The following is a 72089-nucleotide window of genomic DNA, read 5'->3' on the forward strand; positions in this document are numbered from 1 at the left end:
ACGAGATAGCTGCTGGCCAGCCTTCTTCTCTATGAACACAGAATCTTGGCACTGCAAGCACCAGGCTCTCTCTGAGCTAAAACCAGTATGACTTGATTTGAAAGGTCAGTAATGGAAGACTTCAGATTTAATACTGTCCTGTGAACTTGGATGCTAGGCCTTATGGGACATGTTTTCTTTGAAATTCTGATGGACATTTTGGGGTCATTCAATGTTACCTTTGCATTTTACATGACTGTTAACTATCCCTCTAACCCTCAGAGTTGCTGAGGCTCAGTTCTTAAGAATTGCTTCTTGCTTATTTATTTATTTTTGAGAGAGAGAGAGAGAGAGTGGGGGCGGGGGAAGGGACAGAAAGAATCCCAAGCAGACTCCTCGCTGTCAGCACAGAGCCCGATGTGGGGCTCGAACTCCCTAACCATGGGATCATGCTTTGGGGACTTCTTACAACCTTGAAAGAGATTTGGCGATCTGGGAAAGATGTAAAGGTGGCTGATACAATGGGAACGTGGATACAACTGTCTTCTGCTCCCCCAACTCCCTACTGAATTCCGGGGAACAAACACAAGATTATTTGGGAGAGTAAAGTTCTTGTGAATGTTTTTCTTTTCTGTAAGCACAAAACCCATCAATTTTCTCTGAAGGAAGCTTGTCCTTGGTGTACATTGTTATTTCAACATGGGGTTGCTGCAAATCCCACTGTAGAGATTGACATCCTTGTAGAAGTTCACGTAGCAGGTCAGGAGCTTATTTTCCAAAAGTTCTAGGTGGTCCTGGTGACCCATCACTTCTTAAAGATATTGTCCTCAGAGATTAAAACTTTAAAAATAATTTTCTGGGGGCACCTGGGTGGCTCAGTCAGTTGAGTGTCTGACTCTTGATTTCAGCTCAGGTCATGATCCCAGGCATCGTGGGATCTAACCCTGTGTTGGCCTCCGTGCTGAATGTGGAGCCTGCTTGGGATTCTTCTCCCTCCCTCCTGCTCCCCCTGCCTTCTGCCCCGATAGCTCTCCTTCTTTCTCTCTCTCTCTCTCTCTCAAGTAAAACAAAATCATTTTCTGGCCTTAATGAAACAAACCAAAGACATATGTTTAGAGAGGCTGGGGAGAACTCAGAGCTGGTTTGTAGGTCAAGGAATAATGCTATCTTCCTCTTCTTACCCCCTATACTATCCTTAGTATCTTTTCTCAGATGATCTTTTCTCTCTCTCCAGGGCATTTAAAGTCAAACAAAACCAAAACCCTTTTCAGAAGCCCATTATTGTGCCAGGTTTCCAAAAGTAAATCGAACCTAACATGAAGAGAGTATTAGCCAAGTTTCTTTTATCCACATTAAAGAGGATGTGAAACACTGATCTTGACCTGTCTTGATAGATCATGGCCACCTGATAAGTCTCCCAGGGCGGGTTTACTACCAGTCAAATACATGATCAACTCTGTTCTTCAGTGGAGCCTGGTTGAGCACACACATAGCTGTAACAGAAAATGAAGTAGCGGGATTTATATGCCTAATTAAAAGCGACAAACTCTCAAATGCAGACCCATAAATTGACTTTTAGAGTTCTGATTGCTGGAAGAGTTGCAAATAAAACCAATTTGAGAGGAGAGTTCATCTTCCTAAAGCAGGTGAGCCCAGTGCTTTAAAAATTAAAAGCTTTCAGTCGATATTAATTTTACTTACAATAAGAATATAAATGTAATCTGAATTATATGCTATATATAACTCTGATTTATGAAAATCTGTCAAAGAAATCACAGACTCTAAAAATCAGTGGCAGATATAACTCGAGATAGAAAATCGTAGGATTATCTAGCTAATAAGCCTTAGAGCATATAAACCATAAAAATTTAAATTTGTTGTGTTTGGCGAAAGTTATATATAAATTAAAAAAGGAATCTGGAAAAATTCAAGCAAGAGTAAGAAGCTAAATTCACTGGTGTCATCCACCCAAGGCCATAATACATTTTTCTCTATCATTTTGTTGTTCTGAGTCTATTTTTCCGAATTGATGGCTGGTTATCATGTCCTTGTGTTGCTGCATTTTATTATCATTCTGAACCTCTCAAAGGACATAAAATTGCTTTTTAATCACATCCGTAACATAAAGCACAATGACATATGTTTTTTTTTTTCCTTCACAAATGCTCTATGACTGTGAATACCTTAATAACCTGTGAGTTCCTTGGGGACAAGATCATGCCATTCCTTCTTGTGAACCCAGCTCCTGGCTCCGTGCCGGAGTGGAAGAGGGGCTCAGTAAGGACGAGTTTACAGAAATTAGGGGACCCAACACATTCAGCCGTTGCTGAGCCCTGAGCCCAAGGGACGCAATTGATCGGGCCATTCCATTAGCTAGGAAATAGCAGAACTCATGCTAGGGATAGTTGGGGAATCTGCGGTTGGCATCTTCACCACCACAAAGGCCTCATTTTGGGGGGACTTCAAGAGGTCTGGAAGCAGAGAACCTGAATTGGCCCAACTTTAGAACCCAGGAAAGATTCCTAGAGAGCCTCTTCACTGCAGGAAAGAAAGGTGATCCTCATCACACACAGCTGCGAGTCTTCAGCTGGTCTCCTTCAAGGTTGAGTGATCCTCCGCCCGCCAGACACAAGAAGAATGACTAGGGGGAGCTAATGGGCTCCCTATTATCAGCTGTAAACTGAGTGCTGCATTCGTTTCTATAAATATTTGGCACGTGAGTAGTAAGCAGGGAATAATAATCGGGTCCGAATTACTCATTTGTTACTCTGTAAATGGCAAATGTAGTGTCAGCTGATGCAGTTAGCCAGAATCAAGTCTGATATGACCAGCAGGGGAGACACCCTCAGTGACAGCCACCAAAGGTTCAAGGCCGCCTGTTTGGGGTGTGATGAATCCAGCTAAGACTGCCCTCTTGCCCTTCAGCACTGTCCCCCACCGCACCCCATCACCCCCGCCCTCGTAGCTACTCCTCAAACCAGCTCCCGGCCTGGGTAGGACTTTAGAGCTATTTCTCATCATCCTAAGCAATTAAACCAGCAGCCACTTGCTGGGGGTGTGCCAGAGCCTTTATGAGGGTGCCCTGGACACCCCACTTTCTTTTTCTCCAATGCTCCAGTCTGCCCTCTTCATACACTAGTTCCAGACCCTTGACACACCTGAATTTGAATTTGTAAGACAACATCTCTCTGAGACTTAGCAGCCTCACCCTAAAGTATCCCGGATTCACCCGAATGTACGACTTTTATCGTTGAAACCAAGAATGTCCCAAGCAAACCAGGAAGAATTGGTCACTCGACTAAAACAGGAATAATAACACCTCCTTTCTTGTGTGGATGAAATGTAATAGTGTTTGTAGAGTTATCTGACAGGGAGTACATAGTCAATCAATGCTAACTCTCACCCTCTTTAATCAATTAAAAGTATTCATGAAATAAAAGTTTGTAGAACGTCTGTCAGGTATCCTTCTAGGTGTTGGGGGCTGTGATGGAGGGAAGTCAAAAACATAATTCCTGATTTCAAGGTGCTCATAATACAGTTGTGGATGTAATGTTAATGCACATGAAACTGACATTTCAGGGGCGCCTGCATGGTTCTGTTGGTTAAATGTCTGACTCTTGATTTTGGGTCAGGTCATGATCTCACAGTTGTGGGATCAAGCCCCACTTTGGGCTCCATGCTGAGCATGGAGCCTGCTTAAGAGTCTCTCTCCCTCTCTCTGTATGCCCCTCCCCCCGCCACTGCTGGCACACATATTCTCTCTCAAAATAAAGAAACAGTGAAAAAAAGAAAATGATATTTTATTTACATATACGTTTATATTTTTTCTTTCTCCAAAATGATTGGAAGATGCTCAGAATAAATGATACAGATTCACAAAAATAAAAGTGGAAGGAAAACAGCCACATATTTAAGGAGGCGGTGGTGGTATAATTACACTAGAAAGCCAAGGCCAAAGAAAGCTACTCCAGTTGAACACAAAAGTCAAGAACAAAACAAGAATCACACAGGGCAGACCAAAGTGAAAGAGTAAATTATATGGTGTCAGTTTCAGAAGTTCAAGGCAGTGCTCTAGAAGTTCAAGGTGGGGTCCTGGGATGATTTCCCTCAAAACAGATGCATGACCTTGGGTGGGTCACCCACAGCATGCCTCAGTTTCTTCTAGAAAGCAGGGAGGATAGTGATTAATGCATGCGTATGTTCAAACTCTCCTCTTCCCCTGCCCATGAGGGAGGTTATGTTGCCCAAATTTCTCCCTCTGTTACGTGCAGGATCAGCAAGAGTCTGACCTGGGGGAAGAGTTGAGGAGAAAATTTTTCTCGAGAAGTTGGGAGGACAGAGAGGCCAGGGTGGCCTGTGGTGGGTAAGGGAAACAGATAGGAGAGGAATGAAGGATTTTTAGGAAGGGCTGTCTGGAGTCATACATCCCTTTGTGGTGCCTGAGAAGTGCAAGGCGAGACCTTGAGTAAGTTCAGGAATTTCTTTTTAGCCGTCAGACTGTGTTTCTTTGACTCCAAGCTCCCTCTGAGACATGGGCCAGTGACTTAACGTAGGACAATATACTAGGCAAAGACCGTGTCTGGATCTGGATCTGGATCTTCTCCGAGCAACTCAGATCCACTGCTTCTGTTCCTCATCAAAATGGAAAAACGCAAAAGACTTGGACACCGGCATTCTGGCTCACTGGCTTCAGGGTGTGAGTCCTTAGGCAAGTTGTTACCCTGTCAAATACTCAAGTGCCTCATCTGCAAGTTGAACCATTTGAAGAGAAATGAGGAAATGCATTTGTATTTTGAACATTTAACATTATGCCGGGCACATACCAGGCCCTCAGGAATTGTTGGTTCCCATCCTTCACCTTCTGCAATCCCAACTTTTTCATGATGAGTAACCACCAGTAGGCAGAAAATTCACTCCTCCTGGACCAAGCCCATGCAGAGATCGAAGCTCCATGTCTGTCCTTTACTTAACTCTCCATCCAGCGATACTCCACACCCCATGGGCGCATCTGCCTAGGAATTTACTTACCCAGAGATCTACCTTTCTGATGTCTTCCCCTTGGGTTTGTAATTGTTCCTTTAGGACAGTGACTGCAGCTTTCTGACCCAGGGTATAATGTAAAGCACAGAAGGCAGACAGAGGCATAACAGAACAAACCCCTCGAAGGCTCCCCCATTATTTTATGACTCTCACCTTTGCTCTACTTTATCTCCATGGCTTGGATCTAACATCTACAACTGCTCCAATTCTGAAGCTTAATATCCAAATTTCTTTCTGATAGCAACATCCCACCCTTTTCATTCGCTTCCTTAACACATGCTTTCAACCCCAGTGTGACCTCTGGTTCCAGAATGGCTCATTTGGCTGTCAACTTTTTGTTCTCTTTGGCTTGACTTCTTTGTCTACCATGGTCACTTTTTTTTTTAATTTAAAAAAAATCTTTATTTTTGAGAGAGAGACAGAGCATGAGCAGGGGAGGGGCAGAGACAGAGGGAGACACAGAATCTGAAGTAGGCTCTGAGCTGACAACACAGAGCCCGACGTGGGGAATTGAACTCAAGGACCACAAGATCATGACCTAAGCCAAAATCAGGTGCTTAACTGACTGAGCCACCCAGGCGCCCCTACCATGGTCACTTCTGTTGCTCTCTTACCATTTCCCTTTGCCTTCTTACCCCATGAGTGCCAAAGGAAACTAAAGAAAATCTTATCACCATGTAAATTCATGCTTCCCAGCATGAATAAAGAAAATCTTTATTTTTTTATTAAAAAAAAGCATAAAGAAAATCTCATCACCTCAGGAGAAGATGGAGCTTTTTGTTCTTCTTAAATTTCCCCTACCTATGAGATGGACCTCCCCATAGACCTCTACCATAGACATCACCTTCCCCCTACCATCCATCATCTCAATGACCTCATTCCACCAATCATCCCAGATTTCTTTATTACATTTCACATGGTCCTACTCCATTGGCCCTGTTCCTTCAATGGGTAAATGCGCTCAAATTTTTATCCTCAAAAAATTCCTGTCTCCACATTACCTATCTCTATCCCCAATTACTGTACTATGGAAGGAGCAGAAACACTAACAAGTGAATATCCACAGAATTTTCCCTTAATCTATCATCTAATGAGAATTCCATCGTCGCCATCTTAGCCTCTCTTCTCCCCTTTCATAGGGGAAGGATTTTTCTTATCTTCTGTGTTGTACAGAATCTGGGCAATGAGGCAAGAGGAAAACAGAAAGTAGTGAGAATAGCTCAGTGGATCTACATGATAAAGAGCTGTACCAAAGATGAGAAGGAAGAGAGCTTGCCTGAGTGGGATTTCCATGAGAACCTCAGTGGTAGTTTTTGGGTGGGTGGGGAATGGAATGGAGGGGGGGTGGAATTTACACCGTCAGTTCAGACAGTCAGAACATGCATTTATTTTTAGAATATGGATTTAACAAGATCTCTAGGTGGTTTGTACATTAAGATTTGAGAAGCACATAAAAATGAACTAAAAATGGATTATAGATATATAATGAAAACCTAGGACTATAATAATTCTAGAAGAAAATATAGGAGAAACCTCTTAAGACCCTGGTATGGGTAAATGATTCTTACATATGACAAACAAACAAACAAATGTCAAACTGGACATCAACCATATTAATAATTTTTACACTTTGAAAACATGATTAATAAAATGAAAAGAGAAGCCACAGTTTGGGAGAAAATATTTGCAAATAAGATATCTGATAAGGGACATGTATCCAGAATCTATAAAACTCAAAACTCAGTAAACAATCCAATTTTAAATAGGCAAAAGATTTGAATGTGAATTTCACTAAAGGAGATACATGAATGGCTAATAAGTGTATGGAAACATGCTCAACATCATTAGTCATCAGGAAAATGCAAATTAAGCTACAATGAGATACCACTAACTACCCTCTAGAGTGGCTACAATCAAAACAATGACAAAAAAGCCCAAAACAAAACAAAACAATGACAATACCAAGTTGGGTGCTGGTGAGAATAAAAATGGTGCAGCCATCTTGGAATATAGCTTGGCAATTTCTTCCTTCCTTCCTTCCTTCCTTCCTTCCTTCCTTCCTTCCTTCCTTCCTTCCTTCCCTTCCTCCCTCCCTCCCTCCCTCCCTCCCTCCTTCCTTCCTTCCTTCCTTCCTTCCTTCCTTCTTTCCTTCCTCTCTTTCCCTCCCTCCCTCCCTTTCTTCTTTCTTTTTTAAAGTAGGCTTCACGCCCTGTGCAGAGCCCAACACAGGGCTTGAACTCAAGACCCTGAGATCAACACTTGAACTGAAATCAAGAGTCAGACGCCTAACCAACTGAGCCACCTAGGCGCCCCAGTTTGGCAGTTTCTTAAAGAGTTAAATACAAACTTACCATAGAACCCAGAAGTTATGCTCCTGGGGTTCTGTCCAAGAGAAACAAAACATATATTTACCCAAAGATACGTACATGATTGTTCATAGCAGCATTATTCATAATAGCTAAAAACATGAAGCAATTCAAATGTTTAATAGGTGCCTAGCAGCTTCCTACATGCTCTGTCCCTCCTCCTCTCTATGTCTAGCTCTTCTCCCCAGCTGCTAATCTTGCTGACCAACAGTGGCCCCAGGCCCATCAGCAGATATTTGACTGGACCATAGAGCACTAGCTACACCAAAGCCAAAGCTTCCCATAGACCAATCCACTAGTCTCCCCCTTCATAGGTGAATGGATGTATCTGGCTTTGCAGACTGATTGAGGGACTTCTCCCTTGATCATCCAATACCACTTCTTCCCTTTACTTTCCCAGCTCCTCCCACAACTGTGAAAGGTCTTATTTCTATAATAAGTCCCTCATCTCATAACAACTGTAGTAACTGCTCCCCTGGCAGAACTCTAACTGATACAGTTATTGCTAACAAAAGTGGTTCCAGGAGAACAGAGCCTTAATGGTGAGAATATGGAATTGGTTTACTGATCTGACTAGGTTTAAAGGTTTTAAAGACTCTGTTGCTAATGGTAAATTAGACACTGGTAGTCTATGGCATTTGAGTAAAGTGGCAAACTTACTTAATGACCACCTGTAGTCAGTCACCTGCAATCATGTTGTTAGAGAAGGCAAGGCATAGGGTACCAAGTGGCTGCTACCACGTAAGATTTTAGTACAAATAAAAATTACAAAGGACTTGGCGTGTCTGGGTGGCTCAGTTAAGCAACTGACTCTTGATTTTAGCTCAGGTCATGAGTTCACGGTTCATTAGATGGAGACCCACGTCGGGCTCTGCAGCGATAGCACAGAGCCTGCTTGGGATTCTGTCTCCCTCTCTCTCTGCCCCTCCCCCAACTTGTTCTCTCTCAAAAATAAATAAACATTTAAAACACATTTTTAACAAAATTACAAACGACTTGACTGCTTCTAAGTACTCTGGAGAGCTTCTATAAAGATGATGGTGAGCTCGATGCTCTATATGTCCAGATCAAGGTCCAAGTGATAAACCAGAAAGCTTCTCTGACCTCCCTGAAAAACAAACAAACAAACAAACAAACAAACAAACCCTCCCTCTATAGCTGGAGAGCCAAGATTTCTGAAGCCCAAACCCAAAATCTAATCTTGCAGACAGCTAAATTACAATGCAACCAGAGTTTACACCTGTGAAAGTACTAAAAACCACTGAATTGCATATTTTAAATGGATGAATTGTACAGTATGTGGGTAACCCCCCCCCCCACCCCCACCAAATCACAACTCCACAGAGTTTTATGCTAAAGTTAGGGCATGACTGGAAAGAAAAGGGATCCTGAAAATTGGAATGGAGATTTATGGGCAGTTTCTGATGAGGACTTCCAACTCTAAATTCTGCAAATTCTCCTTTGTCAGCAGAAGCACTCCTTTCTCCCCCATCTAAGGAGGTTTGTCTCACCTCATCTCTCCCAATGTGGGTGACCTGCAAGGGACTGCTGATTTCCCTTAGGACCCACCTACCATAGACCTTTTCTCTCTCCCATCTACAGTCATTGAGGACTTCATCCAAGCTCATGGCTTTAAATGCCATCTCCAGGCTGATGACCCAAATGTACAGTTCAGTTCAGGCCTCTGTCCTGACCTCCAGACTCATAGAGTCAACTGCTGCCTTTAAATTTCTACTTGGATGCCTAACAGGCATCTCAAAATTAACTCATCACAAATGAGCCCTTCTAGGTTCCCTCCCCCAACCTGCTTCTCCATGGCTAAAATTCCTGCTGTCATCCTTACCTCTTCTCTTGCTCTTACACCCACATCTAAAACATCAGCCAACCCCTGGGGCGCCTGGGTGGCTTAGTCGGTTAAGCGTCTGACTTTCGCTTAGGTCATGATCTCGCGGTTCGTGGGTTCGAGCCCCGCGTCGGGCTCTGTGCTGACTGCCAGCTCAGAGCCTGGAGCCTGTTTCAGTCTGTGNTTTTTTTTAAAAATAAAAAATAAAAAAATAAATAAGATAAATAAAAATAAATAAAACTTATTTTTAAGATGTTGTAACATGAGGGGCGCCTGGGTGGCTTAGTCGGTTAAGCGTCCGACTTTCGCTTAAGTCATGATCTCGCGGTTTGTGGGTTCAAGCCCCGCGTTGGGCTCTGTGCTGACTGCCGGTTTAGAGCCTGGAGCCTATTTCGGAGTCTGTGATTCCCTCTCTCTCTGACCCTCCCCTGCTCACGCTGTCTCTCTCTCTCTCTCCTAGAAATAAATAAAACATTAAAAAAAATTAAAAAAAAAAAATAAAAAAAATAAAACATCAGCCAACCCCTCAAAAATATATCCCAAATGTATGACTTCTCACAGTGTCCACTGCCATCATCCTGGCCTAAGATTTTATTACCTGCCACCCGTGTTGAAGTCACCTCCTAACGGGTCTTGGGCTTCTTGCTTTGCTCCTCTTCAGTCTGTCTCCAGTACGGAGCCACAGTGATCCCGTCAAAATGTGAGTCATTTGCTCACACCTGGCAACAGCTTCCTGTTTCCTTTAGGGTAAAAGCCAGAGTCAGTGCAAGGGGCTGCACAACCCCAGCTGATCTGCACCCCCCTCCACCTCTCTGACCTCATCTTTTTCTCTGCACCCCCTCATCACTGCACTCAGCCACAGTGTTGCAGGTTTACTACTGACCTCATGGCCTCTGCTCAGAGTGCTTGTCCCCCAGAGGGCCACCTGCCTCACTTCTCAGTCACTTTGCCAGTGAGGCATTCCCCGGCCACCCTATCTAAAACACCTAAAACTCCAAACTTTCTCCACTCCTCATGTTCCTTTCACGTCCCCTGCTTCATGTTTCTTCCCTATTACTTATCATTCTCTTACCTGCTCTGTACGGGCAGGGATTTTTGTCCTCCCCCTTCTGCTGTATCCCCAATGTTCAAAAATTGTGCCTGGCTCATTGTAGGCGCTTGATAAAAATTGTAGAAGGGAAGAATACAAGGAAACGCTTAACATGGTGTATAGTAGGTACTCACTTAAGTTAGCTGTTACTATGTAGCAGATCATTTCAACCAAAGTTTGGAGGTATTCTAGACCCTTCCTTCCTTTTTTTCCTCCTACTCCTATATTTGAATAGTCACAAAACTCTATAGGATCCTTCTTAGCTTAACCCCTCATCATTCTTCTCCTGGATAATTGCTACAGGCTCCACTCTGACTCCTGTCTTTTTCTTCTTTCTTTTTTCTGTTTCTAAACATTACTGCTAGAATTCTGAAATCACAAATCTGACCATGTCAACTTCCTGTTTAAAATTCTTCAGTGGCTCCCCAGACCTGACGGGATACAGTTGACACTGTTTCAGTTAGTACACAAATCCTTTCCTGATCCAGCCTTCTGACTCCACTTTCCAGCCACTTATCCTGAGATTCTTCCTCACACCCTTTGGCCCAACGAAGCAGAGCCACTCGGCCCCCCAAAGGGTAATACTCTTGTACATCTCCTTGTTTCGGTATATGCCGTCCCTGCTGCTGTGGTGACCTTCCTTTTTCTTTTTAAAATCCAGCAAATCTCACTCATCTTTCACATCTCATCTCAAGCCCAAGGGACTCCAGAAGTTCTGCCTGGACCTCTGAGTCTAACGTCGATAGCACTTCTCTGCACTATAGGACTATGATTCTGCAGGGAACTGGTGCTGTGCCGGTGTGCCTCCCCCGCCGGTGAGTGGGGGGGGGGGCACACCTGGAGGGTAGGACTGGGTCACACTGCACTTCAGTCTCTGTGCAAGCACAGAAATAAGGGGGGCGGAATTGTCTGATGAATTAGTGATGGTTGTGAGCTAGCAGATTGAGACGCAACTACCTTCCTGAAGCCGTCTTGTCTGGAAGAGGTGAGGCAGTGTGGAAGACGGGAAGCAAGACATTCACACAAGGGGCATTTAGTGCTCTTCTTCTCTCAGGGCTGGAGAGAGTAACCTCTTCAGAGAGAATAGGGAATGGGCTAGGGTCTTTAAAACAGCAACCATAAGATAAGTGCTCCTTCTCCCTCCCCCTTGATTTGAAAAAAAATTTTTTCTGATATTTTCATTGTGCATTTCCTATTATCCCTTAGAATTTAACACTGTCTAATGGAAAATTCCAGTCTGCCTTAGCCGTTCTGAAGTAATCCATGAGAAACAGTTTGGGTTCATGATTGAGCTGTAGCATTAAATGGGTAGCCATGTCCCTCCTGGTGATGGCAGCAATAATCTTTTCCAAAGATTCCAGAGAATTTTAAGTGTTCCATCACTTTGGACGGCTTAAGATTTCCCTCTCTTCTGTCACCAAAGAGAAGATAATATTTACGGTATGCGGTCAGCCTCACCTACAGATTCTCTTTCTTGAGCTGAAACCTTGAAGCTTCTGCCTTTTCTTTTACGAGACGGGCTTCCCCCCTCCCCGCAACAGAAGCTTAGTCAATACTTGAAATGAGGACATCTTATGATTGGTTATCCAGACATAAGGAGGCGTTCTGATTGCCCCGTGGCGAGGAGGACGGTGTGGGTGAGGAACGGAGTGGGAGAGTGGAGCTGCAAAGGTGACCAAGGGAAGGGCCTGGAACGCCCCCTCTTCTCGGAGCTCGGCACAAAGGCATGACTGATGGTGAGCACAAAAACACATTACTCAACAGTGAGAACCTCATTCTTTTGAAATTAGGTTGTAGGAAAGGGACAAATATTTAAGCAACAGTTGAGTGTTTGCAATTACAACTCCCACTGATGAATTTAAGATGGTGAGAGGGTGACAAGAGGACTTTGGCTCAGAAGAGAGTGTGAAGACTCTGGTAATAGAAAGCGCTCTGTTCAAGGCGAGGTCTTGGAGGGCAGGGAAAACAAAAATAAAACCAAGCAAGAGAAGTGGAAAAATAACGGAGAAAGGCAATAACAACCACTTTACAGTGGCTGAGAAAATACCCATATTAATAAATCATGAAAGACAGATACAGGATGCTGAAAATGAAGGAGAGGACACTCTCAGAACAGCCAGCGATGAGAGGAAAAGTGAAGATGTTACAGGTGGGGTGCAAGTGGCAAAAATAAAGTAGGCTAGAAAGAGTAACAGGTCCAAATGTGCCATTGGTTTCATGCGAGGATAGAGCACATCTATACAGTTTCCTTCCTTTAAAAGTAGCAAGCACTCCTATAAATATTCATCTTCACTTAGCTAGAGGAGAGGGATCTTAAACTCATAAAATTTTAGTGCTGGGGCTTAGAGGCCATCTCTTCTAACCCCTGTCAAATTACAGCTGAGGATCCTGGGAAAGAATGTGATTTGTGCAAGATGGCACTCCCAGACACTGCACCTGACTTCTCCTCCAGCATTTTTTTGTGACGTCAGGAGTTCCCAGGTTTTTAAAGTAAAAAGACTCCATTCTTAATGTCGGGTACGTAGAACATTCTCATATGATCGGAGCTGTCCTTCTAGTATCTACTGATTACAAAATGTATATCCAGTAATGACAAAAGGCCACCATGAATTCAATAAAACTTCTAAAGGACGTGGCACAATAACATCCACATCCATTTGAAAATGCATAGTGTATCTATAGTTTCCATCTCTAGGCAGCTTGGTGCTCAAATGGGCCATAACCTGAGGCCTCCCAGAGACGGCAGCTTCTAGGTTGGGATCAGGGCCTTGCCCCAGGATGAGCTGGCTCTTTCCAAACCAAGAACAAAATGAAATCATTAATTCAGTTCTCTTAAGAATAAGGAAAGTATCAAGTGAAATCAATGACTGTATTTTGAAAAAAATTTCAAAGGACCTTGGGTAATTTCAGACCACAGAAGAGAGTCTTATTCTGGGAGCCTGGCCCAGGGCTTTGGTCTTGGCAGGATCATCACCAGGAGCTTTATCGGGGAGTGAATTGGGAGGAAAGCAGAGCAGAGGGGCAAGGACGGCTTTTCTGTCTTTATAGGTGGGAAGGAAATTCATTCTGAAGTTGGAGAAACTCAAAGTACTACAGCTCAGTCCTTGGAACTGAAGGAAGGTTGATGGGGGTGGTGGGGGTAAGACTGAAGGCCCCCGTGGTCCGCAGATCAGGAGACTGCTGAGTCTGGGGAATCTGTGGGTTACACAGGTGCGGATGCCCCCAGCAGAGACCTGGGTCCGTTACCATTTATTGAACGCCTTCTGTGTGCTAAAGCACTCTGCTCGGTGCTTCACATGTACTGTTTATTGAATAATAGCACTTGCAGGTAGAGGCTATTATTCCCGGTTTATGGTCCAGGAAAGAAAGGGTTAGAGAGGCTTTGTAACTCCTCTAAGATCTCGGGGCTGGAATTGGAAACCACTCAGCTTGATTCCAAAGTGCCTGCTCCTAGCCACGATCTTAGCAAACAAGAAGGTAGCCAGCTGTCATAAGCCTCAACTGAGATAATCCATGTAAAGTGCTTAACTCTGCGTCTGGACCTCGTAAAAGAGTTTATTACACGGTGATGATGATTATTAATATATTCAACATCATTACCTTGGATGTGCAAATCGCACAAAAGGTTGAAAATAGTGGGGTGTTGTTAGAATATCTGAGTGTGAACTCTTCCAAGATGGCATCTAAAACAATTAGAATGGTGCCACTGGTACAGAGAGAGAGGACTCCTCCCACCTCCATACAGTGACAGAGCCTGGAGCCGTGGCCAGGTCACCGAGGATGAATGTGGACAGTGGAGTGCCAGGGGTGACCAGGCCATCTCTGCTAGGGTGACAACAATTGTCACCAACTCAGGGGGCAAGCCCCGAGATAGGCAAAATGTGGCCTGGGACCCTGTGTGGAGAAGGGGGAGGGAGAGCTCCTGGGATTTGGTTGTGGGGGAGTCAAGATTATTTGGTCACCACTCACTCTAACTTATTATTAATCATTTCCTTGTGTTCAGGTGCCGGTGAGGGGGACATTTGGCCCCAAATGGCACTGACATCATAACAGAAAAATGTAGATATGACCGTGATCCAGAAGAGCTGACTTCACTGGTAGAAAGCATTTGAACAAGTGTTAAAGCCCATTAATCTGCTCACTAGGTCGGGAGTGGCCCTTTGGAACAGTTATTCACAGTCTCTGTTTTGAAAACCATGGAGCACTGTCAAAGAGGATTCTGCCTGGGTATGGAAGAAAGAAGGCATGGCTTGGTAGTTCAAATTTTCAGAAATTGTCAGTTTCATGTTAGAGATTAAAATTGCATATGTGTAGCAAAAATAACTCTCTTTAAAATTTCAAGGGGAGCTTTAAAAACCTCACACCCAATTGAGTTTGCTCATTATCTGGGGCTGGGGGGGGGGGAGTTGGTAGTTCTTTTTCCGAGAATAGTTTAATCCCTGAAACTGGCTGTTATAGTCCCGGTTAGAGGGTAAGATTTTCTACTTAATTTGACCAAATGATTGAACAGGTTTTATGGAATTGGGCAAATTTTCCTCTGGAGGTTGTCATTTTTAATTTTTGTGAACTGAAAACAAGGAAGTGTGCATGACAATATCCACCAGCAAGAATGCATTGTTTGCAGACATTGGTTAATTTGAGGAGGCTCAGATGGTGCGCTCTTCCAGAAATTGCTCAAAATTGAGGCTGGTCCATTTTTGGAAAGCTTGGTGAGATGGGAAATGTAGCATTCTGAAGGCCTTTTTGATGCACTGTGTCCAAGGTTTATTGTGAGAGGGAGAAAGTATGCTAACACATTGGTATTTTCAGGGGACATCAACACCAATTGTCTAGAGAACGACAGGGCTCAGCACATCAAATAAGGACATTGGTCTTCTGATGACAAGACTCTCAAGTAGAAATGCATCCTAATGGAGACAAATGGGTGTTAATAAAATAAATAGTCTCAGACAGGTGCTTCACAATAAATAAGGCCATTACGGAGCCTGATCAGGACGTCAGACCAGTGAGGACAGAAAATGTTTCTAATCCTTCCATGTTATACTGAGGAATGGAGGCTGGCCCAGGAGGGATTTGCCGTGGAAAAGAATGTGTGCATTTTTCTCATCAACCAAATTCTCGAAACTTCGTCATTCTGGGGTCCACTCTGTAGACCAACAGCTTCTCCCATGACTCAGCCATGATGTCACTGCAGACCTCAAGGGCTCTGTGTTGCCTGGAGGACCTGGTTGGTGTCCCAGACAAGTCATCAGCTCTGACGAGACACTTCTATTCTCTTGAAGACTCTTAACAGACATTGGGACAATTAATTGACACTGTTATAATTAATTGTACATGTTAACTTGACTGAGCCACGTGGTGGCCCAGATACTTGGTCAGATATTATTCTGGGTGTGTCTGGGAGGGTGTTTTCAGGTAAGAGTAACATTTGAATTGGTAGAACGAGTAAAGCAGATTGTCCTCCTTAAAGATTGTCCTTCATCCAATCAGTTGAAGGACCACATAGAACTAAAAGATTGACCCTCTGTTGAGCAAGAAAGAATTCTTACTGCCCAACTGGCTTCAAACTGGGATATCAACTGTTTTTTTTGTTTTGTTTTGTTTTGTTTTGTTTTTTGACTTTGGACCTGAACTGAAACATCAATCCTTCCTGGGTCTTGAGCCTGTGGCCTTCAGATCGGAACTTATACTCTTGGCTCTCCTCGATTTCCGACTTGTCAACTCACTTTGTGGGTCTTGGAACTTGCCACCCTTCATAACTACACGATCCAATTCCTTATAATGTATCTCTTTCTCTACATGTACGTACATGCACATCCTATTGATTCTGTTTCTCTGAGGAACTCCGACTAATACATCATCCATTATCCAATTCTCCTCTCTGGTTTTGGAAGCTTCCCAGTGCATCAGTCAGAGTCTTTTGGAGAAACAGAAACAATAGCACATAGATACAGGAAGAGATTTATTACGAGGAATTGGTTCACATGATCACTGGGGTTGAGCAGTCCCATGATCTGCTGTCTGCAAGCTGGAGACCCAGGAGAGCTGATGGCATCATTCAGTCTGACTCTGAAGGCTAAGCCAGGGTTGCTGAAGGTACAGATTCCAATCCAGGTGTGAAGGCCTGAGTGAGACTTAGGAGGAATGAGTACTTCCCTCCTCCCCCTTTTTGTCTGATTCAGGCCCTCAGTGATGCCCACCCACATAGGGAGGGTGAATTGCTTTACTGAGTTCCACCGATTTTAATATAATTTCATCTGGAAGCATCTCAGAGACACATCACAAATAATGTTTAGCCACATACCTGGGCATCTTGTGATCCAGTCAAGCTGACACATAAAATGAACCACCGTGCCCAGTGAGTATCATCTTGCTGGGAGCAATGCCCCATTTTCTGCTACAGAACACCAAGAGCTGGGTGCTGTCTCTGCCCATATGTTGGCTGCAAGTGCAGGCACAGGCCAGTGGTGGCCCAGTCAGATGCTCCTGCTGCCACTTTGCACCTGGAGACAGTGAATTAGAAGAAGGGACAGCTAAAGCTCACTTCCAGTAACATCAGAGAGTGACTGATAAAGGATGCTTGTCCTGGCTGTCTGGATGTGCTTCATTTCTTCTCATTTTTAAATTTTTAAATTACTTTTTTAATGTTTATTTTTGAAAGGCAGAGAGAGACAGAGCACAAGCAGGGGAGGGACAGACAGAGAGGCACAGAATCTGAAGCAGGCTCCAGGCTCTGAGCCGTCAGCACAGAACCTGACGTGGGGTTTGAAACCACAGACCATGAGATCATGACCTGAGCTAAAGTTGGATGCCCAACCGACTGAGCCACCCAGGCACCCCTGTTTCTTCTCATTTTTAAAGCCTGGTCCTCCAATCACCAGTGGCTTCCAAAAGCCCCCTGTGTCTTTCCAGTAAATGTCCTTCTCGACTCAAGATTGAAAGTCGGTCTCTGTGACCTGTAACCAAGAACTCTGATGGTACAGAGTGGAGGCACATCTGTCTTTTAGCCTGGACACTTACTCTTATTCCTGTTCTGTGCCATGTGTAAAATTACAGAGGCCTCTGACTGTAATTGAAGGAGTGAGCCATGGGCGGGGGTGCTGAAGCCAAGGGTAATAAATAATAGCATCAGCTACGGTGACTGAGGCCTCCTCACGTGCAAGTACTCGGCCACGGGCATCCCTTGCATTGTCTCACCTGGTTCTCACTACGACTGCCCGGGGTTGGTAGTATTATTACCTTCACTTTGCAAATATGGGATCTGAAACGAAAAGATGAAGGGATTTGCACACGTTTGTGCTGTCTTAAGCGGTAGAACTAGAATTCAAACTCGGGACAGTCAGGAGTAACAGAGTCTGGCTGCAAAGGTGTAACTAGCCTGGTGGGTGTAGTGAGACTCTGTGAGTCCCATCTGGAGGGACTGGAGGAGGAATGCAGAGGATGGAGGTGGGGAGGCAGCCAAGAAGGATAAGGGCCAGGCATATTGATAAGGGCCATCTTAGGATCTGCTCTGGTGTTTTCTTGGCCACGGTATTGAGGCAACACAATGGAGGGTAGATTAAGCAGAAAGGGGTTCACTACAGGGTATTACTTAGCCTGTGGGATTCCCGGAAGGGGCTCAAATCATGCTTGGAGGCTACAAATTCATGAATCACGCTGCCGGGGGAAATAACCAGACAGAACTCTGGACTGTTCTAGGAAACCTACTGCTGCCCTTGCTGGTCACCCAGCACCTCAGATGGTAGCCCCAGGACCTGTCAGCCCTCGCTGCTCCGGAAAAGCCAAATCTCTCTGCCACCGTCCTCAAGGGAAGATCCAATCTCCTGGAACATGGCTACTTACCCACATCGTCCCCATTGCCTTCTGGGTCTCCTGTAGGTGTCCTGGCTTGGTGGACCTGGGGCATGTATGGAATGCTAGCTGCAAAGAATCTGCAAAATGTAGTTTTTAAGATTTCCATCTCTTTGGTTCAGGAAGGCACCTTACAAGAAGGTTGCAGTGGGGCATCTGGGAGGCTCAGTCGGTTAAAGGACTTCAGCTCAGGTCATGATCTTGCAGTTTGTGGGTTCGAGCCCCATGTCAGGCTCTGTGCTGACAGCTTGGAGCCTGGAGCCTGCTTCAGATTCTGTGTCTCCCTCTCTCTGCCCCTCCCAGACTCACACTCTATCTCAAAAATAAATAAACTTAAAAGAGTGGCTGCTGAATGGTATTGTTATTGATAATGGCATTTTCTCAACTCTACTACCTTTCATATGCAAAATGCGTGTGAGGTCCTTAGACTCCCAATTAATATCCTATAACTTCGCATCTGGAAGGGATCTCAGAAATCACCTAGGGCAGAAGTTTTCAAACTCTGGTTTGCAGATCCTTGGGGTTCCTGGAGGGAGGTTACCTGCGCAGTGATTGAGGAGGGAGTTAGGGGAGGGGCAGAGCAAACAGGCAAGATTTTATAACTGCCCAGCTCTGTGTTTCAGGTTCTGCACTAAAAAAAAAAAAAAAAAAATTGCAAGTCATTGGCTAATCTAACTTCCTTTTCCTGATGAGAAAACAGGGATTCAGAGATGCAAATACCTTGTCCATGGTCACAGATGTCAGCCAATGCTAAAACTGAGACCCAAACAAGTACTTCTTCCTCTCCTGCGACATGATACCTGAAGGTGTGTTCATTTAAAATTGCTTGGGATGCAAGACTTTCTGGGTCCAGCCTAGATATCACTGCCCCAGAGAAGTGAGCCTGGGGCCACCATCCCAAACCCATGCTCTCTGTGTCATTCTCCGTGTCATAGCACGAATGGGGACTGCAGAGTGAGATCACCTGAGTTCAGTCCCACCTGGGCCTCTGTCTCCTTATCTGTTAAGTGGGCCTCTTAAATCCATTCTCCCATACTGTGTGAGGGGGAAAGGAGAGAATGACTAAAATGTGGACCTAAATTTGAGCACAGATCTCCCAAGTCCAAATTATGGTAGAAATTGTCACCTTGGTATTTTGAGGCCTCTGGAAAAAAATAGCCCAGAATGTGGGGTCTGAAGCTCTTCTGGAGCTCCTTGAAACTGAGCGTCTTTGTTTTTATAGTGCCTTCATTCTGTATTCTGATTGAAAATAATGATAAATGTAAATTGCAGAAAAAGTAGGAAACGCAGATCATTGCAAAGAAGAAAATAAAAAAGATGTTGTGATCTCATGATCAAAGTATTAATATTACTAATATCTTGGCAGGCTTCATGCTAGACTTTTTAAAATTCAAATTTATATATTATAATGTATGCTGCTGCAACATGCAGATTTTCACTATAAATATTTTATGAACATTTTCATATTTTAAATGTTCTTATATAAGATGATTTTTGCCATATGTTCTCTTTTAATTTTGATTTGAGACCTTTTCTTTCCTAATGTAAGTGTTTAGGGCTATAAATTCCCTCTTAGCACTGCTTTTGCTGCATCCCACAAATCTGGTATGTTGTATTTTCATTTTCATTCAGTTCTATATATTTCTTACTTCCCCTTTTGAAATCTTTTAATTTTGCTAACTAGTCTTTTTAATTACAGCATTAATTTATTCGTGTGGTAAGATGATTCAGACAGCATAAGAATGTTCAATAAAAAATCTTTCGGGGCGCCTGGGTGGCTCAGTCGGTTGAGAGTCTGACTCTTGATTTCGGCTCAGGTCATGATCTCATGGTTCCTGAGATGGAGCCCTGAACTGGGCTCTGTGCTGACAGCTAGGAGCCAGCTTGGGATTCTCTCTCTCCCTTATTCTTTGCCCCTCACCCCAAATAAATAAATAAACTTACAAAAAACTCTTTCATCCCAGATTCCAGTTCTCTTCACCAACATAAGTATAATGAAAGGTAATTTTGTGTGTGCGACAGCAACTTTCCACTTACACATGTCTGTTTGTGTGTCTTGCGACACAATGCATTTCATATTTATCTCTTATTGGACAAACAGGAACACACAACACACAACATTGTGCACCTCAGCCATCTGGTAGAATGCTTACAAAGATGGTCCCAGTTATTCTCCTCCTTCTCATCTTTCCTCTGGCAACATGACTTTGAAGCTATTCCTATGAAGAGAGGGGGAATATTTCCCTACCCCTTGAGTTAGGGTTTGCTTTGGCCATTAAATGCAATGGAAGTCTTGGTGTATCCCTTCTCGCTCCGAGCCTTGAGAAACCTTGCTCGCCTCTAGTCTCATGTGAAATTCTACCAGTGCCATGTGAGCGAGCTCGGGTGCCTGTTGAAAGTCCATGTGGAGGTTAATTGTCCCAGCCATGTCAGTTCTTTTTTTTTTTTTAAATTTTTTTAATGTTTTATTTATTTCTAGGGGAGAGAGAGAGAGAGAGAGAGACAGCGTGAGCAAGAGAAGGTCAGAGAGAGGAGTCACAGACTCTGAAACAGGCTCCAGGCTCTGAGCTGGCAGTCAGCACAGAGCCCGACGCGGGGCTCGAACCCACGAACTGCGAGATCATGACCTAAGCGAAAGTCAGACGCTTAACTGACTAAGCCACCCAGGCACCCCCCAGCTATGTCAGTTCTAACCCAGCCAACGCTGGCTGACCACCGAACACGTGAGCGAGCCCTCCCAAGTTCAGCAGAGCCGCCTACTCACCCACGTCTGATATGGGGCATCCAGAAGTCATCCTAACAATACCAAATGCTCACTGCTTTAAGCCATTGAGTTTTGGAGTGGTTTGTTATACGGCAACAGTTAACATTACAGAGATGCTTTCCCATCAGTACATTAAATAAATTAACATGCACAAAGCGCAGTGCCTGGCTCAGAGTAAGCTTTAAAAAATGTCAGCTATAATTATCACTATAAACAATAATGCCTGCAATTATTCTATTGAATGAAATGGAGCACCTTTATTTATTCAGCTAGTCTTTGTTTGTCAACACTTACATTACTTCCACTTTCCTGCTAGATATGCCGAAATCAACTAATATATCAATTTTGTCTATTCATGGAAAGAATTCTTAAAATTTTAATTGCTGGATCAAAGCACAGTGGACCCTTGAGCAACATGGGGATTAGGGGCACTGACCCCCATGTAGTCAAAAGTCCGTGTGTGGCTTCGACTCTCTGAGAACTTAACTACTAATAGCCTACCGTTGACTGGAAGCCTTATGGATAGGTCAATTAACACACCCTTTGGATGTTATATGTATTATACACTGTATTCTTACAATAAAGCAACCTAGAGAACAGAAAATATTATTAAGAGAATCATAAGAGAAAATACATTTATAGCGTTCTATCGTTTTTACTGAAAAAAAGAAAAACATTGTATAAGTGGACTCTTACAGTTCAAACCTATGTTATTCGAGGGTCAACTGTCTATGCATATTTTCAATGAAGAGAGATGGTAAGGATTTGCCTTCCAAAAAAGTTACTCAATTTGTTTCCACTGACAGTGCATGAAATCACTGTCTCTCCTCACCACTGCCAGTCCGGGTATTATTATAATGATTGCATAACAGTGTCTCCGTAACATGTGCTTTAATGTATTTAACCAGTCTCCATTGTTGAATGTTAGGTTGTTTCCTTCTCTCCCCTGTTATAAACAAGCCTGTGGGGAATATTCCAGTAGATAAATCTTTTCACACATTCATGATTACTCCCTGAGGATAAATTCCTCGAAGTAGATTTCTGAGTCACAGGATTTACACATTTTGAAGAGTTTTGAATATATAATACCAAATTATTCCTCAGAAAAAAATTATACCAGATTACTCAAAAGCAGTATTTACCAAAAAAAGTCATTACAGAAAATTGCCAAAATATACAAAAGATTAGAGACTATTACAGTGGCTCCCTGCATATAGCTATCACTCAGACTCAAGAATGATCGATTTATGGCCATTCTGTTTCACCTGCAACTCCCCAGTTTGGCTGATTATTTTGGATCAGATCCCAAGAGGCATTTTCCGTGCACCTGTATTTGAGCTCTTGAGGATTCAGAAGATACATGAAAGGTTCCCTTATCAGAGGGGATCCCGGTAGGAATCTTGTGTGGTCCCAACCCACAGCCCCGGCTTGGAGAGGGGTCTTGCTGAGGTGCACAGGGATCTGTGGACAGCTCGGATGTGTCATGCTTACTCCCTGTCCCCGTGAACCCTGGTCCCGCAGGAAAAGACTAACCCAGCCCACTCCTGAGCTTCCTGGGGTTTCCGGGTCTCTAGTTTCCGGTTATGTTATTCTTCATTTGAATAAAACAGAGGTAGATAATGTAATCCATCCGTGGCTTGCAAAGAGCCAACATTGTGGTTTGTGTTCACAGCGATTGCAGCTGAATACGAGGCCCTCGTTTGGCCCTCTGCTGAAAATTTCCAGGCTGATTGAATTTTGTGGTCCTGGTTGGTCACATTGCATCAACAAGTCAACACAGTCTCGGAACAGAAATACAAGCGATTGCCTTTAATAAGAAAGTACAACAATGGCTCAGTTTCTTCCTGGTGCTCGGTGCACATCACCGAGATACACTGGAGGCAAACTGCCCTGTCACCGAGGCATTGCTGTGAGGGGAAGGAGAGGGGGAGCTTGAGCAATCAGCCAGTCTGCAGATAGAAAGCAGGCCGACACCCGTCTTCTGGGCCAGAATAGTAATGGAAGGAAGAGGAATATTTAAAGCTGATTTCCAAATGTCAGATTCCAGGCACCCTCAAGTGTTCACAGCAGTTATTTCCAAGATGCTGTCTCAGTTCCAGAGGTCATCTAGCCTTGCTTTAAATAATCGGCATGATGACCCAGTGTGGTCAGAGTGCAAAGGAAAGGCCTTGGGCTTTGAGGCAAACAGGGCTGGGTTTGAATCAAACTCCACCATCGAACTGCTGAGTGACTTGGACGAGTTAGTCATTCATTTTTTCCTTCATTCACTCAGCAAAAATCTTTTGAGCACCTGCTGGGTCCCAGATGTTGTGCCTGGCACGTGACCAGATGTGTCATGGGGAGCAAGACATTGTTTTTGTCTTTCAAGAGTTGATACTCTAATGGGGGAGAGTGCCATACTGTGCAGAGTGACCAGGAGCACGTAGGAAAGAGATCAGGAGTTGATAGTCTAGTGGGGGACAGTGTCATGCTGTGCAGAGTGACCAGGAGCATGTAGGAAAGAGGTCAGAGAATCAGAGACCCAGGGGGAGTCAGCCAACGATGTGAGGCTGGGGTAAATAGGGGACCCACGTTTGTGGGGAAGAGGCTTCCAGTCAGAGGGAACAGCTCCAAACAGAGGTTTGGAGCAGGAAATAACAAGCACATGCCCGGAATTAAAACCGTCAGGTGTAGCTGGAGTGCTCTGACCCTGGACAGGAGCGACAGGGTGACCCTGAAGAGGTACAGGAGCCAGACCTTGAAGGGACATCCGAGGCAGATTCCAGACAAGCCACGAACCCGCAGAACTTCAAGTTCGGCACCAGGATCAGATGTTTGAGAAAGCCCCCTGGCTGCGGGGCAGAATGGGTTCCAGGTGGTGATCCGTCGTGTGTTGTGGAGCCGTGCAATGGCCGGGCTGGTGAGTCGTGGGTGGTGGCGAGAGCTATTTCACAGCCGAGTGACTGGACCTGGTGATTGTGGTATAAGGTGGGGAAAGGGAGGAGGGACCCCAGGGTGATAACACCATTCCCAGAGAGAGGGACTGGCACAGGGGGAGGCACAGGGAAGATGAGGAGTTTGTGCTGAGTTTCAGGCTGAAGAGCTTCCGTGGGCAATTGTGTAAACGCCCCGGGGATTGGAGGGATGACAAACCTGACACACTGAGGCTGTTGAAAGCACGTGAGCAGAGGTGATCTCCAGAAAGAGCACTTACTCGGTGAAGAGGAAAAACGTCCTCATCAGGGGCGCCTGGGGGGCTCAGTCGGTTGAATATCCGACTTTGGCTAAGGTCATGAACTCACGGTTCATGGGTTTGAGCCCCTTGTCAGGCCCTTTGCTGACACTAGCTCAGAGCCTGGAGCTGCTTCGGATTCTGTGTCTCCCTCCCTCTCTGCCCTTTCCCTGTTCTTGCTCTCTCTCCCTCTCAAAAATAAATAAACATAAAAAAAAAGTATCCCCATGAGTGAGCTGGCTAAGGTCCGCGACGCAAGGAATAAGCAAACTCTTGCATGTAATTGGGTGCTTGGGACAATGGCCAGGCCCTCCCTTCATCTCCCTGCCGTGCGGTGGGGCAGGCTTGTCCCACATTAGTGCCATTTCCACACCCTTACTTGCTCTCATCCTTCTTAACTGCCTCTCTCTTTGATTTAATACCGGCTATGATAACCCAAGCCTGCCCCCCTCCTACCATCTATGTCCCAGAAAACAAAAATGGGCCGCTTAATACGCAAGCCCCGACCTACACCTTACCGCATTCAGACTTTCCCAGCCAAGCAGGATTTGAGTCAGAGACTGAGGCCTGTCTACTCAGGATGGATCTTAAAGCCACGGTTTGCTTCGTGACACACAGGAAACCCCAGAACATCATTCCTCGGCCATCTGTCTTCCCCTGACTGGCAGCCAGAGATCACTCACCAAGTCGTACGTGGCAGCTCGGCAGCTCCGTTGGAAGGGGACCGGAGCCAAGGTGCCGGGGTGCGTGTGCTGGGGCTTTGAGGCTACTCCCGGGGTCAGCAGGACCAGATTATCCGAGGACAGGAGCGCTGGCTCCCTAAGCCTTCCCAGAGAGTTCATGGTCGGAATGAACTTTCCATCTGATGGAATGTGCTTGTGCTGCAATGACAGCCGAGCCCTGACTAGGCTGGTTCTTCCTCCACGGAGTCCTGCTTTGATGGGAAGTGTGAACCCAACAGATGCCCCCCCACCCACTCCCCCTTGCCCAGTTGCCCCCAGGGCCTCAAAGTTAACTACTCTTCCTGGGAGTCTATTGAAAGTGAGCTGACTCCATGGAAAGCCTAAATCAATGAACTGTGCTTTCAAGTGAGTAAAAGGAAAGAAAAGAACAGACAGGCAGTGCTCTCCGGGAGAGGCAAAGTGTTTGTATTTATAAGAAAAAAGCCTTTCTGACTCAGCCTTACGACTCTCCCCTTCCCACCATCCAGGCCGAAGCATTCTTGGCACAGCACACGCTTTTAATTTAGAGCGACATGGAGAAAGGCAGGCGTCCACCATGTATCTAGCCAGACCAGTTTTCATCATGTACCTCAAGGGGCAGTTCTGGCTGAGGCAGAACCCAGATACTGGGTTATTACCCTCTCCATCAATGTGCACCCATGCATATTCATGGGGCTCATATTTTACAATTGGAGGAAGAAGAAGGCAAGTGTTTCATGAATCTGTCTTACACCTGCCCCCCCCCCCCCCGCCCCCGCCGCCTTGGCCTGGCTTTGACCTCTAGAGGGATAAGGATCTGAAACTGCCAGAATTATGTTCATGGAAGGCTCTGCACGATTCTGGGCACAAGCTGGGCTGCACAGGACCCCGGTGACAAAAAGGCCATTCTCCTCCTTCTGCATAGATGGCATTGCCAAGCTGAGGCCCGGTGGCCTTGGAAGGCCCCTTCCAGTGGGTGAGTGAAAGCTAGAGGAAGAGATGACACAGGGCAGTCCTTGCTGCCATTGGAGGACTGGCCATCACCTACGAGAGGCTCTCCTGCAGCAGATCCTAGAATTTACCGAGGGCGTCCAGCTGGAGGAAAGGGGCTAGATTCTGCACGGGCAAGAAAGGCATTGCTCAGGATCATGGCATTTGGGGTACAGACATAAATACGACCCTGTGTTACACTCCTAAACTGGGAGGCTGTGGGTCACTTGGGAGCATTTGTGAAGGCAGAAAGAGCATCAGCATTACTCTTTCTGGCCACTTCTCTGGCTCCAGCGAACTTAGTGTTGACCGTCCAGGACCTCGTCTGGGCAAACAGGACGTATTTCCTCCAGCCACTCAGAGGAGGGATTCTTAGCCAAGGAAAGGACCCAAAGCCCCTGCCGCCTCTAGGGGAGGCCTGAGGATGTGGGGCGAGCAGCAGAGAGGCTGGTGCGGGGCGGGGGGTCAGTCTGGAGCAGCTGGAAAAGAGGAGGGAGGTAGACATGGGCTCAGCCACAGCTCATGGTTTGAGCCACAGCTATTGGCTCTGACAGAATCCTATTTGCTTTACAGAGGGGCTAATTGACATGGACAAATGTGTGAGCTTCCGAGGAGAAATCAGCAAAGCCAGAAATTCTACCTCTAGGAAGTGTTTCTTTTATCCCAGAATTTCAATCCTGTGGGAGTCAATACAACAGGTCTAGCTTAGGGACCAAGATATTCTTTTTTAAAAAAATTTATTTCTGATAGAGAGACAGAGACAGCGTGAGCAGGGGAGGGTCAGAGAGAGACGGAGACACAGAATTTGAAGCAGGCTCCAAGCTCTGAGCTGCCAGCACAAAACCCAACGTGGGGCCTGAACCCATGAACCATGAGATCGTGACCTGAGCCAGAGTCGGACGCTTAACCGACTGAGCCACCCAGGCGTCCCAGGGACCAAATTATTCTAAGAAGAAAACAAACAAACAAAAAAACCCCACAAGACCTGAGATCAACAACTCCAAGATACCCTGAGGCCCCTTTAATAGTAACTCCCTGCCTGTGCTTCGGATGCTAGCCTGTATGAGAAGTTCTTACGTGCTGGTTAAAAATGAAATTCCTTGGCCCCATCCAAGCCCACTGAATCATATTTCCTTGAGAGGGCCTGGTAATCTACTTTTATGACAAGAAGCCAGAAAATTGCTATGCACACTAAAATTTAAGAATACTTTGTCTATACCTCGGGGTGCCTGGGTGGCTCAGTTGGTTAAGCATCTGACTTCGGCTCAGGTCATGATCTCACAGTTCGTGGGTTTGAGCCCCATGTTGGGCTCTGTGCTGACAGCTAGCTCAGAGCCTGGGGCCTGTTTCAGATTCTGTGTCTCCCTCTCTCTTTTCCCCTTTCCTGCTCACACTCTCTCTCTCTCAAAAATAAAAAATAAACATTAAAAAGAATACTTTGTCTATACCTATGCTGTTCAATACAGTAGCCACTAACCGCTTGTGACTATTTAAATTAGTTAAAATTAAATAAAATGTAAAATTCGCTTTCTCAATTGTGCTAGCCATATTTCAAGTGCCCCCTAGTCCCATGTCACTAGTTGCTACTGTATTGGACAATGCGGAACATTTCCAGCATCACAGGGGATTCTACTGGACAGAGCTGGCTGAAGGAACATTGTGAATATGATGTGGAAGATTACAAATATTTTTAGGCTAATATGTGAAAATTAATCAATTTTTTTTCTACAAAAACATTTGCTCCTAAAGAGTTGCCGTTGGTTGGCATTGACCTGTGAGGTCAACGACTGTCTCTGTGGGTCACCTCTTTCCTACCTTTTGGCTGGGCCATGCAGAGCCTCTACAGGAATCAGATGAGTAGAGCCAAATACGGTGGACTGATACATCTCTGGGTGGGCATGCTCTCATAACCACCCCTCGGTGGATGGTTCGCACAAAGCCGAAGTCTCTCCTTGCTCTGGGCTGATGCAAACCTGGGCCAGTGGACGTCAGCCCCCACTTAGCCTCCTCTGCCCGATACCCTTGCACAGTGCAACACCTATAAAACCTTATGCAGCGGCCCTGAGTGGGGAGCAGCTTTCGTGGAGGCTGCAGATTCCTTTGTCCAGAAAATACAAAGCTTCAGTGTGCTATTTTATTTATTTATTTTAACGTTTATTTATTTTTGAGAGACAGAGAGAAGGAGCATGAGCGGGGAGGGGCAGAGAGAGAGGGAGACAGAGAATCTGAAGCAGGTCCAAGCTCTGAGTTGTCAGCACAGAGCCCCATGTGGGGCTTGAACTCACAGACCATAAGATCATGACCTGAGCTCAAGTCAGACGCTTAATTGACTGAGCCACCCAGGTGCCCCTTCAGTGTGCTATTTTAAAGCACCTGCTTAAAGCTGGGCCCCATGCCCACATGGGGACCCAAGAGCCAGGGACAGTTCGCTGCCCTCAAGTTGTTCACAGATGAGCCGGGAGTGGGCACTAAAGAAAACATCGAATGCAGTGTGGGAAGTGCAGTGGCGACAGATGGCTTTTCCTACAGGGAAGTTAACCTGGGGGAAGGGCAGGGACATCGTCCTGAATGCCTGAGCCGATATAGAAGGAAGACGAGGAGCAGCCAAGTGAACAGGGCAGGGAAAGGCAGTGAGGCAGATGGATAGCAGAGCTGAAGGGAAGGGGAGATGCAGCATGGTGTTAGGGGGGCTACACATCTAAGCTGGGGCTGCAGGAGCTGAAGGCCCAAGTCAAAGAACCGAAGATGAGCGAGAGGCAGGCAGAGGCTGGGGCTGGAGCCCCGCAGCTGGGGCTTCCTCCTGCTCCCCATTGGAAGGCTTTCAGCTGCTCCTATTGTCGCTTTAAATAGATTGTTTTGAAAAATATATTAGAAGTAGTAATATATTTGTAAATTGCATTTCATCTAATTGCATTTGATCCTTACAACACTCCCTGGAGAAGCGAGTTAGGGATTATTTTCCATTTTATGGAAGTGGAAAGCGAGGCTCAAAGAGGCAGCATCATTTACTCAAGGGTCACATGACCCCCGTCAAGCATTTAAAAAAAATTAAAAATTGTTTTAATATTAAGACTTCCTAATTATACACTTGATCTTAGCCAAAAGGCCGAGAAGCGATTGGAGACTTCCTAATTATAAAAGCAGTGTGTGTTCATGAGAAAAATTGCAAAACTGTAGAAAACTATAGAGAAAATAAAATTCATCCATAGATCCACATCAACTATTACCATTTTATTGTGTTAACTTTCAGTCACACACACACACACACACACACACTACTATTTACATCACAAATATAAATTTTATAATTACATATAGTACGTGTAGCTATTACATATCCTATATGTATTCCATATATATTTTCATGCATTAGGATTTTGTATCCTGCTTTTTTCACTTTACAGTTTATCATAACCAATTTTACATGTTTTTAGATAGTTTTAGAAGATTTTTAATGGCCACATATCCTGATAATTAATTAATTTTTTGCTCTCAGAGAGTTTTAGATTGCTTCTGATTTTTTCCGCTCATACAAATATTGTTTAGGGAACATTACTATTACCTTTGGATAAATTTCTTTAAAAATTACTGTGTAAAAAAGTATGACCCCTTGTAAAGCTTTAAAAAAATTTTTTAATGTTTATTTTTGAGAGAGAGAGAGAGAGAAAGTATGAGTGGGGAGGGGCAGGGGGGGTGGCAGAGGATCTGAAGCAGGCTCCACGCCAACAGCACAGAGCCTGATGCTGGGCTCAAACCCATGAACCGTGAGATCATGACCTGAGCCAAACTTGGACGCTTAACTGACTGAGCCACCCAGGCGGCCCTAAGCCTCTTTTTTTTTTTTTTTTTTTTTTGAACGAGAGACAGATTGTGAGCAGGGGAGGAACCGAGAAAGAGGGAGACACAGAATCCGAAGCAGGTTCCAGGCTCTGAGCTGTCAGCACAGAGCCTGACGCGGGGCTTGAACCCACAAGCTGTGAGATCATGAACTGAGCTGAAGTTGGAAGCTTAACTGATTGAGCCACCCAGGGGCCCCCGCCCCTAAGCCTCTTGATACTTGTTGCCAAACCACTCTTCAAGAAGGTTATGCCAATCTGTTCTCCTGCCAGCTGGGCATGCCAGTCTTCTCTTTACTGAAGTGTTGCTGCCCTGAAGCCTCTTGTGAGGTAACTCAGCTCAGGGTTGGGACTTGCAGTGTCATTGCGGTGATGCAATGACAATACAAATCCCTATTGTAGTGTATGTGAAGATGATAAGCAACAGGCATATCTGTGGGTCTGCTGTCCGGGGGGAGGGCCCCCAGGCAGCTTATAGACCAGGATGTAGGGACAGAAAGGTGACCATCTAGAGCACCCCAGCCTGGTCAGAACTTTAACAGGGCCTGGCTGGCATGTGGCAAGAGGAACTGGGACACATTGCCTTTCCTTTCTGGCACTCAACAAGTATGACTTCCTGCCCAACGAGTTCCCAAAGGCAGGGTCCCTTACCTCTCGCTGTTTCACGAGGGGGTTTTTTAAAGCTTTGTATAAACATAGGAAACAGAGATTTGTGTACAGAGGTAGAGGAAAGCTCTTTTAACCAATAAATCTTGTGAAATGAAATCCATCCATCTGATCCTAAATCCGGTTGAAAGGGATTTTAATAGACTGGAGGGTGTGTTTGATCACTGAATCTTACTTTGAATGGAGGAAAAAGTGTTGTTTCCAAGAGAGAGGGATAAAAAACACATGACAGTGATTTTTAAATTGCAAATCATAACCTTTACAGTATAAGTTAGAAGTTTAGGTAGAACCGCTTTAGTGGCTGTGATCTTTCTGAGCTCTCCAGAAAAGCAGAGTAAGAAAGTATGACTCGTTCTAGATCAAAGGAGTTCTCAAAATTCACAGTCACATGACCCTTTTACTCTCTTAAAAATCATTGAAGACCCCAAAGAGTTATTTGTGGAGGGGTGTCCGAAGTATTATGTTCAAAGTTAAAACTAAGGATTAAAAAAAAGCACTTGACAATTCAAATGATAACCCACAAAAGGTTAACATAAATACATATTGTTATTTTAAAATAGTGATAGTTTTCAAAACAAAAAAAATCAAGTGTGAAGATTGGCGTTGTTTCACCTTTTTGCAATATCTTTACATTTTTTAAAAACGTTTATTTATCTTTGAGACACAGAGACAGAGAGAGAGAGACAGAGTGTGAGCAGGGGAGGGGCAAAGAGAGAGAGGGAGACACAGAATCCAAAGCAGGTTCCAGGCTCCGAGCTGTCGGCACAGAGCCCGATGCGGGGCTCGAACTCACAAATCGTGAGATCATGACCTGAGCTGAAGTCGGACGTTTAACCGATTGAGCCACCCAGGCGCCCCATTTTTTGCAATATCTTTAATGTCTGGCCCACCACAATCTCTTGGGATGTGTGGTTTTCACTGAAGTATATGAAGAAAATCTGTCCTCCATGCATGTATAGCTGGAAATGAACAAATTATCTTACTAGCCTTTTCAGGTCGTTATGCATGTTCTTTGATATCATACTCCCTCAATAAGCAGTAGTTAGTTAAAGCAAGGTTGCAGTGTGGAATCTGAAATCATATCAATGCATTTTTCATTCTTTGTTCCGTTACAATGAATCGGTCTCTCCCGCACTCTGAATGGAGGTTTTTTTTTTTTTTTTTTTTTTTACCAGTGAGAGATTTTGTAAAAGCATGCATTGGTCGTTCGGAATATACTGTTTTGGTGAGCTGTGTAACGCTTCTCAATGTTGACATATTTTTTTATATGGTATCAAAAACTTCCATTCACTAATTTTACCACCAAGCTCATCAGAAAAGCCTTGGGATATTGGGAAGCTGTCAAGCTCACAGTGGTGGATGTGGAGTTTTCCAAAGATTTAAAATTTTTGTTTAAAAGCTCCATTTCTATCACTGGCAACAAATCCTGTCAGTCGGTTTCTTTGACGGGACAGGCTCACTTCATTTCAGAAAATTTCTGCCAGATCCCCAGTCTGAGTAAGCACATTTCATCTGTCAGTGGTTCTTTTAAGCCAGAACTGTGTTCCGTTTTTCTTCCCGCAGCTCGGACCTGTCACAGAGTGCCTTTCATCAGCCATGTGCCTGGCATCCGAACTGTGGCCTTCCCGACCTGTCACACAGCACATTAAAGCACATATACTCAAAAGTCAAGAGTAATACAATTAATAATAAAATTAATAATGTCTGCCACTTCATCAAGAACATTCTTTTTTAAACATTTTTTTAAATGTTTATTTTTGATAGAGAGAGACAGAGCACAAGTGGGAGAGGGGCAGAAAGAGAGACACAGAATCCAAAGCAGTTCCAGGCTCTGAGCTGTCAGCACAGAGCCCTACTCTGTGGCTAAAGGCGAGGAAAATATATCCTCCATGTTGTCACGGACCTACCGTTCCCTGTCCCCCACAGCAGCCTCATTTACCGACTCGTCTGACTTCATGAAGCCTTGAGTGTGTCATCTCTGCCCAGCCCTTGGAAGAGCAAAAGCTTTTTCAAGGTTTATCTTCTCCGACTTGGCAAACCACACACACATTAGTTGTTTAATCATCCTGTGGTGGCCAAGAAGACAGAAATAAGTCTGCCCGACAACATTTTACAAAAGGATCACTATGTTGCCTTAAGCCCATTTGAGAACTGGAGCTCCTGGGGCGCCTGGGGGGCTCAGTCGGTTGAGTGTCCGACTTCAGGTCAGGTCATGATCTCAAAGGTCGTGGGTTCGAGTCTCATGTAGGGCTCCGTGCTGACAGCCCAGAGCCTAGAGCCTGCTTGGGATTCTGTGTCTCCCTCTCTCTCTCTGTCCCTCCCCTACTCATGTGTCTCTCTTTGTCTCTCAAAAATAAATAAACATCCAAAAAAAAAACTGGAGCTCCTTGGGGCACCTGAGTGGCTCAGTTGGTTGAGTGTTCGACTCTTGGTTTCAACTCAGGTCATGATCTCACGGTTGGTGAGTTCAGGCCCTGCGCCGGGCTCTGTGCTGATGATGCACACTATTTCTCCCTTTCTGCCCCTCCCCAACTCACGCTGTCTCTCTAAAAATAAATAAATAAACTTAAAAAAAAATAAGTGGGGCTCCCCAGCCATGTTGCCAGTGGTCTCTATGGGCATGTGCCCTGTGCAGACGCCACTCACTCCTGGCCCCACACAGACCAAAGGCACTGGCACCTCCGTAGCCATTTCCACCTCCCCTGAAGGAAGTATGAGGGTGACATTCACCCACGTCACAGGGGCTGCTGGGGAGAAGCATTAGTACAAGGAAACTGAAGTCCAGCAAGGCCTAGCAGCCTCGATCACCTTCATTTCATCCCACCAACCTCTTGCAATGATTCTGGGAGAGAGAAGACACTGAGTAAGGGCGACCTGTAGAAACTCTGATGCTGACTTTTAAAACGGTGCAGTTTAGGTGTTTCAGGGTGGTGTGCCGTCAGGTGACAGGGGAAAGGGACACGAGCGTATGCGGCATGCAGGCTGGATTTTACATTTCCTGGTTCCTTCTTAAGAAATATATGGACGGAGGGTTGGGGGGTGCCTGGGTGGCTCAGTCGGTTAAGCATCTGAATCTTGATTTGGGCTCAGGTCATGATCTCACTGTTCATGAGACCGAGCCGTGCGTTGGGCTCTGTGCTGACAGCACGGAGCCTGCTTGGGATTCTCTGTCTCCCCCCCCACCCCCACCGCCCCCAGCCACTCCTCCACTGTGCATGTGCATTCTCTCTCTTTCTCAAGAAACATTGATAACCAGGGACAGAGCTTTCCAAGTCATGCATGGTGTTGACACTTCAATACCACAAGCCAAATGGGAATAAAATACTTGAAACTCAAACAGCAAACTTCTCCAACTGAAGCTTGTAGAGGACTCAAGAGTATTGCCTTCTTGAGGGTTCTGGGGCCCCCTTCACACAATCCATGGGGTTCTACGAAGCACTACTGAACAAGTACAGACCCAGTTTATGTGAAACTCATAAGAGGAGACACAGGAAGTTCTTGACTGAGTCCAGCCAAAGATATGGATGTTAGGTAGTTGACAGTGTGCCGTTGAGGAAGACCACAGCTTGACAAATGTAGGACTTGGGTTGGAAATAATCATTGACTTACCAATGGGGTGTCCAGGGGAGATCGGCCCCACCCTGGCTATGTTGTATTTTAAGCCTCCTCAACACCAGCTGCCAATCGGCAGTGTAAGCAGTTCTGATTATTCAGGTGAGACTCGGGAGCTGTTTTGGCCAGTTCCTCTCTGTTTGTGCCCTATGTTCGTTGTCATGGTGAAATCACTGGGCTTTTGTGGCCATCGGCTCCTGCCACAGGCTGCCCCTGGGTCAGGGCCCGAGCGCCGGCCTGACAGAGACTAGGAGATGAGGCAGTTTAGGAGGCGGGGACGCGGGGACGCGGGGAGTAGTTCAAACTCAGCATCACCGTTGCTTTTCTCTCTTCTTTTGTATAAAGGATCAATCTCATGTCTAATTCATTTGAAAACTCCCCACTTCTCTGTGTGTGTTTTTGGTAAAAATAGAAGTCTCTGAGGATTGCAGGCTCCTGCTGAATTTTATGAGCAACTTTCAAAGCTTGCTAACCAGGTTCTTCTAATCTTTCCTTGAGTGAATTAAGCACCAATGGGAGGCCTGCTTTCCAGGTGACTGGTTTGAGTAAAAGACTTCCAGGGTTGGGGGTAGAAGACTTTTAAGGTCATTTAATCAATTGGCAGACCGTGGAAAACACAACAGAGTGGACAGGCTGGCAGGAAGTTGGCCTCATCACCCGTGTTCCCATCCTTCTCTGTCCCTCCCTCCCTCTCTCCTCCCTCCCTCCCTCTCTCCTCCCTTCCACCTTCTTCCTCCCTCCCACCTTCCTCCTTCCCCTTCTCCTTTGCTTCCCTCCCTCCTTCCTTCCCTCCCCAGCATCCCTTTCCTGGTCCCAGCCATCACCATCTCTGCGGCAGACTCCCAGCTCACCTCCTGGCTTGCAGCCTTCTCCAAGCCAGGGAGTGCATTCCAAAGGACAAATGTGATCGTATTTCCTCCCAGCTTTAAACCTTTAGTGCTTCTCCGGTTCAAATATTTCTTCAGTGTTAGGAGTCAGGATACACATTACCTTTGAGGAGGAAAGTGGGATTGGTGGTGGAGAAGGCATGTTTCTGGGGGGTTGGCAATGCTTGCTTTCTTACCTCGTGTGGTAGTTACATGGTAGTCATATGTGATAATTTATTGAGCTCTGCCGTTACGATGCAGGCACTTTTCTTTACACATGTTGTACTACCACAAATTTTTTAAAAGATGGGTTCGGTGTTTCACATCACCCTCCTGTGCTTTCTGGGGTGGGGGGTTTGAACACCAGGGGAGGGGGTACAGGGATCGCCCAAGGGGGTCCCTGAATCTTGTGGCAGCTTTGAAGCTGTAATATCAAAATAATGAGCTAATTTTAGTGGTCACTGGCATGACAGGCTTGTACACTGATGAATGGTGCTATGGCACTGCAGTGTTCTGAGATGAGGATGATTCAAAGAAGCTTCTAGAATCCTTTACAAAAGGTTATGGTTTGGGGCTGAGCAAGGAGAATTAATCCTGGCCCAGTTCCCCTCCATGAAAGGATTTGTTTCAGAGGAAGGTTGATCAGGCAGCGGCTTGCTGTCGCTCTGAGCAGGGGGGTGAGGTTGCTCCACTGGAAAGCTTTCCTGGAGTGATCAGGGCCCCAACGAGAGAGAAACCACAGGGCCTGGCGAGACGTCAGCTCTTCCTTGGAGGCAGGCTGCAAAGCCGTTCCTGAGAGGTGACCCTAACGGGCGGGCCGATAAAGGGTCCCCAGAGGAAGCACAGGGGTGCTGCGACCCTCCTGATGATCCCATGGAGGAGAAGAGGGAATGAGGCTGCTGCATGTCTCAGAGCAAAGAAAGAGCTGATGTGGGGTGAGTGATGGGGAACATCAGAGAGGCTCCCTGGCCTCTCAACCGAGTCACCAACTTGCTGAGCTTTTGTAGTCCTTGAACTTTTGTTCACTGGATTAAAACAAAGCAAAACAAAACAAAACACTCTTCATAACCTGCGTCTATCACCACTTAGCACTTCACACATGACATTGACATTTACCTCCTCATGCCTTGGCTGCCCATTGGCCATGATGGCAGCCCTGGCCCCTTGTAACATTGTACCCATCTCCAGCACAGCATCTGACACCTTGCAGGTGTCACCAAGCATTGCTTGGTGAACAATTGGAGGCATGCAGATCTTCAGAGGGAGAGCTTGCTTCCGTTCTGAACAATTGGAGGCATGCAGATCTTCAGAGGGAGAGCTTGCTTCCGTTCTGCAACCTCCCTGAGGTGTGGGACTTAGCATCTCCTGGAAAACTGAGTATCAGAGAAGATCATGCAAAGTATATGGCTTATAAGTGGTGGGACTGTGATTCAAACTCTGTCTGTGAGGAAAGCCCTTGCCCTGAATCTCTATGCAGTGCTCACCCAAGCTACTCCACCCTGGTGTTCACCCTTTAGCAGTCCATGGGTTACTGTGAATCCTGTGAATACCCTAAGTTATTCAGGATGACTTACCCCTCCCATCAATGAATGGATCCCAAATATCCCAAAGATCAGGATCCCTGGCCAAATGTACAAGTCCTCCCAAGAGCTGGCCCTGCCTTCGCCTCTGGTTCCATCTTCAGCCACATGGTGTCCTAAACATCATGCATTCATCGTATTAAAGTACTCACAGTTGTGTGCATGTCTTGCTTCTTTGATGGGTTTCTCTTTCCAGAATAATACTTTGCCATCTGTACTGGGCTAGATAGAGATACTAAGATGCTCTTGACTACAGACAGCACACAACCCACCCCTAAATGGTATAAGCAACTAGAGGACTTGTCATCTCACATAGTAAGAGACCCTGCAGGAGGGGAGGCCACCAGAGGTCTCTAGCTCCTCTTCTCTGTCCCTCTCTCCGCTCTGCCCCTCTTTGCACTGCTTTCATCCTCAGGCTGGTGGCAAGATGGCTGGAGTGGTTCCGGGTCTCACATCCAGAACCATCAACATCCTACACAAGAGAAGATGGATGGTTTCTTCCTATGTCTGCCTTCCTGGGCACGCCCCCCCCCCCCGCCCCCACTCCCTGTGTCCCCTACCTGGCTTGCTGGCCAGGCCTGATCACAGACCTACCCTGAGCCAAGGGGAACAGCATGACTAAGATTAGTTTAAACCCATCAGTTTAAACCCATCAGTTTAAACCCCCTAGAGCTGGGGGTTGACTGGATCATGCTGGGGGGAGGTGGGCACCCAAAAGAGTTGACTCTGTCTGCAAGGAAGGTCTTAGGATTGAAGTGGATTTAAAAAGGTATCTAGCCTAATGTTTCTAAGGAAGCCTCCTCTAGCTGGCATTTTAGCCTCTGCACATGGCCAATTCTTTCTTCACCAGCCCTTTCCCCACTGCCAATGCCCTTGGCCTGGCCCTTTGCCCTTTGGCATAGTGCCCCTCTCTTGTGGCCCCACCTGGCCACATCCACCTGCTGGGCTTCCCACAGCCTTGCTGGCTCCCTGGGCTCTGTGTGCCGCCTGCCCACAACCCTGTGCCTTCTTCCTGGCCAGGGATCACATTTCATCGAGGAGGCTCAGCCGGATTAATCCTGCCCACCCATGTCGCTGTCCTCCCACAACCCTCTGGCCTTGGGGAATCCTCCCCATGGATTTACCTGCTGCTGCTTTGCTTGAAAACCTTCTAAGTTCCAAAGTCATTTCTCATGCATTCCACAGGGGTGTTTTTTTTTTCCTTGATAAGAATGATATCTTCTAATTAATTGGCAAGACCAGAAACAATGAGCCTTACGCATGCGTGCGCCGGTGCACGCGCGCGCGCGCACACACACACACACACTCACACACACACACATGCACTCTTCTGACTTCCAAAGCCGTACTGGGAAGGGAGGCAGCCAATCAGTGTCGCTGATTAACTAGCCCTCAGCCTGGCCCTTGCCCTCACCCTCGCCCGTCTGCAGAGATGGCAGCTGCCTCGATACATACGGAAGGTTGCAGAAAAGCTCAACTGCGGCAAATCCTAGGACCAATTGCTCTTTTGGGCTAGAGCGTTGCATCTCTGGGAATACTTGAAGCTCTATGGTGAGCAAGCTGCCTGTGACACGGCTAGTGTACGATCACCGGAAGCCCGAACCCAGGGAGCACCTGTGACGTGCCCCGAATCTCTTGGCCTTTCCGCCATGCATCTGCCAGCGCTGCTTCTCTGCCAGTCTGTCTCTGCGTCAGTCTGTCTGGAAGGTTCTCTATACCCTGCTAAGCTCAAATAGCAGTCGGTGGTAACGTCCCCAGTAAAAGTTTCTTCTCCTTTTTTTCTGTTCTCATATTTTGCTGCAGACTCCTTGCTTGGTCTCAGCTCAGCATATAAGAGAGTGCATTCCCACCCGCCTACCTCTCCACGCGAGGACGAGCTCCTTAAGGCCAGGAATGACTATTTTTCCAGATCTTGGGGTCCTCTGAGGACAGATCCATGCCTTTCAGGTAATAATAAATAAATTCCTGATGAATTAAATTAAATTAATTGTGGCTGAGGACAAAAGAAATCAAGATTCAGAAGGAGTGAACGAACATGGAACTTAAATACAGAGACTGTTAAATATGTATTTCTCCCCCTTATTATGGTGCATGGATAGAGAAAAAAGGAGAAAAAGGGAAGAAAATAGAAGATATGAGGATTGATAAGGCCTCTCCCTCTCTAGATGAGCTTCTTTTATTTTTATTTTTTAAGTGTTAATCTATTTATTTTGAGAGGGCGCATATGCGTATGGTGAAGGGACAGAGAGAGAAGGAGAGAGAATTCCAAGCAGGCTCTGTGCTGTCAGCGTGGAGCCTGGTGTGGGGTTCCATCTCATGAACCGCAAGATCATGACCTGAGCCCAAATCAAGAGTCAACGCTTAACTGACTGAGCCACCGGGCGCCCCTCCCCTGTAAATGAGCTTCTCAAGAACAAGAACTATTTTATACCCTGTGGCCCAACCCAGTGCCTAGAGTATGGGAAAGGATCCATAAATACTTGTTGAGTAAATAAATGGGATATGAGTCAGATTGCGATTTGGGGTTGGATTCTGAGCACTGAGTGGGGTAGGGCATGGGGCCCCTGGAATCTAAGATGGGATAGGGCAGCCCCTATGAGGAACAATGAACTTGGCCTATATTGCCAAGACCTGTGGTTGACCGACTAGCCTCTCTCTCTTCAACCTCCCCCAATCCCTACTCTCTACCCTCAGCTCCAGCACCTGCAAGGTCACATTTAAGACTATAAACTGAAGCTTGGAGACCAAACCTGTCCCTCATGTGTGCCAGACCCCCTGGTAAAAGGGTAAGTGGAGGCCTAGGGGCCATATGTCCAAACATAATCAAGTTATAAACCAAGTGAAGCAGCTGTTCAATAAAATATATTCTAGCCTCCTATTTTGACAAATATATCTTCAATGCAGCAAAATAAAAAGTGTGTAAAGCTATATAGCTTTAGCCAAATATCAAAGCCAAATATCAAAGATGACTGGCTTAAATTATAATTAAAATCTAGGCATTCCATTGATGAAGCAGTGATAACAGGGCGAATTATAAATCAAAAGCACACATAATTCATAAATGACTATGCATTTATTCCATAATTTTAGCTCATATGCTTTTGTTTCAGGAAAATCACTAACTATGTTGTTATACAATTGAGACACTCCCATCCTGTGTTCTATTGACGCTAATGATCTGGATTAAAAAAACAAAATGATTAAAAAGAAAATCTTAAAAATGGGATCATATTCAAAGCGTTCAAAGTCTCAACATATTTTATCATAAAGCATAGATCAAACTAAATGGAAACTGTTTGAACATAAAATTTTCATACGCATTTCAGAAACATAATATTTCTTTTCCTATGCTAAAATTAAGGGTAAAATACAAACTTAATGAATATAAAAATGGTTCATCAAAGTTATTGAAACAAGTAAAGAAAACCATTCCTACAATTGTAGTATGTAATAGCCACACAGTTGCCAATATAAAAAGCCAGTATCATCCCTTAGGCACATTATGTCTAGGTCAGAGTTTCTCACGTGGGGTGGTTTTGTCCCCCAGAAGCATTTGGAGATGTCTGGAGACATCTGTGGTTGATAGGGCTCACTGCGGTGTCTGGCCAGGAGGAGCCTGGGGTGCTGCTAAATATTCTACAGCACACACGAGGAAGACTTAGCCACTCTAGGACGTCCATAGTGCCGAGGTTGAGAAACCCTGTTTATTCACTTGTGCACGCACGCACACAAGACTCATGAACCATTTGATATTGCAGAATGTTCTTTCACCGCTATATGCGATTGTTGCTGCACTCATTATGAGTAACTCCAGCATCACGGATTGGAAAATGAAGAGAAGGAAGAAAACGGACAGGCGACACAGATTGCATTCTGCAAGACTCTATCGCACTCTTGCTACGTGAGAGGAAGAATTTGACATTTTAATTAATTGTCTTTTCTTTTACCTAAGTGCTTCTGCCTATCAGTTAACTGCCCCCCCCCCCCCGCCCCCTGCCATCTTGCCGAGCTAATGTGCATTCTGAAATAATGTCCGTCTCCAACGTCAGGAACAACATAGCCCACAGATCTGGACGTTTGGACGCAGTCACCTTTTGTTTCAAGGTCGTAAGACAAGAGATGTGGAGAAGCGCTGTCCTGGGGCCCGAACGGTGTTGTTCCAAGAGCGGGTGTTTAAGGTTATGGGTCATGCTGTACCGGAGTCACAGCGGATCCCGAGTGACAGAGGAGTCCGTGTTTTCCTTCACAAATTTAGTTTCTGTGTGTGTGTGACATGGCGGCGGCGGGAGGGGGAGCTCCGAAGCCTGAGGCCCAGGGCGGGGGCTAGGAGATGCCGTGTCCTGTCATCAACCTCGGGCTCCGAGCGGAACGTGGAGAAGCTGAGAAGCTATTAATCTCAGATCATCTGCAGTTCTCCAACTCTTCTGCAGAATAGCATGCTGTTTAGCTGCCAAAATATTAGGACTGAAAGCAGCTGGCGAAAATGTTCAGTGAGGACGTGAGCCTGCTTGGAGAAGCCAAAGGAAAATTCTCCTAGACTGTGACCCCAGAAGGAACCCGGGCCTCAGGACCTCTTTTGGAAGCCTCTGCTCAGTCAGCTTGGGGCTCCCTCAGACCCCAGGGCCCGGGGGCTCCTTTGAAGAGGTGTGCTCCGAGACCAGTGCTTATGGCTGGTCCTTTCTGGGGCAGTGGGACTGAGGAGACCCTTGTCGTTGCTCAAAGAAATTCCCAGGCTCATCCTGAATTTATTGTCAGCTTATGTTTAGTGAAACAGGACAACAAAAAGAAGTAGACAGAAAAAGCCACCTCTGTATAGCTCAGCTAATATTTCTAAAGAGACAAGGTCCATGGGGAACAAACAGATGACAGCCACCTGTGCAGGGGAGTGTTGAGGAGAGGGGACACGGGGACACATGGCTTTACTAAGACTCATCCCTGCACCCATTTACAAGTCTCTTTCCAAAGAGCTATCACTTGGTCCTCACTGCGACCTCAGGACAGATAGCCAGGCAAGGTTCTTTTCATTTTACAGGATATTGACTTTGACTTTGAAGTCTAGAGTAACCCCCTCACCAGGAAGGCATAGCCAAGAGGGCAGAACCAAGAATGAGACTCGGTCTTTTGGCTAAAAATAATGCTCTTTCCAGTGACATCAGGGTTTCAGTGTGTGGGCCCTGGAAATTTCCAGTATTATAAGGGGTTTGTGAACCCAAACGTACAGTAGTTTCTACCTGTAGCCTCAGTTGATAGATTTATAGCCACTGTCATGTGAAGAGGGTCTACACGCCATTGACACTGATACAGAGCTCTTTTGGGAGAGTCTGGTCCCCTGCTGTACCAAGTCTCCTGGCAGTGAGGTGACATTCTTTATCACTAGTGGCACTGGGCACAAAAATTCCTGCAAGTGGATAAATTGAGACACAAATCTTTGCTTTATGTTTTGTGGTGTGCAATGGACTCATGATTCAGCTAGGGGACGCTGCACATAGGACACGGGAGGTGCTCAAAACTTTTATCAACTGACCAAGTGACAAAATTGGAGAAGAGGAGAAGGCAAATGCCAAAGGGGAAGCAGCCTCCTGGTGGCAGTGAGGGTGGAGAAATCAGCGAGGGAATCCCCCCACCCATGAGGGAAAAGGAATGGAAACAAACAGCAAAAGCAGTTAACACACTGTTAAAAACTGGAAAGCTTCTGGAATAATGATACAACCGTGCAGTCTCATTAGAGGTTCTAATGGGAACAGAAAAGAAATACTCACAGCCAATTTCCTTTCTGTTCCTCTAATTAGTAGTACATTTTGAAAGTACCTAGTAGGGTGGTAAGTCCTTTTCAATCACTATGGGTTCATTCATTCATTCATTCAACAAATGTTCACTGAGTGCTTATGAATATGCCAGGCACCCATCTGGTGTTGGGGATATAACAATAAACAAAACAGACAAGACACTGCCCTCACGGAGCTCACATTTGAGACAACGAAGAGATGAAAAAGTAAACTACATAGTGTATCAGGTGGTGACAAGGCTGTAGAGATGACGGCAGGGGGAAGGGCCTAGCAATTGGCAACTTTTTTTTTTTTTTTACAAATAGTTTATTGTCAAATTAGTTTCCACATAACACTCAGTGCTCATCCCCACAAGTGTCCTCCTCCATGCCCATCCCCCCCTCCCCCCCACATCCATCAGTCCTCAGTTTTTGTCAGCATTCAAGAGTCTCTCATGGTTTGCCTCTCTCCCTTTCCCCCTCCATTTCCCCCCCTTCTTCTCCCCCTTGTTCCTCCGTCAAGTTCCTCCTAATCCTCCTATACGTGCAAACATATGATATTTGTCCTTCTCTGCCTGACTTATTTCACTCAGCAAAACACCCTCAAGGTCCATCCAAGTTGCAACACATGGCCAGATTTCATTATTTCTCATTGCCATGAAGTATTCCATGGTATAGATAAACCACATCTTCTTGATCTATTCATCTGTTGATGGACACTTAGGCTCTTTCCATGTTTTAGCTATAGTGGAGAGTGCTGCTATGAACGCAATTGGCAACTTAAACACGATGATCAGGGAAATCCTCATTGAGATGGGAAACCCTCACTGAGAGAGTGATGTTTGAGCCAAAGACTGAGGATAGGAGGGAGCAAACCAAGCAGATATCTGAGGGAGGCACATGCCCGGGGTTCAGGAGCAACCAGAAAGCCATTGCAGAAAGGCCGAGTGAGATGAGAAGCAGGATGGGGCTGGAGCCTGGCTACACAGGACCACACAGGGTAATGAAGGGTCAGGAGATCTTACCCTGAGTAACATGGGAAGAGGCGACATGATCTGACCTGCATTTTAGCAGGTTGCTCTGGCTACTGTGTTGAGAATAAAAGTAGGGAATCAAGGGTAGGATTGAGGACATCACTTAGAAGGTTCTGGAAAAAGTTGAGGAGAGAGATGATGATGGGCCTGGACCAAGGTGGTAGTGGGGAAGGTGGTGAGAAGTGACTGGACTCTGGATGTTTTATGAAGGTGGAAAAGGCAGGATTTACCAACAGATTAGGTGCAGAGTGGGAGGGAAAGATTTTCAAGGGTGATGCTGGACAGGGAAGAATTGTTGGGGCAAAGTCCTTGAGCAGGGAAAGACGACCTCCCCCTTCGGAGCCCATGCGTGGAGGCTGACCTTCAGAGCACAGGTGAGTCCTCAGTAATAGGAGGAGGGACCTTGGGCATAGACGCAGCCAGGAGGGGTGGCGGGAGGTGGTGGACATTGTCTTCCCACAGCCTCAGTTCTCTCAGTGAAATAGGAACCCGAGTCAGGGGCTGAAGCGGAGGAGAGAGGAGCAGTGGAGTTACTGGAAGAGATCTTCCTCCCAAGTCTGACATGGGGGTTACCTGGCCCACAGGAGAGGTTTATAAACTGAAAGGAATCCTGTGTCTTCGTGACTGTTGTTCTGAGCGAGATTTTTGAACATTACATATGTTTTTTTGCTATTATAATAACATTTCATGTTTGATATCGAAAATTATGAAAAAGGCAGAAAAGTATAAAGAAAAAAGGCATTATCATTATTCCCCAAAGAAATTAGCTATTAATAGTTGGATGTGTACCCTTCCATCCCCTTTTTCTATGAATATACATTATGTATATACTGTTGTGTATGTTGCTTTATTTGCTTCACATTGTACTTCATTATTTTCTCATGTCCTTTGGTAATACCCCCAAATATGATTTTTAATGGCTATAAGTTCCATAAATGGCCATAAGCATTCCATCATGTGGCTGTTCTACCATGTACCTTGAACTTTCCCTATTTTGGACATTAAATTTATTACTTGTTTTTCACATGTGTGACTAATACTGTAACGGACATCTTTGCAGAGAAATCTTTATGCTCTGATGAACTCTCTAGAGTAAACTCTTGGAAATGGAATTATTAAGTCAAAGGGTGGGAAGAGTTTAAAGACTCTTGATATATATTGCCAAGCAACCTTCCAGAAAGCTTACACAGATTTACATTTCTTCCAGCAGCATAGGAGAATGCCCCGACACAATCCTTTTAAAAACCATGGCAGGTCAGTATTGATTTATTGTTTTAATTTGTACTTCCTTGATGACTGGTGAAGTCCAACTTCTTTTCATATATTTACTTCATTTGCATTTCTCTTTGGAATGCCTCTGGACAGGGGAGTTTGGCTTGAGGAAAAGCTTCTCTGTGGAAATACTGTTGAAGCTGCTGAGAGTTTTCTGGGCTGAGCCCTTTCCACAATGCCTCCATGGGCTGCTCCAGGAAGCTAGCGTGCAGCCGTGAGACAGCCCTTCAGCTATCGTTGCTCTGTCCCGGTTCTCAGGGAATGGCTCCTCCAGCCCCTTCCTGCCCCTAAATGCCACTTCCATAACGGGGAGACTCTAGCGCTGTCTGCAGGAATTGTCACAAGTCTAGGAGACCCAATGTCCTTTTTAATGTTCCACAAAGAGAGAATTTCATCCCGTTCGTGATCTGGCAAACAGGAGCCATCACAGGAGTGAAGATGCATCGACAGAGTGCGGCGGACACTTGTTTCATCTGCCTCTTGGTGCAGTGCCTGAGATCGACTTGTTTTAAAAGGAAGTATTTTTAAAAATGTATTATTAAAATATTTCATTTTAAAACAAAGCAGAAGGAAACCCAAAACTACCACATTGTTAGCATCGGTTTTTAAAAAGTTCTCCTGGGGTGCCTGGGTGGCTCAGTTGGTTGAGTGTCCAACTCTTGATTTTGGCTCTGGTCATGATTGCAGAGTTGTGGGATCGAGTCCTGTGCCCGACTCTGTGCTGAGCGTGGAGGCTGCTTAAAATTCTCTCGCTTGGGGTGCCTGGGTGGCTCAGTGAGCTGAGTGTCCGACTCTTGATTACAGCTCAGGTCATGATTTCGTGGTTTGTGGTTAGAGCCCTGCCTGGGGCTCTTCACTGTCAATGCAAAAGCCTGCTTAGGATTCTCTGTCTCCCTCTCTCTCTGCCCCTCCCCTGCTTGTGCTCTCCCTTTCTCTTCTTCTCTCAAAATAAATCAATAAACATTAAAAAAAGATTCTCTCTCTTTCTCCCTTTGTCCCTCTCCCCCATTTACACACTCTCTCCTATATATATATATATATATTTGTTTGTAGGTAGTAGCTTTAGTCCAGAGGAAGCCTTGGATGCAGACCTTCTCCCTGTCTGCTCATTAATATGGCTTCATGGAACTTGCAGTCTGGAATAAATCGAGTCTAGGGCAGATGGTCAGCAACACAAAAGAACCTTGAAGCATCTCTCCTTCTAATTTCTCTCCACTTTCCTTATTTAAAGATTAAGATTTTTTTTTTAACAAAGTCTCCGTGGTATGACGGAGCTCCAACCATACAGCTCTCCTAATTAGAAAGAGCAAATCTAATCAACTTTGATGATCAGCTTTGCGGATTATCTGTGATAAAATTTTCATGCCACAGCAGTTCCTCATTCCGATCGCTCCCACCCCCTTTGGAGTCATTACCTCTTCCACTCAGAGTGTTCTCAGAGACCAGGGGCTATTTTTAACACTTGCCATGGAATAATAGCTTTCAGAAGCAAATCTGCTATAAACTGTCCTGGTTAGGTGGTCCAGGGCCAAATCTAAATGACTTCCTGCATAGTCAAGGATACCACCCCTGTCCTGTCCGTCAGTTTGGGTGATTGCAAGTTATTCCCTCTTGACTAGAGGCGAACATTTCCATCAAAAATTTCCCACCTGGGAGCAGTACTCAATTCACAACATGGGTTAAAGCAAAAACAAAATCAACAGAAGTGGCCGGAGGAGACATTGGAACTTGGTAGGACCATCGAGGAGAGTGGAATTTACATAGGAAGCAAAGAGGTGGTAGAGCACAGTAGTCGAGACCTTGGGCTCTGGGTTCAAGTACAAGACTGTGTGAAGAGCAGCGACATTGAGTCTAGACCCCAAGCCTCCATCCACCAGTCTCAAGGGTGATGACAAGACTTGCTTCGTGGGGTGGGTAGGGAGGATTAAGTGAGATGTTGGCTGCACAGTGCCTGGCACTTAGCCCGGTGCATTTATTTCCCAAGTACACGCTATCATTATGAAGGTGCTCTGAGTTCCTGCAGCTGAAATATCTAATAGATGGGCAGGCACATCACAACAGAGCGTTACTTGTCCTCCTGATGCCCTGCAACAGGAGACAAGGAAGGGAGAGTTTAGCCGCACATTTTCCAAAAGATGGACTGTCATTTCTTAGTTGCAGTGAGCAACCAGAGGGATGTAGCGGTGCTTTATCCTACCTGTTCCCAGTGTCAGTGGTGTGGGGTCACCACAGCGAGTGGCCAGGTAGTAACCATGTCCCTGCCCTTGCCATAGTTCCCCTAGACCTTCCTTGAGTTTGTTCACCCATCTGGAAAGAGGTCTCCCTTCTCCTTTATACTAAATTGGCAAGTCATTATTATGGTAGTAATACCAGCTATTACCAGTCACTCTTTCTTCTGATACTAAATTATTATTATGTACTTGGCCATAAAGGTCCGTGCTATTGTAATTTGTAAAGCCCAGACGAAGCAGGACAATAAAACTTGAATAAAGACATCTTGCTCTTAGTTCCACGGTGTGTTTATTTTTCTAGTCCATAGTATTTCAACGGGCTGCTCCCTGGCCTCCGTTGGCCAAGAAATCCTGGCGTTTGCCTTTTATTCTGTTCAGAACCCTAAGTTTCCGGGCCACTCGTCCCTTTGGAAACCTCCAAGCAGTGCATCTTCAGGCCATAGCGATAGCTGCATCAGGCGGAGCCGGACCTGCTGGGTGGCTGTTTTTCTGCAAACATGTGCTCCTGACCTCAAAGAGGCAGCATCTTTATTATGGCCATTTATTATTTACAAAGCACTGCAGGTGTACACGGCATTTTATGAGACACAAAGACAAGGTCCTGCCCTGTGCGCTGAGAGGTTTGATCCCACATTTCATCTGTCTGAGCTGAGCTGTGGGAATGCAAGGCAAGCAGGGCTGGAAGGGCTGAGAGCAGTGTCTGGGACGTCAGCGTGGAAGGAAGGATTTCTGATGAGGAATTTTAAATGGGGGAAGTCAGGTGTGTGACACCTGCAGCGTCACTCTGGGGTGCAGGAGAGGTTTCGTGATGACCTGTGTTCCAATGCCAGGGAGAGAAATTCTGCCCGTGTGCCTTGGAACCGTTGGGGGAGGAATAATTGAAAGACTAAGAAGAGTCAACGGTCCTGTCAGTCCCAACAAGCTCTTTTACCAGCCTGTACCTCCCCACCCCAACTTTCCTGCAAGTTTTCCTCTGTTTGGGGAGGGATCACAGCTGGGAGGAGGATTAGTCAGCCTTTAAAAAATGTATTGTTCTTAATTCACTGTGTAGCTTTAAGGAGATTCATTTTCCTCCTCAAGAAGGGTAGGTTTCTGGGTATTTGGACCCCTAAACTTCAGCCGTCCGTCAATTACTTTTCTTCTGTCTGCATCTGTCTGTTGGGCCAGCCCTAATGGCATCTCCCAGTCTAGATGGGCTACCATTACCTGCCTGTGTCATCCTTCTGTCCACCTAAGCAGATGCTCATTGAGTGCTCCCAGGAACAGGTGCTGGTGTGAAGAGCTGAACAAGACCCCGCCCCTGTCCCCCAGAAGCCCTAGACTGACAGGAACAAGATGTGAAAATACAGCAAGGCTGGGACCAAAGCTGCCTCTCCTTCGGGAGCAGACAGAGGCTTGGCACCACGGACACAGATTCCTCAGGGTTTTCAGTCCTTCATCTGGAGATGTTCCTGGGCTCCTACCCTCTAAAGCAAGGGCTCAGATTCGAAGAAGGTGCAGAAATACAGACTTGCTCTGGGCTTGGGACAAACCGATCACGTCCTTGGCATGGGATTCTTCCTGCTCAGAGCTCAGGGCTTAGTCTAATACCAGGCAAGTTTTGCAGCCAGAAACAGATATAAATTTGGCTGAGTAGCACCAGTGAAAGCAAAATAGATTCTGTAATGTACCGAATATGCACCAGATGGTTCTGCTTCCTACCAGCTCTGTAACGCTGGTTAACAAAGCCTACTGCCCTCCATTATCACCATCAGCAGCATCAGCAGCATCGGCATCACTATCATCATCATCATCATCATCATCATCATCACCTAGTCCTATTAAAAGCCCTGCGGTACTCGGCCCTCTACAGAGCCCTCTGAGTCTGGATGTTTAGTTGAGAGTATTTTCTGCCTTCCCTGCCTCCAACTCCTCCCTCCGCCTCCACATCCCAGTGTGTCTGTGGTCTGGGTTATCATTTCTCCCACAATCCTCCCTCCCCAGTTCCCACCCCTCACCCTGCCACCGCCTGGATTCAGGTTAGCATCCCTCCTTCATATTCCCTTCCACTTTCCGAGCCGATGCCAGAGTGTGGACCTTACACTTCCTGCATAAGTATCATCTGGAGGGGGTGTTAACAGTGCAGGTTTCTGGGAACCCTGTGCCCCTCCCAATTAATTCAGAGTGTCTGAGGGTGGCCTATGGGCATCTGCATTTTAACACGCTCCCTAGGTGATTCTCCTATGCCACAGAGTTTGAGAACACTGCCTTCTGCTTTCTCCTTTCAACAAAAGCTAGTCTATCAGCTTCCTATCAGCTTTCAGAGGGGGCACAGACCAGAAGCCCTCTCCGGAAGGGACACCAGTTGCCATATGCCAGAGCCAGCCCGTACCTGATGTCAAAAACAACATTTTCAGGAAACTTGCAAGCTGATTGTTAAACCATAGGCAGTTTGAAATCACCCATGGGGCAACTTTTTACATCACAGAAATCACCAAATACTTGTTTGTTTATTTGTTTGCTTGCTTGCTCAGAGAATCAGTTCACCAGCACACCCCTGGACGCCAAGTATGAGCTCAGCAGTGTGATTTGCACGTAAGAGGACTAAGGAGCAGAGAGGGAAAGGGATCTATCCAAGGTCTTCGCAATAAGTGAGGCGGAATCACAGCTAGAATCCCAGCCTCCCCTGTTCTGATTTGCATAAGAGCCCTCTTCCTTTTTCGTAATTGCTTTGCCTCTGTGGGGAGAGTGGTTTGTAAGGATTCTTACATAGAGTTCCCATGAGTGTTCAGCACTCTGTGAGTTGGTTGGGGTTCTTCGATCGAAGCCACAGCTTCCAGCTGCCCCAAGCAGAAGGGAAATTCAATTGAAGAGTCTCACTGAGTTCACAGAATTGGAAAGAAGGCATGCAGAAGGACTGAGCAAGGGCAGCTGAGGACTCCACGCCTCAGGGACTTGATGGACCATTTCCTGAGGGAGATGTTGCTGGATTGAATCAACTCCAAAGTCTTCTTTTCCAGCCTTGCTTTACTTGGTTCAAAACACAGACTCCTTGAAGAGAGTGATATTGCCCTTGGGCCCCATGCCCACCTCTGAGCTCAGACTGGACAGGGCGCCTTGATTGATTACTCCCGGGTCTGCATAAAATGGGTGAGAGATAATTCCTCCCAAAAGAAATCAGGCACCTTTACGGTGTGAAGAGGAAACTATGCCAGGTAGGCAAAAAAACACATGCCTTCTCTACACTTCAACCAGACAAAGAGCTCTGGGAAGCTTGGATCTCTATCTCCCTCTTTCCACGGATACCTTGTGGGGTGCCTTATGTCCTGGGTACATCCTGCCTTTGGCTTGGTACTAGGACTGGGAACCAGACTTGGGCATTCTAATGCTTAAATGTGTGAGTCCCCAGTCATCTTCTGCTCACCCCCTGTGCCCTCTCTTGCTGTACTGACTACCATCTAAATGCTAATGACTCCCAACTCTGTGTCTCCAGACCCATGGTTTGGGTTTCCACTGTAGAAGTCTTTTCCAGCTCCAACTTGCCCTTCATTCCCGCTGCCACTGCCTAGATTCATCATGCTCACGTATCATTTGCACCACCTCCGATCTCTTTCTCTATTATGTTCTTTCCTATCCAATCTACCCTGTACATTGTACAGTTTATTCTTAAAAACAAGAGGATCTTGTCACCCCCATCTTTACATGACATGCAATGACTCTTTTTGTTCAAAGTCAAGGCCCTACTTCCTGCCTTGCATACAAGGATTTTTGTGATCTGCTCTTAACCTGTCCCTCTCAGCCCCTCTACAGCCTTCACCTTCACCACGTGGACCCTCTCAGCAGACGTGCCAGTCCTTTCCATTCCTGTGACGTTTCGCATGCTTTCCTCTCTTTGCAGGGCTCCTCCTAGGGATCTTTCCCCAGAAAGTTCTTACTTGTCCTTTATGACTCAGAGGACAATATGGAAAATGTGGGCAGAATGATTATATTAGATGGATGGGAGAGGCGAGGATTGGCTTGGTGATTTCCAGTAAATCTTGGTGAAGACTGGCCTTTGCTCACCTGCCCCGTTAGATTTTATTTCTTTGTCACCTGTATTTACACAACTCTTTGTTCATATAATTCATAAAGCACTCACTCCATTTTAATGTATGAATTCACAGGAATGTTTTTTAACCTCATCATGAACATTCATGAATTTTTGGGGCACCCAGGACCTTTCACATCCTTCTTGTGTTGGGGAAATTCTCTGTTTTACACATCTGCACATCCTACCATGGAAGGCACAGCCTCACTGTCCCAGGCTTCCTTGCAGCTAGAAAACAGAGCATGGAACCCAGAACCACCACCACACATGCGTATTCAGAAGTCAGTGTGGCAAAGCCTTGAGCATTGGGGGGATCCATTCTGGCAAAGGTGGCTTGTGTCTTCCGCAGTCTCAGAGGTGGTGGCCAGAGGACCCAAAGATCCTGAGGAGCGCCTCTGGGGCCAGCAGTCAAAGCTGCATGTCTGTGCAGACAGGGGAATCGGTTCCACAAAGTGTTTAGGCATGTGATTTCTAGCTGTGTAGCTTCTCAGAGTTGTTGTGATTGAACGAATATTCTTTAATAAATCTATTTTTCTGCTTAAAGCAGCCAGACGTGGCTTCTGACTTTACAACTAAGCATCCTGACCTTTTAGTCTGAAAAACTTCCAAGCGCCGGGGCCACGGCTTGTGTATTTCTCCACCCCCCCCCCCCCCCGCAACCCCCAGCAGGGAGTAGCTTCTGTGCACATGTTTCTTGAACAAACACCCACATTCTCTAGGAGGAGGCTCCTTATCCTCAGTGCACGACTTTAATAGCTACGGGCTGGAGTAATGCATATGTTACATGCCTCAAATACCTGGGTTCTGTAACCTTTTCCAAGGAGATCAGAACTTCTTGAAGTGGAATATTAAGATGATGTTGATTTTCTTTTCTTTTTATTTTTTTTAATGTTTATTTTTGAGAGAGAGAAAGCACAAGCAGGGGAGGGACAGGGAGAGAGGGAGACACAGAATCTGAAGCAGGCGCCAGGCTCTGAGCTGTCAGCACAGAGCCCGATGTGGGGCTTGAATCCACAGACCGTGAGATCATGACCTGAGCCGAAGTCGGATGCTTAACCAACTGAGCCATTCAGATGCCGCAAGACGACTTTGATTTTCATGTTGAATTTCCTTTCCGCTTGACTCTCCCGTAAACCCCTTGTCTTGGAATTTAATGTGACTTCATTCTTTCAACTCCAGCGTGTTCCTGCATTCTCATTCTTATTTCTTCCCCACACAGAATTCCCTGCCCCGAACATGGAACCATTTTTCAGGGATAATGTAAACCGCCCGCATGCCATCTTCTTACAAAGCTCTGGAAATAATTGTATGTGTGTGATAGCATTCCTAGGCCAGCGGGAGAGCAGAAAGGTGGAGGCCTTTGCTTTCATAAGGCATCGGGTAGACTTTCATTTTTATATCCTTGAGGACAAGATACGAAATGTGGGCTGAATGGCAATGCGTTTGGTGCATGGTGGAGGCGGAGCTTGCTAGCTGTCCCTCAAATTCCCGTCTTCTTCATGGGAGCGGCAGCAGAGTAGGCCACGGCTGTCCAGCTGTCCTGCGTTTCCTACACTCCTTCCTTACCGTATGGCGGCCCATGCATCCACACCTTCTCTGGCATGAGAGCTCCTGGAAGTGGAGCGGGCCACTTCCAGGCCCGGCCCTTAGACCTCTCCTGCTTGCCATCCCAGCTCCTCCCCTCCCTGCTGGCTGGAACGGTGAGCAGCGCAGTGACAGAAGTCACATGCTGAAGACAGAAGAGCTTCCCTCAGGCTGGGTCCCTGACTAACGGTGGGAGGATGGCCTACTGCCGAAGCGGAGCCTCTCTCCACACCGTTACATGAGGGAGAAATAAACCCGTGTGCCTGCTAAGCCTTTGAGCGGTTGTTCCGTCTTTGAGCACCGAATTCGCTTTCCTCCAATGCGTCCGGATAGCTGGGTGGATGGCCGGATCCAAAGAACAGTGGCCAACGTGTCAATATCGGCTTAGAGGGAGAACGCCAGTGACGAGCCCCAGGCCTCTGGCCTGGAGGCTGACGTGGGTTATTTTAGGTAATAATTGAGATAAAGCTGTGGAAGCCACACTTTACCATATTTAAGGATGACACAGCTCGAAGAAGGGTAGCTGGTCAAATTAAAAAAAGATGTCCCGAAGCTAAAAATAACAGGTGATATTTTCTGAACGCTTAATGTAAGCCAAGCTCTGGGTTTAATGCTCTCCACACGCGATCTTATTTAATGCCTATGATAATCCTCCAATGTAGGAACATTATCTCCCTTTCCAAGATGGGAAAACAAACTTTGAGAGATTAAGTACAGAGCTGGTAAATGGGCCCGCCGGGATTTGAACATGGACTCCATGGACCGACCATGAAGCTGAGGCAGCCCTGTGTCAAGGTTCACCTGGGACAGCCCCGGGTATGCCTGCGGTCTCCCTGTGATTATTAATAATAATGACAGCTCACTTTCACTTTCAACGGTGTCCGGATGTGGATGGTAAATTATAGGGTCGCCTTAGTGATTCTGCCCAGTCTGAAACTGACAAGGGAAGGTTTAGAGGAATCAATGTGGAGCTCCATATACATCCAAATTTCAAATACGGAACATGCAATGGGTTTTTGAAAGTAGGTTACATTGAGCTGGCATTGGATACTTACATGTCATCATTAGTAGGTGTAGTGAGTCCAGAACAAGGTGCGGATGGTTCTGTGGTACTCGGTGCTGGGCAGGCCACGTGTAGACAGTATGAGATGTCTCCATCCTGCAGAGGGACTGCCACACCCTGGAACACACCCAGAAGATGATGTGCTAGCGCACATCAGGAGACTAAATTATAAGGCCTGGGTGAGGACCACCCAAAGGCATGCTTTGCCTGGAGTCAAGCAGAATTTAGGGATGGGTGTGCTGTCCTCATATGTCCCAGTGGCTGCCATGTGGGGGAGGGATCAGGCCGATGCCAGGGACTCCAGATGGCAGATCCAGGACTAGGTGGAATGACAAGGAAACAGATTCCAGTTCCATTTCAGGAAGAACTTTCTAACAATCTGAGCTGTCTGACAATATGCCTGCTTCGCAGAGGATGGAGCAGCCGGTCCCTGGTCTTGTTCAAGCCAAGTCAGAGACCTAGCGGTAGCACGTGCTATGGGGGCGAGGTCAAATTAGATGACCTCTAGGCTTCCTTCTCTGATTCCGTGGTTCCAGAAACAGGAGTAGAAACAGATTGTGGACAGACAGGGCACAGGATTTACTCAGGGTGTGAGTAGAGAACTAATCACAGCCTGAATTTTTTTTTTTTTTAAAGGCAAGGAGACAGTGCCTTAATCAGTGTTTTGAGTGGCCCCATCGTCCCTCACCAGCTCTGAGTTGATAGACCTGCTAAGCCAGGCTAGGGGCTGGGGTGAGGCTGGTCAGAAATGGTACTGTTGGTGCGACCAGGAGTTGGGGATCGTGCCTTAGCCCGACAGAAGAGCTGTCTGTAGGGGCCAGGGGAGTTGCAGAGAGGAGGTCTGACCAGCCCTTGAGTAGAATAGGGGAGAAAGAAGTAGACCCAGCCTCTTTGAGTACTCTATTAGAGAGAGTGGAGTGCTTCTAGTGCCTGCTCTATGCCCACCTTCATACTTACTATTCCCTAGATTTCTTTTTATTTTTTAAACTATTTTAATGTTGATTCATTTCTGAGAGACAGAGAGAGACAGAGAGTGAGCAGCAATGGGCCAGAGAGAGAGGGAGACAGAACTGAAGCAGGCAGCACAGAGCCTGACACAGGGCTTGAACGAACAATCTGAGAGATCATGACCTGATCCGAAATCGGATGCTTAACTGACTGAGCCACCCAGGCTTCCCTCCTCCCCTAGTCCCTAGATTTCTTACCCAGACCAAGGAAACTTCTTCATTCAACCACAACTAAGTGCAAGGCACTGTGCAGAGGGCTGAAGATACAGTGGTGGTAGGCAGAATTTGAAATTAGGATGTTATTTAGTTACAAGTAATACCACCACCACCACCACCACCAAACTTTCACACTGGTTTATATATAAAGTGGATTTTTATTGTCCACAGAACTGACAGGTCTATAGGTAGCTCTGGTTTCAGGCAGTGCCGATCTAGGGGCTCAAATAATTGGGACCAGGAGACTGTTTCTGTCTCCCCATTTCTTAGCTCTGTTTGGCTCCATTGCTGGCTAGACTCTCCCACCCTAAACCTCACCCCACCGGTCCTGGGTGGCTTCCAATATCCCAGGAGGCTGCATGCTCTCTAGGGGAGAAAGGCCAGGGTACATCATTTCCAGCCAGAGCCCTGAGGTTCAGTCTGGTTGAGTCGGACTAAGTCACATGGCAGCTCTGAGCCAATCACTGAGACTGGGAGAACGGAGGGCGAGGATGCAGGCTGAAGCTGGGCACTGGTCAGTCCCACACAAATCACCTGGCTGCAATAGAGAGGGAGACTTCCCACAGGAAATCTGATCAACTGCTGCTCAGAGGAAGGGCAATACATTCTGGGCTGCAACCCACAGATGCTCCACAGCCGTGGTCCTCAATCTCGGGTGACATCCATAGAAGAGCCAGGTAATTGTGAATCCAAGGTGGTGTTCCCCTATTACAGAGGAGATCCTGGGCGCCAGGAGAACAAAGAACCACCTACCCCAGACAGGAAATGAGGTGGTTAAGGAAGTCTTCCCGGAGGAAGCGGCATTTACAGAGCCCACCGGTGTGAATAGGCTTTAATTAGGTGTAAGGGGGAAAGACTGCTGTAGGCAGAGGCACAAGCATGACCTAAGCCAGTAGAGGAGAGAGCACCACAAGTGTAGGGACTGGACTCAGTGTAGAAGGGAGAGGGAGGGGTCCCGGGAAGCAGGGGGCTCCACTTGCCCGGTGCTGTGGCTGAGAAAGGAGGCGGGAGCTTCCTAAGGCTGCAGCTGGCTGGAGCATGGAGTGGGGGGCAGCCTCGGCTTGTCCTCTCCCGTCCCCAAGGGACAGCCCAGGGCCCTGAGGGAGGAGGCCGCTGCATGGGTAAGTGTGGGTGAGAAGGACAGAGGCCCCGGGCTGTCCAACTCTTAACTCGGTCCCTGGGGAGCTCCAAGCTAAATGTCACGATTTTGCCTAAAGCTGCCTGGAGATGAAATAAGTGTTTGGTCATATTATAGACGGAGGTAGGCGCTGCACTAATATTTTTCACTGGACCCTGAAGTGTGAGAGAGGATTCTCGGAGGTTGGAGAAAAGGTTTTGATCCCCGCCTGTAGGTCAGGATTTCGCAGGGAGCAGTGTTAGCAGCGGTCCCGTGGGCGCTCCTGCAGCGGGTGGTCCTGCTTTCTTGCTCGGGAGACAACATACCTCGGTGGTGACTGAGTGGGCTGTGGAGTCAGACAGCCCTGTGTGATCTCCAGGAAGTGGCCTGACTTTGCCAAGCCCGCCTCTGTAAATTGAGGAGGATAGTACCTACCTCCTGGGATCTTCGTAAGAATTAAACGAAATTATGTTTCTAAATTGCCTAGGACATCAGAAACCCCCAAATGGAAAATATTATTCTTACTGTGTTAGAGATGATTTCATCTTTACATACATTCAATGCCATTCATTCATTCATTCATTCAGGCAAGATTTACTGACAATCTCCTGTATCCCAGGCACTGGGAATCTAGCTGTGGACAAAATGGACAAAATCCCTGGCCTCATGGATCTTACCTTCTAGTCTGGGAGATGGACAGGAAAATAAAGTAAAATAAAGGGGAGAGGAGGAGGTATGGGAGAGTGCTTTATTTTATTTATTTTAAGTTTATTTATCTATTTTGAGAGAGAGACTCAAGCGCACATGTGCATGCTAGTGAATGGGGGAAGGGTAGAGCTAGAGAGAGAGAGAATCCCAAGCAGGCTCTGTGCTATCAACGCAGAGCCCGATGCGGGGCTCGAACTCACGAACTGTGAGATCATGACCTGAGCCGAAACCTAGAGTCGGACGCTCACCTGACTGAGCCCCCCCGGGTGGCCCTGGGTGGATGTTTTAGATCCTCAGAAAAAGTCCTACTGAGAAGGTGAGAGCTAAGCAGAGACCAGAGGGATGAGAAGTAAGAGGGCCATTGAGGGAAGTGCTCATGGCAGGAGGAACAGCCAGTCCAAAGGGCAGGAACACATTTGGTATGTTCGAGGGAGAGCACGAAGGCCCCTGTGGCCGGCGCAGTGTGGGGCAGGTGCGCGGAGGCCAAGGGGCGGGAGAGCCAGGCAGAGGCCAGGACTTGAAAGGCAGATGTTACTCTAAAACATGATGGACGGTTTCTGAGCAGAGGCCAGTAAGATGTTCTCGCCTACATGTTATCAGGATCATTCTGGTGGCTGCTGGGAACATTGACTGGGAGGTGCAGTGCGGTTGACGACCAAAGGGTGTGCTTGCATGCCTTTGTTCTAATCTTGAGGCAGCAGGCAACCTCTGAGATGCCCCCGTGATCCTGCCTCCTCACGTTCACACCCGTGTGTGATCCCCTCCCCTTGAATGGAGCTGGACCTAATGATTCCCTCCCATCAAGTATAATATGACGAAAATGACAACCTATTACTTCTAAGACTAGGGTATAAGAAGACTGTGACTCCTGCCTTGTTCAAGCTCTTGTTGGCTTGCTATGTCGTGAGCTCCATCAGCAGGGAGCTGATGGCTGCAGCCAACGGCCGGGGAGGACCTGAAACTGCCAACACCACCTGAGTGATCTTGGACACGGGTCCCCTTCCAGCTGAGCCTGGGGATGCCTGTGGCCCTGGCCACTGCCTCCACTGCAGCCTTTAGGGATCCTGAGCCAGAGGGACCCAGCTGAGCCATAGGCGGGTGCCTGAACCACGGCAACTATGGGATAATAAAAATGTGTCGTTTTAAGTCACACAACTAATACACTTGGTGTGAGTTTGTAAAAGATAAACCGAGTGTAGCCAACCGAAGTGTGAGAGTCCCAAAGAATCACGCGACTTCTTTCCTCAGGTATGTCCCCACTCACTGGCCTCCTTCCAATCTTTAATAAATGTCATCATCTCATTGAGGGCCTTCTTGGCCACTCTAGGAAATGGCAACTCCCCCCGCCCCCACGCTGTCCTGTCACCATCTGACACACTGTATACTTGTTATTTTGTGTATGCCTGTCTCCCCACCGCCCCACTCCTTGCCAACCTCTAGAATGTAAGTGGCACAAGAATAGGGAGCTTGGGCTGTTCTGATGACCACTGCAGTCCCAGTGCCTGGAATCGTGCATCGCGCTGGGAACGTAGTAAGTGCTCAGAAATATCTGCTCCCACGTGCACCGCTGTGCTTGAACAGTGAAGGCAAGAGCCAAGGAGGGACTACAGAGGGTAGAGATGGGTCTTCTGTCCGAGGCACTCCATTTACATACAGAACAAAGAGCGTCAATCAAAGCCCACCGCAGTGCCTGGGAGGCAGTGAGAATTCCAGAGCACGGAATGGAGCAGCAAGAGAGGATGTGCAAGAGAGGAGGGAAGGAAAGGGAAGCAAGGCTGGGGGGCACACGGCCCTGCACTGAACAAAGCCCTCTTCTGCTGTGCCTCGGCCTGGCACGTGGGGGCCCGGGCCACCTTCCCCGGGGCTGAGTGTAGTCAGTCCTAAGTGTCACTCCACTGGCTAAGTAGGTGTCGTGCGGGATTGTGGCATCTCCAGCATCTTTGAACTAGCTACTCTGTTCCATAGTGTTTGTTGCCTTACCTAAGCCTTCTTCCTCCTGATTTCACATAAAAATATCAGCTCTTGCTTCTTTTGAAATGATGGAAGGGGAGAGGAAAGAAAGAAGTTAGGTTGGGAACGTGCGGCATGTCCCAGTGGGGAGTCTGCTGGGGACCAGAGCTTTAGACGCTTCATCTCTGGCCCTTTGGCCCCACGCTGCTGGCTTCCATCAGGGGACGATCGTGCTGACTGGTTTTCCATTCACAGTCGTGGTAAACTTGTCTGTATGCTCCTTAAAATCCCAGAGTCCCCACCCCACAGCATCTGTTTCAGAGAAGGCTGTTGCCAGCCTAGAAAGTGTGTAAATTCTAGAAGGCTACTCCTTCTGTGTGGACACACTCCACTAGCAGATGGCTTCATGGAAAGCTGTTGTTTTTGTGCAAAGAAAAGGCCTCCCTTCCTGCAGGGCTGGAATTCAGCCCTACTGGCTTCCTTGACTGGGTGGGCATCTTTACACAGTGCATAAACGCATGTCCATGCACAGTGGCTGCCTTCAAGTCCTTCCTTGCCCTCATCAACACGCGTGAAGCATGTAGGAGTAAAGCCCCAAACCATCTGAAGGCAAAGGGGGATGTTGAGTGGGGCTGTTCAAGACGTGTCCTTGACTACACGTCTTTCCAAAGAGAGAGAGATCACATTCAGTCTGGAAGTCATTCTTGACACCAAGAATTCCAGTTCCTAGCCCAGCACGCCAGAGAGTCAGCCGAGCAGAGGCAAGCAGATGCTGATGATGGAACAGGAGAAAGGAGTCGTTTGTGGGTTATAAATAACCGCCAGTAGGCATTTTGCAGAACACATTGGAGAAGGCAGGCTCCCTAGACATCGATTGATATAACCTTTGTTATTTAAAAAGCTGAACTTCGAAAAATGAATAGCAAGGCTTCGATTACAATTATAAATGAGGGGGAAAAAATCTGAACTTTGAGAGATGACAGATACAGAGATTGAGAATTCTCTGCAATGAGTGACAAGAGCCTTGATAGGAGAAATGATCACCTGAACCCGGACTAATATGAGCCAAGAATTAGGTGGAACAGAAGAAGCAAATCAGCTTCCAGGACCTGGAAACCATAAAATCCGTGGACTCCTCCTTTCCTGGCTTTGGATTGAGTGGGAGGTCAACATGGGCGCCCAGCTACCATCTCCCCTGTTAACAGTACAGTAAATTGTAGATTGCTCTCATTACCTAATGGGAGACTCCGCCTTCTCAATTAACCTTGGTCTTATCTTTATTGAAATCTAAATTAAAGAACACTTCTAAGTACTTGCACGAATGGAATCTGACCGGGAGAAGAGCCTTACTTAACCACTGCTGACGGATCCCGGGGTCCCGTTCTTAGCTTCCACTAAGCTGTCTTGGTGGATCCACCGCATGGCATCAGTAATCCAGCACATTCCTGGGTGTGCCCTGTGGCCAGCCTCGGGTGTGGAGCCAGCTGCAGGGACGCGTCTGTCTGTGACTTGTCACAACCCTCTAGTGTCTGTAGGGGTTAGGCAAGTACTAATGAAATGTAATTGGAAACCATTTGTTTCTTAAAAGGAGAAGGCAGAACCAACTTCCAGCAACTTCTTTTCCCACTGATAAAACTGGTCTTTGGTGGTCTTCCCACCTTCGTTCCAGTGCCTTCCTGCCAACCCCCCCCAGTCTGTGAATAATGCCCCCCTTCACTCCCATCCCACAGACCAGCCTTGACAGCTTAAACCCCTGGCTTTTGCCTGTTTATCTTCAGAGGGTTTTATGCCTTCAAATTGTTCTTTCTTTAATTAAAAAAAATTTTTTAATGTATATTTGGTTTTGAGAGAGAGAAAGGGAGAGACAAAGCGCAAGCCGGTGTGGGGGGGTGGCAGAAGGGGAGGGAGACACAGAACCTGAAGTAGGTTCCAGGCTCTGAGCTGTCAGCACAGAGCCCTACATGGGGCTCGAACTCAAGAACCACGAGATCACGACCTGAGCCGAAGTCGGACGCTTAACCGACCGAGCCATCCAGGTGCCCCTCAAATTGTTCTTTATCTCCATTTCATTTTCCTATGTTAAGTGTGGGGAAAGCAATCTGATTAAATTCCAAAACCCTCACCACGGCGATTGGTGAGATTTTATTTCAATTAGCCATAAGCACTCTTGTGACTGGCAGCATGAAAACATTTCGATACTTTGTACAATGATGGGTATGGAATGGCTGCATTATTTTTGTTATTTTATGTATTATTGCAAATAATTCTTTTCTTAGACTATAGCTTCTCGGAGGCTTGCTTCTCACTGTCCCTTCCTCGCTTCCTCTCCTCTCTTGTCCCTGCTTCGGAGTGTTTTTTTTTGGAATAAATTACTCTGTATGGTTTTTTCTTTTGACATTTATTCTATCAGAATACTCACTTTTGAATAATCACTATCACTTTTGACTTTCAGAGGTTCCTAGAATTACTGCTGCCTCCTACTTTTTGTTTTTGTTTGTTTGTTTGTTTCAAAGGATGGAATAGCTCAGCCCTAGTTTTCTGGTTGTACCTTTTTTTTCCTTTTAATATTAAAAAAATTGTGTAGAAAACACACACCATAAAATTTATCATTGTAATTATCTTTAAAAAATACAGCTCAGTCGTATCAACTATATTCATAAAGTTGTGCGACTGATTCCCCAGAGCTTTTTACTGTGACAATGAACATCCACATCCATCCAACAGCGACTCCCCTCCCCCTCCCTCTAGCCTGTGGCAACCACACTCTACTCCTTTAAATACCTCATAGAAGTGGAACCCTATAGGGGCACCTGGGTGGCTTAGTCAAGCGTCTGACTTCAGCTCAGGCCGTGATCTCATGGCTTGTGAGTTCGAGCCTTGCATTGGGTTCTGTACTGCCTGCTTTGGATTCTGTGTCTCCCTCTGTCTCTCTACCCCACCCCTGCTCATGCTCTGTCTCCCTCTGTCTCGAAAATAAACATTAAAAAAAAAAAAAGAAGTAGAATCCTACGGTATCTGTCTTTCCGTGACTGTTTCTATTTCACATAGTACAATGTCTGCAAGATTCATCCATGTTGTAGCCTGTGTCAGAATTTCCTTCCTTTCTAAGGCTGAACGATACTGCATTGTACACACACACCATACTTTCATCCGTTGATGGACATTGGAGTTGCCTCTCCCTCTTAGCCATCATGAATGATGCCGCAGTGAACATGGATGGGCATCTGGCTCGCTCTTCTACTAGAAGGACATTAAAATTATTTTCCAGAAAGCAAAAAGAGCTGAAAGCATAAAGCTCCACTTTGCCACAGTGGAGGAAAACCTGCTGCCTACTCTGTCACTCCCGCTGGAAGCTGCTTGCTAGTGTGAAACTTATTTTGCATAAAATTATCTATTAACTCAAAGCTTTCAACTCTATTTAAAGACCCACTTTAAAGTTTGACTTTTTTTTAGTCCTTCAGAAGTTTTCATTATCTTAAAGTACTCCGAAATGTCTCCATTCATCGGGGATCTCTTGAATCCTTTATTCTTGAACCAGGGTATCCTTTGATTCATGCTAATATGCAGGTGACTGTTGAACTGTCCCCACCCTGCCTTCGCTTGTAAAACCACTACATCTTTGCTTGGTGGGTTTGAAAGTAGGCATTGAAAGGGGATCTGTGGGCAGAAGTCCTTCTTTAAGGCAGTAACTCCCAGCCCCTTTTCCAGGAGGGCAGGCAAGTGAGAAAATGGCCATGCCGATCCCAGGTGACAGCAAATGCCTGCTTGCTTCCACTGCTCTCTCCCACTCAAGAGCGCATAGAATACAAGTGAATACAATGGGTGTTGTTATAGGGATAACCTTGAATTTTCTCCGCTCTGTTTTTTCAAAAAGGTAATCTTTTGCAAACCCCGGTATTTTAACGATTACTAACACAAATCACTCACAAACCGCCTTACAAATGATTCACTCCACCAGTACGAACACACTGTGGTCGAGAACTTTTGCCTTAAATGGTGATACTGCTGTTCCTTGTGTTGTGCGCTCAGCCCTGGAAGCGGTAATGTTTGCAGTTGCCCAGTTCCTACTTTCCAACTGGGGAAAGGCAGAGGAAGAGTGATGGAGAAGAGCAGCAAGTTCCTTGAGAGATCAGGGGTCTCGAACTTACTGGCAGGCTCCCTGCAAGGTCAGTTATTTGGGGAGCCCCGAATGACAAGCCCCAAGTATCCGGAGCAAGAATAATGGAGCTCCTGGAGATTCTAGAACAGTTGAGATAGTAGAGTTTAGGGGTTAAACGTGCACTTTGGAGGCAGACAAATGTGGCTTCAAGTCCAAGCTCTGCTACTTCCGAAGTTTGTGAACTTAGGTGAGTCATTTAACTGGTCTGATCCTCAATTTTCTCACCTGTAAAATGATGAGAAAACAGTCTCCTTGAGGAAATCTGAGGTTTTCATCCGTGTAGAATGCCTTCTTTAGTCCCTTCGTTCCTCTGGGCAGCCCATTCTGTGAGGTTTGAGCAGGGCTCACCTCTATTGCACCCTCCCAACTGGATGTATCCACTCAAAGAATGTCACCCCCCCGGGACAGAGTCTGATTCAGGGAGGGGCATATGACTCACACAGGAACCTCTCAGCCACCTCAGGTGCTGCCTTTTCCTCAACCTGGAGAAGTGTGTCAGCAAGGTTGCTTCCAAGACCGAGAAAGCAAACAAACAAAAGCAAAAACAGACGGGAGACCAGACCCATCAACTCAGAGCACAGGCCCCCGTCCCCATCTTTATCCTACATTAGAACATGGCGGCACTGCTGTGAGGAGGCCATGGAACATGGCGGCACTGCTGTGAGGAGGCCATGGTGGCCTATGGGACGTGTAAGAACAGGAGTTTGGAGACCCTGAAGCAAGGTGACCAGGCTGTCCCCGCCCCCTCCCCCCTCCGCTCTCTCCCTGCACTGCCTCTAACCCCTGAACTTCTTCGCAGCCCAGATTAACAGCCTATGAAAGGAATCTCGTTTGCAGGATGAAGCCATTTCCACAGGCACAGCTGGTGCTGTGCTTGGCCCCTCCTAACATTGCTCCGGGAGGAGAGCGATTTCGGCGGTAGTACCAGGAACAGGCTGTCGAATAGTAACGGCACATTAATTTCGAGCCTGTGCAGAGGTGCAAGTGGCAATTCCGCGCTTAGACATTTTATTTGTGTAGCGTGGAGGCTGTGACAGCTTCCTGGCTCCGTCAGTCTTCACTCACCTTTGGTTTGTGGAGCAGCGTCGGGCTGTCTTCGACAGCTGGGTGCCCATGACCCGATCTATAAGCCCCAGGATTCTGCAGTGGGGGGGGGGGGAGGATGAAGGCCTCAAAATCATCAAATCATAGACGGATGACAGGCCTAATCTAGTACCATAGTATCTGTCTAATACCAGAGCCTTATTTTATGGTGTCATTGGACACAAAGCACAAAGACATGAAGGAACTCAGGAAAGGGCACAGCTTTTGTGCCAGAGCAAAGAGCAAGCAAACCCCAGGGCTTCTGACTCCCACCTAAGTGCTTCCCCTGCATGGGATCTCTTCCCAGGGACTGTGTGGTCTGGAATCTCTTCCCAGGGCCTGTGTGGCCTGGAATCCTCTTACCTGAATTCTGCAGGAGGGTTGGTCCCCGTGAGTCGAATCTTCCTTAGGCCTGACCGCGCTGAGCCTCCAAAGATCCAGTTCTGGTGAATCAGTTGCTCTGAAGCTTCTTGGTGCAGCCCTGCCCACACACGGGGCCTTGCTCACCGGGTGGCAGGCCCACCTCTGCCGCCTGACCGTCCTCCCCGCCATCTGCCTCTCCAGCCTCTTCCTTCTTCTCTTCAAGAAAGCCATAGCTCCACTCCTGAGGTGCTGGGCTGGGGCCCTGCCTCAGAACCCCCCACTCCTAGAGCTGGAGAGAGCCCCAGTGCCCTGGGAGGAAACTAAGGCTAGAATCGCCAGCCTAAGGGCCACACAGCTAGGGAGCAGCTGGCTGAAGTTAGAACCCAGGACTCTGGACAGGGTCTTAGTACCTTCCCTCCTGAGCCCAACACTTGAGAGAGAAGGGCCAGTGTGGTCCAGGCGGCGGTCCTCAGACTGGGGCTGGTGAACAAACTGGCCTCAGAATCACCTGGGAAATCTGCCTACAGCACAGGTTTCTGGGCGCCACACAGAACGGGGAGATGAGCAGATCAGAGTCCATGGGCTGGGGGCCAGGAATCTGCTTCTGACACTGCGCTTCCTTTGAGAACCACTGAGGCATAAGTTGCGAAGGGTGTGAAGGGTGTTGCAAGTAATTTGCTACTAATAATACTTGAAGCTCTGAATAGAACAGATACAATAGCGCTGCTCTCACGCACTTGCATAATGATTAGCTTCCTTGACCAGCCAACCCTCAGGGAAGAGGCAGGCCCTAGACTCTGCATTTTTCAGCACCCCAGGGACCAGCACCTCCCCTAAATGGGCATCCGAGGGAAAGGGACGAGCACCCAGCTCTGGAGCCAGGCAGAATGGGGTTTGATTCCAGACTGCCCGGCTCACTCGCTATTCATCAACCCCCTTGACTTTGCTGGATTTCAGGTTTCTTCATGTGTAAATTGGGAATAATAGTTCCTACCCCCGAGGGTTGCTGTGAAGATTAAATTAAAACTTCCCAAAGCCAGTGAGTTGGAGCAAAATGAATGTGCAGGGGTCCACAGCTCCCCCAGCCTACATCAGAGGAGTGCACACCTGGGTGTGGCCCTCTGGCTTGGTCCCCTTTCCCATTCTCAGGACAAAGGACCCTCAGGGTTGGGATTCCAAAAGAACTGCATACCTGGGCTAGTTAAGCGTCCGACTGTGGCTCAGGTCATGATCAGGTTCAGGTTTGTGGGTTCAAGCCCCGCATCGGGCTCTGTGCTGACAGCTCAGAGACTGGAGCCTGCTTCAGAGTCTGTGTCTTCTTCTTTCTCTGCCCCTCCCCCACTCACGCTCTGTCTTCTCTGCCTCTCTCTCTCAAAAATAAACATTAAAAATTAAAAAAAAAAAACCTGCATTCCGAAGGGGCGATGCTTAACACAGTGCCTACCCCTGAGAAAGGGCTCACCAAATGGAAGTGACAGTGTTAGTCCATGTCACTGTCATCTTTACTGCCTCCCACCTCCCCTCTTTGGCCTTTGGGGACTGTGGCCAGAGCTGGGATCTCCCCCTGTGTCTTCCCCTCTTCCATCACAGAATCCTGTGCCCCAGCCCTGAATCCGCATGATGGAGAACAGAAAGGCACGGGGGGGGGGGGGGGGAACGGCTCCACCAGGAGGCTAGCTTCAGAATAAATAAAGGACACACCCCTGGCTCTTGAGAAGCTTCCAGCAAAGGCGAGAAGGAATGCTAAACCCAGGGGATGTTTTGTATTTTTGGTTGTATGCAATTGCGCCCCACTCTGGTACACCGCCCGCCCCCTTCTAGGCCGGATGGGAAGGACCCAGCATAGAGCAGCATGTTTGGGGGTCCCAGTGGGCTGTCTTATTCCCACACGACCCTCTCATCTTACTCTAGGCTCTGGCTACCGCCAGATCTGAGCACTTAGTGGGCTGCTTGGTTGCAGTTTCAATGTATCAACAGCCAACCACGCACCGATCATGACCTGGCAAGGAACTAATTTTCTCATTCACTGCACACCGGTCTCTTTAAGGCAGCTCGGGAGGACAAGCTTGGGGCTGGGAGCCCTGTCTCAGCTTGTCACCATGTCATAAATAACGGGTGGGGCCCAGTGGGGACCAGGAGCCCGGTTAAGCCACTGCTTGAGTTCACGGCTGCACCACAAACAAATTCGAAATAAGCCTCAAAATGGAAACAATAAGCCTTCTCAATGCCAGATCGATCCCCCTCAGAGCCTGGTCTGGTGAGCGCCAGCTTTGGATTCTGGCTGGAGACCCCAGAGGGAAGGCTGTTAGAGCTTTCGCCACTTCTGCTCCCCCTACTTTGACAGACGGTGCCTCTGACTCCCAGGGTCGGCGAACTTCTCCCCACTCGTCCGCCAAAGGGGCTCATTAGTGCTGGCCAGGCTCAATCAAAGGTGGCGGAAGGTACAATTTGTAGGAATCTGGTTACCTTTCATTATCCATGTCCCCGGGGGTGGGGGCCTTGGGGCACGGATCATTTTTTTTTAACTGCACTTTACCCAGAAAGGACCACAGGATGGCAGACAGTCTGAGATGATTAAAGATAAGATTGGTGGTGGGAGGTGGTGGGAGTTGGGATAGGGTTAAAGAAGGGGTGGATTTCTCATTGGTCTTAGCTTGTTTATTTTTAAAACTCCCTTGGATGTAGACAGGCTCACAGGCAGAGGCAACACAGATAGGCACTTGGTATCCGCAGGTAACTGGACTTGGCATTAAAATCTTGCAACTGCCCCGTGCGTGCGCAGGAGACAGGCCTGTCCTACTTGGGGGCATTTAGAAGGCTTTATACCCAGCTCTGATTGGGCTTAACCTTCTCTGGTGACATTTCCCTTTGCAGGGATGACTGTGGCTGAGCCAGCCTAGCCTTCCCTCCATGACTGACGGAAGAGTAGGGGCCACGATCCAGAGGAGCCAAAGCCCCTGCCCCATCATCCCCCCCCCCCCGCCCTTCCCTCTAACAAACTACCACACGGGCCCCTGGAGAACCCTGGCTTTTTGTCCTCCTCATCAGCTTCTATTCAATGACATTTCCCTTTGCAGGGATGACTGTGGCTGAGCCAGCCTAGCCTTCCCTCCATGACTGACGGAAGAGTAGGGGCCACGATCCAGAGGAGCCAAAGCCCCTGCCCCATCACCCCCCCCCCCCCGCCCTTCCCTCTAACAAACTACCACACGGGCCCCTGGAGAACCCTGGCTTTTTGTCCTCCTCATCAGCTTCTATTCAATGACAACTGCACGACTCTAGGAAGCCTTCCCGACTGTCCCTTCAGCTTCTGAGCAGGTATCTCTCCTCTGTGTGTCCATGGCACTCTGGGCTCACTTTTAATAGTTTTATTTAACAAACACTTACGCAGTGCTTGCTAGCACTTTAAGAATACTTACTCATTGGGGCGCCCAGGTGGCTCAGTCGGTTAAGTGTCCGACTTCGGCTCAGGTCATGATCTCAGAGTTGGTGGGTTCTAGCCCCATGTTGGGCTCTGTGCTGACAGCTAGCTCAGACCTGGAGCCGGTTTCAGATTCTTTGTCTCCCTCTCTCTCTGACCCTCCCGTGCTCATGCTGTCTCTATCTCTCTCTCAAAAATAAGTAAAACATTAAAAAAATTTTTAAAGAATACTTACTCATTGAATCCTCATAATAACCAATAAGGTAGTTACTGTTATTGTGCCTATTTTATAGATGAGAAAACAAAGGCATGGAGAGACTGGGCAACTTACTCAAGGTCACACGGCATGGGAGTGGCAGGGCCAGAATTCAGATGCAGCGTGGTTGCAGATTCTGGGCTCCTAACTGATGTAAGATGTTGGGGTCCAGGAACAAATGGTCAAGAAAGAATTCTTGGGACATCTTCAGTGCAAAAAAAGGGTGGTTTTATTAAAACACGGGGACAGGACCAGAGGGCAGAAAGAGCAGCACTGGCATTGTGAGGAGTGACTAATTCTGTACTTTCAAGAGGGCAGGGGGTCAGGGATAGTGAAAGTCTCTAAGGAATTTGGGGGCAAGGTTTCCAGGACCTTAAGGGGCTAAGTGTTGTTAGGATCAAGTCATTTATTACTGCCTAGTAAACCCCTATCCATGAGAGCCATCAGATGTATGTCGGGGCCATATGCCTGGAGGATGATTCCTGGTGGAGGGTCGGGGGGAGGTAGAGATAAAGGAACTTTCCAAAGAGATTTTTATATGTCAGCGAAGACTTACAGGATCCTCAAGGTCAGGCTAACGTTAAATAAAGTTCCTTATTAACATCAAGGCAGTTGAATTCCTGGAGGAAGGTCACTCTGCCTATCTTAAGCACTTGTCCATGGGCTGCAAAGGAAATATAACTTTTTCTGTATTTTATTTTGTTCCTTTGTTCCCCATGTCACTCAGCACTTTGCTAAACTGCATTTGTACATCTGCAAATGCCTTGTTGAATGATATTTATATGTCTGCCCCTCACCAGCCTGTGAGTTCCGAGGGGCTGGAATTCACTGCTGGGCACAGCTGATATTCTTGACGTTTCTGCCTCAAGTCAAGGAGGAACACCCAGCAGCCAGGAATTTTCTCCTGGTGCCAAGAAAGGAGCTGTTATGAGTTGAATTGTGTTTCCCCTCTTCCCACCAATTCTTATGTTGAGATCCGAGCCCCCAGTACCTCGGAATATGACCTTCTTTGAAAATAAGGTCTTTGTTAAAATGAAGTTCTTAGGGTAAGCCTTAATCCAATATGCCCTTATAAAGAGGGGAACACTGGAAACACTGATGGGGGAAGACACTGGGGAGAGACAGGGAGGAGACAGCTGTCTGAAAGCCAAGGAGAGGCCCTGGGACAGATCCTCTCCTCACAGCCCATAGAAGGAATCAACAGTTCCTTGACTTTGGACACCTCCAAGTCTCTTGGACAGACATCTTGATTTTGGACTTCAGCCTCCAGAACTGTAAGACAATACATTTCTGCGTTTCAAGCTGCCCAGTCTGTGATTCTCTCTGAGGGTGGCCCTGGCAATCTAATATAGGCACTGAAATGAGGGTGAAGGACAGCAGCCCTCAGTTGAGCAGGGTTACCGGTGCTAAGGATTATCCGCCCACCTTATGCTGCCTTGTCTGGCTTCTCTCTGCTGTCCCTGCTCACGGCAGCTGACGCACGTAGGCTTAGCCAGGACCGTGTCCTGACACAGGACCAAGCGACCCCTTAGTCACCCCCATCCTTGGCTCCTCCCACACGCCTCAGTCCTGAGCACTAGACTCTTACTGGACAACGTGGTGTCCCACAGAAAGTACCAGCTTCTACCTGACACCACCCTGGGTTCAAACCACACAGCCGGCACTCGTCATCTCTGCAACCACGGGGCAAGCTTTCTAACCAACCTGAGTCTTTCTTATCTAAAAAAAGGAGAGAATGCTACCTGCCCATGCTGATTGTGACTGCTCATTCCTATCAGCGTTTTGATTTCCTTTGGGAAATTATTTCTTGCTTGCTGGGTAAAGTTTTGACAGGATTGTGAATGGAGGTGATCTGTCCTTCCCCCAGCCAGGGAGGGCACAGACCCCAAGTCAGGCCAATCAGACTCTTCCTGGATGTTGAATCGGGAATAGCATACACATGAATGGAAACAGCTTGCCTATTCCCTCCTGCCTTGTCTGGGTCCTGTCTGCATGTTTGGGCTCCGTGTCTGCCTATTTGGTCTATTAGACTTGACACTTGAGACTCCAGTGAGCTCACACTGCTTTTTATGTGCACAACTGTCCGAAGTGAGGGCCACACAAGTTCTTTACCTGCTCTTGCTCTGGGCCTCCCATACCCAGAATCCTACCTAGACCCTCACCGTCTTCTCTTCCAGCAAGTGCCCTGTGTTCTCTGAGCTCCAGCGTGCCACCTGTGGAGAGAGAAGCCCCAGAGGCCAGGGGAGAGGCTGAGCCAGGGAAAACTATCAGTGCCACCTTTGGCTGCTTTATACACTCAAGTTCTACATAAGACTTCACTTAGGAGAAAAAAAAGGAAAGTCATCATCTTAGATCTTTCTATTGCTCTAACATTGAAGCTTTCTGTGTGTTCAGAATTCAGTTATCCATTCACTTAATATTTACCTAGGGCCTAGCCTGCGCCAGGCACTGCGCTGGGTGCTTGGGATGCCAGATGAGGAAACACAGCTTCTGTCCTCCAAGGGCTTATGAGCTAGAGTAGTATCCCTCAAATGTCGTGTTCTCACAAGGCACTCGGGGGTCTTGTTAAAGTAGATCTGAAATTTTGCATTTCTAACAAGTCCTCAGATGATGGAATCAGGAACGCAGTGTTCCTTCGTGCCTTCTGGATGCTTCTAAAAACCCTAATGCATGAGGCATGATGAAATCAATCATCTATAATTTTTTAAAAAATTTTTATGTGTATTATTTTTGAGAGAGAGAGACAGAGCATGAGCAGGGGGGGAGCAGAGAGAGAGGGAGACAGAATCTGAAGCAGGCTCCAGGCTCTGAGGGGTCAGCACAAAGCCAGATGCAGGGCTTGAACTCACAAACGGTGAGATCATGACCTGAGCCAAAGTCGGACACTTACCCAACTGAGCCACCCAGGTGCCCCCAGCAGCTATAATTTTTTTTTTTTTTTTTTACAAATAGTTTATTGTCAAATTAGTTTCCACATAACACTCAGTGCTCATCCCCAAAGTGCCCTCCTCCATGCCCACCCCCCCTCCCCCCCACATCCATCAGTCCCCAGTTTTTGTCAGCATTCAAGAGTCTCTCATGGTTTGCCTCTCTCCCTTTCCCCCACCATTTCCGCCCTTCTTCTCCCCCTTGTTCCTCCGTCAAGTTCCTCCTAATCCTCCTATACGTGCAAACATATGATATTTGTCCTTCTCTGCCTGACTTATTTCGCTCAGCATAACACCCTCAAGGTCCATCCATGTTGCTACACATGGCCAGATTTCATTCTTTCTCATTGCCATGTAGTATTCCATGGTATAGATAAACCATATCTTCTTGATCCATTCATCTGTTGACGGACACTTAGGCTCTTTCCATGTTTTAGCTATTGTGGAGAGTGAGCAGCTATAATTTTTAAATAGTCTCGGTGAATCCAGTGTATAGCCAAGGCTGAGAACCATTGATCTATATTAGACTATATTAGTTTCTTACGGCTGCCATAACAAATTGCCATAAATTTAATTATCTAAAACTACCCAAATTTAGCATCTCACAGTTCTGGATGTCAGAAATTCAAAATAAGTCTCACTAGATCAATCTCACTAGCATCAGGGTATAGATAAAGCTGCAGTCCTTTCTGGAGATTTCAAGGAAGAACGTTTTTTCTTGCCTTTTCCTGTTTCTAGAAGCTGCCACATTTCATGGCTTGTGGCCTCTTCCATCGACTCTGATCAAGTCTGATCACATTGCATCACGCTGGCTCTCTGCCCCTCTCTTTGATTTGTAAGGACACTTGTGATTATATTCAGCCCACCCAGATAATCCAGGATAATCTTCCCAACTCAAGCTCAGCTGATTAGTAAGGTAGCATTATTTACCAATCCTTGGGGTTAGGACATGGACATCTTTGGGGGAACCAGGGACCATTATTCTGCCTACCACACAGCCATGAAATAAGATTAAGTCGCACAATGTGGTTTCTGCCTTGAAGGGGATAATGCACAGTTGGGGCGGTTCTTATCCAGGCTTCGAAAAGGGAGACGAGACATGGCCTCGGAGGATTTTCTGGGGGAAAGCACTGCAGAACTTTGTCCTGGCTCTAGAGAGCCGATTGTCAAATTGCCAGGAATACCACCCAAAACAACCATCGGTGGCTTGAAATCAGCCATGGGAGGAATATTTACATCGTGGAAAATGACGAATGCTACAAACGAGGCATTCCGTTGGTAACATTTACTAGCACACTGCTGACGAGATGCCCCAGAGGTGAGTCTAAAAGAGTAGACATGAACCAGATAGATAAGACACTTACCTTTGAAGTATGTCTGCTCTTATTAAATATAGTATAGGTTCCCACTGGATAAGACCCGAATTTCAATGCCTCAAGAGCAAGGCTTCTTAGACCTTGATATGTGCACAGA

General features: G+C 46.8%; 1 long non-coding RNA gene and 1 pseudogene across 1 annotated transcript; both read right to left on the reverse strand.

The window, feature by feature from the left end:
- Positions 1 to 28783: 28783 nt before the first annotated feature.
- LOC120243092 lies at positions 28784 to 28953 on the reverse strand (annotated as a pseudogene).
- A 34450-nt stretch (positions 28954 to 63403) lies between these two features.
- Positions 63404 to 64126, reverse strand: LOC120243062. The gene is made up of 3 exons (XR_005531211.1): positions 64013 to 64126; positions 63632 to 63706; positions 63404 to 63501 (listed from the first exon to the last, which is right to left on the reverse strand). It is a non-coding gene; the product is annotated as an uncharacterized LOC120243062 (long non-coding RNA).
- Between the last annotated feature and the right edge of the window lie 7963 nt (positions 64127 to 72089).

This window comes from Hyaena hyaena, unplaced genomic scaffold, assembly GCF_003009895.1.
Source record: "Hyaena hyaena isolate Hyena2069 unplaced genomic scaffold, ASM300989v1 scaffold_330, whole genome shotgun sequence".
NCBI lineage: Eukaryota > Metazoa > Chordata > Mammalia > Carnivora > Hyaenidae > Hyaena > Hyaena hyaena.